The 72,089-nt window shown below is 47.4% G+C and overlaps 1 protein-coding gene across 1 annotated transcript; it reads right to left on the reverse strand.

Moving 5' to 3' along the window:
• Positions 1-18,000: 18,000 nt before the first annotated feature.
• Positions 18,001-22,329, reverse strand: LOC138666973 (uncharacterized). Its single transcript, XM_069755186.1, has 2 exons — positions 21,700-22,329; positions 18,001-20,635 (listed from the first exon to the last, which is right to left on the reverse strand). The coding sequence occupies exons 1-2, from the start codon at positions 21,872-21,874 to the stop codon at positions 19,623-19,625; spliced, it is 1,188 nt and encodes a 395-aa protein (XP_069611287.1). The 5' UTR covers positions 21,875-22,329; the 3' UTR covers positions 18,001-19,622.
• Between the last annotated feature and the right edge of the window lie 49,760 nt (positions 22,330-72,089).

A 72,089-nucleotide genomic window follows, 5' to 3' on the forward strand; every position in this document is an offset into this window, starting at 1 on the left:
TGTTTTTTCCGCAGTACGTGCACTGTGGATTTTGTTTTCCATAGGTTTACATGGTACTGTAAACTCATGGAAAACACCTGCAGATCCGCAGTGTCAAAACCGCTGCGGATCCGCACCAAAATCCGCAACGTGTGCACATACCTTTAGGGTTGGGGCTAAAGTTAGGGTTAGGGTTAAAGTTAGGGTTAGTGCTAAAGTTAGGGTTGGGGCTAAAGTTAGGGTTTGGATTACATTTACGGTTGGGATTAGGGGTGTGTCAGGGTTAGGGGTGTGGTTAGGGTTATGGTTGGGATTAGGGTTAGGGGTGTGTTGGAGTTAGGGGTGTGGTTAGGATTAGGGGTGTGTTGGGGTTAGGGGTGTGGTTGGGATTAGGGTTAGGGGCATGTTCGGGTTAGGGGTGTGGTTAGGGTTATGGTTAGAGTTGAGATTAGGGTTAGGGTTGTGTTTGGGTTAGGGTTTCAGTTAGAATTAGGGGGGTTTCCACTGTTTAGGGACATCAGGGGCTCTCCAAACGCGACATGGCGTCCGATCTCAATTCCAGCAAATTCTGCGTTGAAAAAGTAAAACAGTGCTTCTTCCCTTCCAAGCTCTTCTGTGCGCCCAAACAGGGGTTTACCGCAACATATGGGGCATCAGCGTACTCAGGACAAATTGGACAACAACTTTAGGGGTCCAATTTCTAATGCTACCCTTGGGAAAATACAAAACCGGGGGCTAAAAAATAATTTTTGCGGAAATAATTTTTTTTTATTTTCACGGCTCTGCGTTATAAACTGTAGTGAAACACTTGGGGGATCAAAGTTCTCACAACACATCTAGATAAGTTCCTTGGGGGGGGTCTAATTTCCAATATGGGGTCACTTGTGGGAGGTTTCTACTGTTTAGGTACATCAGGGTCTCTGAAAATGCACCGTGACACCTGCAGACCAATCCATCTAAGTGCTCTCCTTCCCTTCCGAGCTCTGCCATGCGCCCAAACGTTGGTTCCCCCCACATATGGGGTATCATCATACTCAGGACAAATTGTACAACAACAACGGCTCTGCTTTATAAACTGTAGTGAAACACTTGGGGTTCAAAGTTCTCACAACACATCTAGATAAGTTCCTTAGGGGTCTTCTTTCCAAAATGGTGTCATTTGTGGGGGGTTTCAATGTTTAGGTACATCAGGGGCTCTCCAAACGCGACATGTCCCATCTCAATTCCAGTCAATTTTGCATTGAAAAGTCAAACGGCGCTCCTTCCCTTCCGAGCTCTGCCATGTGCCCAAACAGTGGTTTACCCCCAGATATGGGGTATCAGCGTACACAGGACAAATTGCACAACAACTTTTTGGAGTCCAATTTCTTCTGTTACCCTTGGGAAAATAAAACAAATTGGAGCTGAAATAATTTTTTTGTGAAAAAAGTTAAATGCTCATTTTTTTTTTAAACATTCCAAAATTTCCTGTGAAACACCTGAAGGGTTAATAAACTTCTTGAATGTGGTTTTGAGCATCTTGAGGAGTGCAGTTTTTAGAATGGTGTCACACTTGGGTATTTTCTATCATATAGACCCCTCAAACTTCATGACTTCAAATGTGATGTGGTCCCTAAAAAATGATGTTGTAAAAATGAGATATCGCTGGTCAACTTTTAACCCCTCAAGGTGCTCAAAACCACATTCAAGAAGTTTATTAATCCTTCAGGTGCTTCACAGGAATTTTTGGAATGTTTAAAGAGAACCTGTCACCCCCAAAATCGAAGGTGAGCTAAGCCCACCAGCATCAGGAGCATTCTGGAATGCTGTAGATAAGCCCCCGATGTATCCTGAAAGATGAGAAAAAGTGGTTAGATTATACTCACCCAGGGAGGGTCCCGCTGCGGTCCGGTCTGATAGGCGTCGAGGTCTGGGCCGGGGCCTCCCATCTTCTTACGATGATGTCCTCTTCTTGTAGTCACGCTGCGTCTCCGGCACAGGTGTACTTTGTCTGCCCTGTTGAGGGCAGAGCAAAGTACAGCAGTGCACAGGCGCTGGGAATGGTCAGAGAGGTCCGGCGCATGCGCATTGCAGTACTTTGCTCTGCCCTCAATAGGGCAGACAAAGTACGCCTGCCCCGGAGCAGCAGCATGACTACAAGAAGAATACGTCATCGTAAGAAGATGGGAGGCCCCAGACCTGACTGCGACGCCCATCGTACCGGGATCGCCCCTGGGTGAGTATAATCTAACCTCTTCTTCTCATCTTTCGGGATACATCGGAGGCTTATCTACAGCATTCCAGAATGCTGTAGATAAGCCCCTGATGCTGGTGGGCTTAGCTCACCTTCGATTTTGGGGGTGACAGGTTCCCTTTAAAAAAACAATGCAAATAGGAAGAGGACTAGAACTCTAGTGCCACCTATTGGAAATAGCAATCCTAACAATCAATGTCGACCCTTTAACCCCTTTACCCCCAAGGGTAGTTTGCACGTTATGGATCGGGCCAATTTTTACAATTCTGACCACTGTCCCTTTATGAGGTTATAACTCTGGAACGCTTCAACAGATCCCAGTGATTCTGACACTGTTTTCTCATGACATATTGTACTTCATTTATAGTCGTAAAATTTATTTGATATTACCTGCGTTTATTTGTGAAAAAAATGGAAATTTGGCAAAATTTTGAAAATTTCGCACTTTTCCAACTTTGAATTTTTATGCAATTAAATCACAGAGATATGTCACACAAAATACTTAATAAGTAACATTTCCCACATGTCTACTTTACATCAGCACAATTTTGGAACCCAAATTTTTTTTTTGTTAGGGAGTTATAAGGGTTAAAAGTTGACAAGCAATTTCTCTTTTTTCCAACATCATTTTATTTTAGGGACCACATCTCATTTGAAGTCATTTTGAGGGGTCTATATGATAGAAAATACCCAAGTGTGACACCATTCTAAAAACTGCACCCCTCAAGGTGCTCAAAACCACATTCAAGAAGTTTATTAACCCTTCAGGTGTTTCACAGGAATTTTTGGAATGTTTAAATAAAAACTAACATTTAACTTTTTTCACAAAAAATTTATTTCAGCTCCAATTTGTTTTATTTTACCAAGGGTAACAGGAGAAAATGGACCCCAAATGTTGTTGTTCAATTTGTCCTGAGTACGCCGATACCCCATATGTGGAGGTAAACCACTGTTTGGGCGCATGACAGAGCTCGGAAGCAAAGGAGCGCCATTTGACTTTTCAATGCAAAATTGACTGGAATTGAGATGGGACGTCATGTTGCGTTTGGAGAGCCACTGATGTGCCTAAACATTGAAACCCCCCACAAGTGACACCATTTTGGAAAGTAGATCCCCTAAGGAACTTATCTAGAGGTGTGGTGAGCACTTTGACCCACCAAGTGCTTTACAGAAGTTTATAATGCAGAACCATAAAAAATCATTTTTTTTTCACAAAAATTATATTTTCGCCCCTAATTTTTTTTCCCCAAGGGTGAGAGAAGAAATTGGACCCCAAAAGTTGTTCAATTTGTCATGAGTACGCTGATACCCCATATGTGGGGGTGAACCACCTTTTGGGCGCATGGGAGGGCTCGGAAGGGAAGGAGCGCCATTTGGAATGCAGACTTATATGGAATGGTCTGCAGGCGTCACATTGCGTTTGCAGAGCCCCTAATGTACCTAAACAGTAGAAACCCCCCACAAGTGACACCATTTTGGAAAGTAGACACCCTAAGGAACTCATCTAGATGTGTTGTGAGAGCTTTGAACCCCCAGGTATTTCACTACAGTTTATAACGCAGAGCCGTGCAAATAAAAAATATTTTTTATCCACAAAAATTATATTTTAGCCCCCAGTTTTGTATTTTTCCAAGGGTAACAGGAGAAATTGGACCCTAAATGTTGTTGTCCAATTTGTCCTGAGTACGCTGATACCCCATATGTGGGGGGGAACCACCGTTTGGGCGCATGGGAGGGCTCGGAAGGGAAGGAGCATCATTTGGAATGCAGACTTACATGGATTGGTCTGCAGGCGTCACATTGCGTTTGCAGAGCCCCTAATTATTATTATTATTATACATTTTTATAGCGCCATTTATTCCGTGAATACGAGGCAAATATAGCCCCTAATGTACCTAAACAGTAGAAACCCCCCACAAGTGACCCCATATTGGAAACTAGACCCCTCAAGGAACTTATCTAGATGTGTTGTGAGAACTTTTAACCCCCAAGTGTTTCACTACAGTTTATAACGCAGAGCCGTGAAAATAAAAAATCCTTTTTTTTTCCCACAAAATTATTTTTTAGCCCCCAGTTTTGTATTTTCCCAAGGGTAACAGGAGAAATTGGACCCCAATATTTGTTGTCCAATTTGTCCTTAGTACGCTGATACCCGATATGTTGGGGTAAACCCCTTTTTGGGCACACGGGAGAGCTCGGAAGGGAAGGAGCACTGTTTTACTTTTTCAACACAGAATTGGCTGGAATTGAGATCAGACGCCATGTCGCGTTTGGAGAGCCCCTGATGTGCCTAAACAGTGGAAACCCCCCAATTATAACTGAAACCCTAATCCAAACACACCCCTAACCCTAATCCCAACTGTAAATGTAATCCAAACCCTAACCCTAACTTTAGCCCCAACCCTAACCCTAACTGTAGCCTTAACCCTAACCCTAGCCTTAACCCTAACCGTAGCCCTAACCCTAGACCTAACCCTAGCCCTAACCCTAACGGGAAAATGGAAATACTGTAAATACATTTTTTAATTTTTCTCTAACTAAGGGGGTGATGAAGGGGGGTTTGATTTACTTTTATAGCAGTTTTTTAGTGGATTTTTATGATTGGCAGCAGTCACATAGTGAAAGACGCTTTTTATTGCAAAAAATATTTTTTGTGTTACCACATTTTGAGAGCTATAATTTTTCCATATTTGAGTCCACAGAGTCATGTGAGGTCTTGTTTTTTGCGGGACGAGTTGACGTTTTTATTGATAACATTTTCGGGCACGTGACATTTTTTGATCGCTTTTTATTCCGATTTTTGTGAGGCAGAATGACCGAAAACCAGCTATTCATGAATTTCTTTTGGGGGAGGCGTTTATACCGTTCCGCGTTTGGTAAAATTGATAAAGCGGTTTTATTCTTCGGGTCAGTACGATTACAGCGACACCTCATTTATATCATTTTTTTATGTTTTGGCGCTTTTATATGATAAAAACTATTTTATAGAAAAAATAATTATTTTGGCATCGCTTTATTCTGAGGACTATAACTTTTTTATTTTTTTGCTGATCATGCTGCACGGTGGCTCTGTTTTTGCGGGACAAGATGACGTTTTCAGCGGTACCATGGTTATTTATATCTGTCTTTTTGATCGCGTGTTATTCCACTTTTTGTTCGGCGGTATGATAATAAAGCGTTGTTTTTTGCCTCGTTTTTTTTTTTTTCTTACAGTGTTTACTGAAGGGGTTAACTAGTGGTACAGTTTTATAGGTCGGGTCGTTAAGGACGCGCCGATACTAAATATGTGTACTTTTATTGTTTTTTTTTTTTATTTAGATAAAGAAATGTATTTATGGGAATAATATATATATGGAATTTTTTTTTTTTTTTTTACTCTTTTACTTTGCCACAGGGGGGGACATCACAGATCGGTGATCTGACAGTTTGCACTGCACTCTGTCAGATCACCGATCTGACTTACAGTGCTGCAGGCTTCACAGTGCCTGCTCTAAGCAGGCTCTGTGAAGCCACCTCCCTCCCTGCAGGACTCAGATGCCGCGGCCATCTTGGATCCGGGCCTGGAGAAGGGAGGGAGGTAGGGAGACCCTCGCAGCAACGCGATCACATCGCGTTGCTGCGGGGGTCTCAGGGAAGCCCGCAGGGAGCCCCCTCCTTGCGCGATGCTTCCCTGCACCGCCGGCACACCACGATCATGTTTGATCGCGGTGTGCCGGGGGTTAATGTGCCGGGGCGGTCCGTGACCGCTCCTGGCACATTGTGCCGGATGTCAGCTGCGATAGGCAGCTGACACCCGGCCGCGCTCCCCCCGTGAGCGCGGCCGATCGCTATGACGTACTATCCCGTCGAGGGTCAGATAGGCCCAGGGCACCTCGACGGGATAGTACGTCTAAGGTCAGAGAGGGGTTAAACACAAAATGATTTTTTAGCCCCCAAATTTTTATTTTCCCAAGGGTAACAGGAGAAATTGGACTCCAAAAGTTGTCCAATTTGTCCTGAGTACGCTGATACCCCATATGTGGAGGTAAACCAGTTTGGGCTGCACGGCAGAGCTCGGAAGGAAAGGAGCAGTGTTTTACTTTTTCAACGCTGAACTGGCTGGAATTGAGATCGGACGCCATATCGCGTTTCGAGAGCCCCTGATGTGCCTAAACAATGGAAATCCCCCCGGTATAATTCCAACCTTAGCCCAAACACACACCTAACCCTAATCCCAACCCTAACCACACCCCTAATCCGAACACGCCCCTGACCCTAACCCCAACCACACCCCTAACCCCAACACACCTCTAACCCTAATCCCAACCCTAACCATAACCCTAACCACACCTCTAACCCCAACACACCGATAACCCTGACACACCCCTAACCCTAATCCCAACCCTAATCCCAACTGTAAAATGTAATCCAAACCCTAACCCCATCTCTAGGGGGTGATGAAGGGGGGTTTGATTTACTATTTATAGTGTTTTTTTTTATAGCGGGTCTTTGTTTGGCAGCTGTCACATGCTAAGAGACGCTTTTTATTGCAAAAAATAGTCATGTGAGGTCTTGTTTTTTGCTGGACGAGTTGACATTTTTATTGGTACCATTTTCAGGCACAAGACTTTTTTTTAATCACTTTTTGTTATGATTTTTGGGAGGCAGAATAAATAAAAACCAGCAATTTATGAATTTCTTTTGGGTGGGGCGTTTATACCGTTCCGCATGTGGTAAAATTGATAAAGCAGTTTTATTCTTCGGATCAGTATGATTACAGCGATACCTCATTTATATCTTTTTTTATGTTTTGGCGCTTTTATACAATAAAAATGATTTTATATAAAATATTTTTGCATCGCTTTATTCTGAGGGCTATAACTTATTTTTTTGCTGATGACGCTGTGTGGCGGCTCGTTTTTTTTGTGAGAAAAGATGACATTTTCAGCGGTACCATGTTTATTTATATAAGTCTTTTTGATTGCGTGTTATTCCACTTTTTGTTCTGCAGTATGTTGATAAAGCATTGTGCTTTTTTTTTTTTACGGTGTTCACTGAAGGGGTTAACTAGTGGGACAGTTTTATAGGTCAGGTCGTTACAGACGCGGCTATACTAAATATGTGTTCAGGAGGAATTTAAAAAATATATATTTTACACGTTATTTTTGTTTTACTTTTTTACATTGTGTACTTTTTTACATTGCGTTGTTATGAGGGTCTCAGGGAAGCACGCACCGGAGCTGTCCGGTGGCTTCACTATGCCACCGGAATGCTGCAATCTTGTTTAATCGCAACGTTCCGGATGTTAAAGTGTCGGGAGTGGTCCATGACAGCTCCTGGCACGTAGTGTAAGGCGTCAGCTGTGATAATCAGCTGATACCCAGCCGAGATCGGCCGCGCTCCCCCCGTGAGCGCAGCTGCTCGCGTGTGACGTACTATCCCGTCCATGGGAAATAAAACCCAGATCACATGGACGGGATAGTACGACCGATGGCAGAAAGGTTAAAAAAAACTAACAAACACATTTTTCAAAAATAAATCTTTTTTTAGCTCCATATTTTGCATTTTTATAAGGGTAACAGGAAAAATGGCTCCATAGAATTTGTTGTGCAATTTCTCCTGAATACACAGACACCCCATATGTGGGGGAATACTACTGTTTGGGCGCACGGCAAAGCTTGGAAGGGAAGGAGTGTCATTTGACTTTTTGAATGAAAACTTTACTGGAATAATTAGCAGACGCCATGTAGCATTTTGAGAGCCCTTGATGTGCCTAAACAGTGGAAACCCCTCTCAAGTTACCACATTTTGGAAATTATAACCCTTTGGGAATCTACAGATGTAGTGACTATTTTGACTCCATGGGTGTTTTCCAGAAACAAGCAGCAGTGGATATTGCTGAGTGAAATTTTCAAATTGCTGTTGTAGTGACCAGTACATTATGCCTAGCTCATGCTTCTGGAGACATGCACCTGTAAATTAGTCAGGCTCTCATCACTACAGAAATGCCAAATATGTGGGCTCTAAATGTGGTTTAGGCACACTGGGGCTCAGTAGGGAGGGAGCATTTGGATTTGGGAGCGCAGAATTTGATGAATTTCTTTAGGGGAGCGTGAAGCAATTTTGCTTTTCCAGAGCATTTGTGCTACCACTAAGGTGGAAGCCCCCTATATTTCCATTAACAGATGACGGACCTGAGTTGGGACTTGCTTTTTTTGTGGATTGAGTTGAAGCTTTTATTGGGAACATTTTACATAATGTTTGGGGTCACAGTTATCCGGTGCTCTACGCTGAGCACTTACTTTGTGGTTTCCATCTCAATCTCTGACGTGACAGATGAAACCCCCCGAGGGATCCATTCACTATAATGAGGAAGCAGATTTACTCTGGACTCCGTCTGGCCTCTGTTCAGCGGTGTCCTTTTAAGAAGTGTACAAAACTGTCGCCTTTTATGCAATCCTAAAAGGACGGACACCGCCTCATCACAGGTCCTATGGCGTCCACAGTGCCTCCATCTGCCTAATTATAGGGAATCTTCCACCGGAGGTTCTGTCTCAATCACATATTTCAGAGATTTACACAGAAACCCCGGTGTAAGCGCTCAGCGTAGAGCGCAGGAAAATATGCGCCGAGCCCAACTGCGATTTTTGGAGGCAGAATGAAGAAAAGGAATTTTTTTTTTTATAATGCCGTTCCGTGTGCGGTAAAATTGGTAAGGTAGCCTTATTCTTCAGGTCAGTACGATTACGGCGATACCTCATTTATGTTTTTTTAATGTTTTGCGGCTTTTACACGATAAAAACTTTTACAGAAAATATAGTTACTTTTGCATCGCTTTATTCTGAGAGCTATAGTTTATTTTTCTGCTGATGGAGTTTTATGGTGGCTTGTTTTTTGTGGGACAAGATGACGCTTTCAGGGGTATCATTTTTATTTGCATCCGTCTTTTTTATCACGTTTTATTGCACTTTTTGTTTGGCGGTAAGATTACAAAGCATTGGTTTTGTGCCTTGTTTTTCTTTTCTTTTTTTTACGGTGTTCACTGAAGGGGTTAACTAATGGGATAGTTTTATAGAGCAGGTTGTTACGGACACGGCGATACCAAATATCTGTAGTTTTATATAATTTTTTATTTAGGTAAATAAATATATTTATTGGAAAATGTGTATGTATGTATTTAGGAACTAAAAAAAATATATATTTTTACACATTATATTTTTTTACATTGTCCCATACTGGTACATCACTATATAATGTCAGATCGCTGATCTGACACTTTGCTCTGCTTAGTATCTGATCAGCGATCTGATAGGCAGTGAAGGAGGCATGCTCACAGGCCACCTCACTGCAGGACCCAGAAGGATCCCGCGCCTATCTTTGTGCCGGGGGTCTCCATGGAGACCTTCATGACAATGCGATCGCATCGCGCTGTTCTGAGGGAAGCACGCAGGGAACTCCCCCGCGCGATGCTTCTCTGTGCCGCTGTCACTACTGACACCCGCACCCGATCGCCCAGCACTCAGCGTCAGGCTGCGAGATCGGTGCGTCGTACTAGTACTGCTGTTTACGGGAATGCACATCCCGCAGAGCAGTGCTAGTATGGCGCATGTCGGGAAAGGGTTAAACCCCAGGACTGCCATGAAACAACCAGCAAAAGGCAACTTTACTGTTGCTCAACTTAACTCGATTTAATGGATTCTACCTTCAGGGACTTGTTTTGAGACTTCAAATTAACTATGGTTCTGAAGGAGTTGTCTGGCTTGGTTATTAGAAGGAGAGGAGAACCCCCTCCAAATTTCATGTATTTCAGATTCCGGAACTTCCAAGAGGAGAGCTTCCTGAACCAAGTCCAAGACCTATGTCACTAGAGCCAATTGTTCACTCAGGGAAGAATGATGTGTGAACACAAATCTTTCTTCTAGAACCATCAGGAACTCTAATTTAAAGCCCCCGTCACACATAGCGAGATCGCTAGCGAGATCGCTGCTGAGTCACAAGTTTTGTGACGCAACAGCGACCTCAGTAGCGATCTCGCTATGTGTGACACGTAGCAGCGACCAGGCCCCTGCTGTAAGATCGCTGGTCGTGTCGGAATGGCCTGGACCTTTTTTTGATCGTTGAGGTCCCGCTGGGTAGTACACATCGCTGTGTTTGACACCTTACCAACGACCTCGTTGACAGTACGTCACATTGAATCGTCATGAAATAGCATCGTTGTACAGGTCGCTACAGGTCGCCGCATCGCTGCTGCGTCGTTGGGGAGATCTCACTGTTTGACATCTCACCAGCGACCACATAGCGACGCAGCAACGATCCCTGACAGGTCGTATCGTTGTCGGGATCGCTTTAGCGTCGCTATGTGTGACGGGGCCTTAAATCCTGACCTAATCAGTTTGAGCATCCAGACACTGGCCAAAATGCCCTCCCTGACGAAGGCAGACGCCGAAACGCGCGTCGGGGCAAGGCGCATCCAGGGGACTTCTCTTACCCCAGCAACAGGTAATTATGATGTGGCCCTTAGTCAGGATCTAATTCTTTTGCACACAATTAGTGTTTATTTCTTACATAGCAGTAGATTTGGCCACTTGTGGTACTTGCACCTGCACTTTATAATTTATCTATTTTGGCATATATACTTACCTGCTATATTATCCTGCTGGTGTGTGGTATGTGTATAATATATATGAATAAGTATCTGGCTATATAAATTTGCCAGTTTACTAATTATATTAATTATATTATAATTATTACCACATCAACTCTGTATTTAATAATGTTTTTGTCCCCTGGTATAGCGCTTCTTCTTTGGTATTCCCCCCTACCCTACGTTTTTTGTTTATTCCCAATAAATATTTTCATTTTGTGAATTGTTGGACTTGTGTTCGGTCATTTTCGTCGTTTTTCTTTCTGTAATTACCGAGTGGTCCGTTTGATAGTCCATCTGGTATACATTGTGGCGATAGTGCTATTACTTTGTTCTAATTTTGTTTAATTGATTTTTTCTGATTAATTTATACGTATACCTTGCTTTGAGATTTGTTTCTCCTATGTCACTAGAGCTAATTGCTCACTCAGGGAAGAATGAAGTGTGAACACGAATCTTTCTTCTGCAACCGTCAGGAACCCTAATTTAAATCCTGACCTAATCAGGTTGAGGATCCAGACACTGGCCAAAATGCCCTCCCAGCCAGGGAAAAAGGAAGAAAGCCTCCCCCCTACCTTGGCTGGGAGTCATTGACCTGATTTTCTGGCCTTCTGGGAAGAGGTTCCAAACATGAGGCCTCAACCTTTACTTCCACGATCTTCCCATTTGTCCTGCTCCCTGAAAGGCCTCCTCGAGACAAACCTCCTTCTTCGTAAAAATCGTTTGTAGTTAGACACAGAAAGACTGAGCAACCCTCTCTAGAATTTCCCGCCTTCTCCAGGATCTCGTCCAGGGCAGGGCCAAAGAGATACTCTCCCTCACAAGATTTGGAACACAACCTTGACCTTGCCTGGATGACCCCAGGCCAGCATTTCAGTCATAAAGCCCTACGGGCTGCATTGTAAAGGGTGGCCTACCTTGCCACCAACCTTACAAAGTCTGCTGCAGCATCCTATAGGAAGACTGCTGCTCCCTGCATAAGCAGAATGGTGGCCAAGATGTCATCCCTTGCCACCCTGTCCTTTAACTGGGATTCCAGTTTATTCAGCCAGATCATGAAGGACCTGGCCATGCATGTGCTGCTATTGCCAGTTTCAGGGCACCAGCAGGTGTCTCCCAAGTCCCCCTAAAGAAAGGTGTCCACTTTTCAATCCAGGGGATCCCACAATGGCCCCATATCAAGGCAAAGGACATAGAAGATCTTTTGGAAACCTTGTTTACTGCAACGTTCAGTTTAGGGGCTTTTTCCCATAACGGCAAAGATGGCTCCTCAAAGGGGTATTTTCTCTTGCAAGAAGGGGATAGGGAGCCCTTCCTTTCTGGCCTGTTCCATTCTTTTTGCACAAAGCCCTGATATTTTCATTCAATGGGAAGGATAGTCATTTCCTCTGGTCTAGGCCTCTGAACATTATATCCTGCACTGACTTCTCAGGCCTAGTGTCCATAATGCCCATAGTGGAGCTGACTGATTTCACTAGCCTATCTACTTACTCAACTTGAAAACAATGGTGTCCTGATGTCTAATGATGAGGTCTGTGAGGAGGAAGCACCCAAGTCATCCCCGTTGTCTGAATTAGAGGAAATGTCAGGGAGGCCTCTCTAACACTTCTATGCTTCATCGCTTTCTGTACCTCTTTCTGGGAGAGGGATCTAAAAGACTTTTTAATCTCTGCTTTTATGATGGCCCTTAAGCCGGTGGTAAAGCTAGGGTCTCTTTCATCACTGTCTGCTCCATACAGGATTGTGTGCATATACCCTAATGAAAATAAATAAGTAAAAAAGTGCCTTAAATAATTAACATAGGATACTTCGTAAACACTGTTTTTGATTAAATAAAACAAAAAAACATACAACTGTCCACTGCGACAAGTTGTAAAAGCATGTTCACACTGGCCATGGGTACACCTTTTTTTACTTATTTATTTTCATTAGGGTATATGCACACATTGTCTTTTCTTTGGTTTTGTTTGTTTCCATGGCAAGTGTGAACATGCTTTTACATTATGCATGTTATTCAAGTCATACTCTGGCTCAGTTTTATGTTTTTCTATGACAGAGCCTCTTTCGACAAGAGTCGGGTAATAAGGTCTAACACAGAGCACATTCCTCGTGCTTGGCTTTAGCTAGTGGATGCTTTCCTGAAACGGAAAGTACTTGCAAGCAGCATAATACAAAGAATAGCAGGTTTACCCAGAATCCTTTGCAGTAGGCGGAGCTATGCAAATCATCTCTTTCCACCCCTGTCTAATCCACAGCGCTTGGAATCGCCAAGCGTGCAATGCTGCGGATTAGTTTCTAAATTTACACAGCCAACCAATTCCTACCTGTGGACACGTGTTTCGGGCTTTAGGCCCTCATCAGCACAGGGCTGGAATTGGTTGGCTGTATGGAGTGGGGCTCGGCTTGCTCTATCATACCTCATACTGTGATTTTTTTTACAACAGAGTATTTTTGACCTCACTGTGCTCTTTTGTGTCTTCAAGTTTCTTGGTGGTGTGAACATGTTCCTACAGACTTGTTCAATGTCCAAGTAGCCCATGTGTTTCTGGTTCTATAATTGTTCTCTTGTTTCTACAAGACTGGGGAGTCCACCACTCCCGTGTGGGTCATTTGCACTAAAGCTGTTCCATCCAGCATGTCCACATGGATATTCCCTCTCTGAACCCTGCTTATATAGGTACTATACAGATGATCAGGTTTTTAAAGGGAACCTGTCACCTGAATTTGGCGGGACAGTCATATGGGTGGAGTTTTCAGGTGTTTGATTCACCCTTTCCTTACCCGCTGGCTGCATGCTGGCCGCAATATTGGATTGAAGTTCATTCTCTGTCCTCCGTAGTACACGCCTGCACAAGGCAATCTTGCCTTGCCAAGGCGTGTACTACGGAGGACAGAGAATGAACTTCAATCCAATATTGCGGCCAGCATGCAGCCAGCGGGTAAGGAAAGGGTGAATCAAACACCCGAAAACTCCGCCCATATGACCGAAAACCGGTCCCGCCAAATTCAGGTGACAGGTTCCCTTTAAATACATCAGATAGGGATTATATACATTAGTTAGGACTGCTCTATATGGGTATAACTTGACAATTGGTGGAGCAGCTTAGTATACATTTTTTTGCAAAAAAGTATCAACTAAATACCCTGTTTTTTTTCCATCTTTTGACTAGCACTTGCTTACTACTGAGATTTTTTTACAACAGAGTATTTTTTACCTCACTGTGCTCTTTTGTGTCTTTAAGTTTCTTGGTGGTGTGAACATGTTCCTACAGACTTGTTTAATGTGCAAGTAGCCCATGTGTTTCTGGTTCAATCATACCTCAGCAGTGTCGCCTCGTCCCTGTATTTATAATTTGACTAATATATTGACTGTCTGCCTGAGATGCTGAGTCGTGATAATAGGCTCTGTCATACCTCGGCAGTGTCACCTCAACGCGTTTCACCCTACACTCTTGTATTCGGGTACATCAGGAGATTTAACCATTTAGCTTTGTGCTTATGAATTTACATCGAAGCATAAAACTCCTGGCCACAATGAGAACAGCGCACGGCAGCACGGACGCTGGGCATACAGTATATATAGACAATGTCCCGCCTCCCACCTCTGACGCGCACACGCACTGACCAACCAGATGCTCTCTAACAAGGAGCCAATGGGAGGTGGCCACGTGTAGTGACGGTGCCACTATGTCAGCCAGAAGACGGCCGTCGTTAGGTAACAGTTACACAGATAGCATCGCAAAAGAAGCTACCAAAAGGTAACGCTAAGATTCACTTTACTTCTGATATCTTTGAGCCAACAGTGGTAAAACAAGGGGGAAGAAAGTGAATAATCATCACCCCACTTCCTTTTATTAATACAAGCCCCATGTCAATTTAAAGAGCTCTCAAATGACTAAATAAAGGGGGTGTAGGAAATTCATTCTTTGAGACCCAATGGATTAACCATCTTCAACTGAAATATCCATTGGAACACTTTTCTCAAAATGCTATTATCCAAATCACCCCTCTAAGGGATGCCTTAATCTTCTCAACACTCTGAAACTTAATCTCCTTGGCATTTCCATCTTAAAATTCCCACATGGGTCTCGATATATGGGTATCCTTCCTCCTATTATCACCTATATGTTCCAAGATTTGTTTTCTACATTCCCATATGGTTTTTCCTACATAAGTCTCGGGGCAAGTACACTTAGCATGGTACACAATACCATCAGAGCGACAGATAATAAATTCCCTGTAATAATACACTTTTCCTGTCGTATCACTGCTGAAGCTGGTTCCTTTAGCAACATATTCACAGGCCTTGCATGATCCACGTCTAAAAGTGCCCTTAAAGTTTGTTTTATTTAACCACGTAGGGTCCGGACGATCCACTTGTAGATTACTATGGACCAAATGGTCCCTCACGTTGCAGCCTCTTCGATATGTTATCGACGGTTTAGACGTGATTATTTGTGCACTGTCCGGATCAAGTTTTAAAGCATCCCAATATGTCCTCAAAACATCCATTACATTACTGGTCCTTTCATCAAAGGTCCCTATCAGACATATCACACCATCATTTAGTTCTTTATCCTTAGGTACCAACAAAGATGTTCTGTTGGCTGCCCTAGCATGATGGTATGCTGTTTTTAATATGTTCACAGGATATCCTCACTTGATGAATCTCTCCCCAAATTCTCCTGCCCTCTTCTCAAAAGTGTCAAGGGAGGAGCAGTTGCATCTTAGCCTGAGAAATTGGCCTTTGTGAATACCTCTTTTCAGTGGCAGAGGATGATGACTCTGCCACTGAAGGAGGCTATTGGTGGCTGTCTACTTACTAAACAAGTCAGTAACTAGAGAGCCCATACCGACAATATGAATGGTAATGTCCAAGAAGGAGATTTGATGTTCATCAATTGTGGGGGACAGTCTCAGCCCTGAAAACAAAAGTGCTGAGTGCTGAAACAAAACAATGAAATTGCTCCACTGTCCCAGTCCATACAATGAGGATGTCACCTATATAGCGTACCCAAAAGGATACCTTAGACTTCCATTCCTCATTCGCGTCAGTAAAGACTAGGATTTTCTCCCATCAGCCAGGGCTGTGGAGTCAGTAAGCCACAGTTGCGACTCCAACTCCTGGATTTTATCAGGTTCCGACTCAGACTCCGGCTCCAACTCCGGCTCCGACTCCTTCATAAATGGCCAATTCGTAACAATAAATTTACTGTTGTAAAATATTAACATCGTGCTTATTCAGTTTCTCACCATCATATAAGTAATCAGACCACTTGGTAATACTGTTATTCCTCATGTACCCACAGTTAACTGATGCAAAGTTTGTTGAAAGGATAATCCTTCTTACAGTCTTCCTCTTCTGAGTAGCAGCTGTGAGATGCTTGGAAGAGGCACACCAAACATCTAGTCTAGAGGAGGAACTTTACTACTAAGAATTTGCAACACATTTTCACTTTCAGTTTCATACATTGTAAGTAGGGGGGTTAGGGCAGCAGGAGGTTAACCAAGTATAAGATTAGATAAGGGCAGTGGAGAACAGTGAACACAAGAAGTAAAGATACCGTCACATTTAGCGACGCTGCAGCCATCTAGACAACTATACCGATCGCTGCAGCGTCGCTGTGTGGTCACTGGAGAGCTGTCACACAGACAGCTCTCCAGCGACCAACTATGCGAAGTCCCCTGATAACCAGGGTAAACATCGGGTTACTAAGCGCAGGGCCGCGCTTAGTAACCCGATGTTTACCCTGGTTACCAGTGTAAATGTAAAAAAACCAAACACTACATACTTACATTCCGGTGTCTGTCCCCCGGCGCTCTGCTTCCTGCACTGACTGTGAGCACCGGCTTGCCGTTAAGCAGAGTGGTGACGTCACCGCTGTGCTTTACGGCCGGCTGGCGCTGACAGTGCAGGGAAGCAGAACGCCGGGGGACAGACACCGGAATGTAAGTATGTAGTGTTTTTTTTACATTTACACTGGTAACCAGGGTAAACATCGGGTTACTAAGCGCGGCCCTGCGCTTAGTAACCCGATGTTTACCCTGGTTACCAGTGAAGACATCGTTGAATCGGCGTCACACATGCCGATTCAGCGATGTCTGCGGGAGATCCAGCGACTAAATAAAGTTCTGGCCTTTCTGCTCCGACCAACGATGTCACAGCAGGATCCAGATTGCTGCTGCGTGTCAAACACAACAATATCGCTATCCAGGACGCTGCAACGTCACGGATCACTAGCGATATCGTTGTTAAATTGTTCAGTGTGAAGGTACCTTAAGAAATGTCTATCTCCAGCAGAACTGCTTATCACTGTTGTTCATAGTTTGATAGAACATATATATTTGAGTAACATTTATAAAATTCATATGAAAGTTCAATTATGAAATATTAATACATTTTTTTTAAAGCTGGAGTCGGAGTCGGTACATTTCTACCGACTCCGACGAAAACTAACTCTGACTCCACGACTCCAACTCCACAGGCCTGCCATCAGCCCAGGAATACATTTGTATATGTAGGAGCACAGTGGCTCCCCATCTCGGTACCTCTAAGCTAGTGGAAGTACCGCCCATCAAACAAAAAATAGTTATGCTCAAGAATTAATCTAAGCAGATTCATTACAAACTCATTATGTTTCAAGAGGTGCATCCCTCTAGTCTGCAGGTAATGTCTCACTGCTTCTCAGCCAGCCTCATGTGGTATTGACCTGTAGAGCGCCTCCACATCGAGACTGGCAAAAAAAAACACTTCTTCAACCTGCAGATCTTCCAGTCTCCTCAGGACATCTATTGTGTCCCGGACATAGGAAGGAAGGGTAGTCACAAATGATCTTAATGTGGTATCAACATATGTATGTAATGATGCCCTGCCTTATAACTCGTATAAGTGCTCCACTTGGAGAGACAATTATTTATAGGTAAAGTAGCAATCACATGATGGAGTTTATGGAATTAATTGGGGAATAGCATGCACTAAATTTATGGGAGCACAATGAAAAAAGTTGAGCGGGCACCACCAAGAGATTTGACATAATATCTGCCCGATGCTACCTGTGCGCCTAAAATAACATGCTGAAAAGGGGAAGAAAAAAGAAGCGCAAAGAACGGTGCACACTGAGCCACAATACTATTAAATTACCAAATTTTATTGAGACCACAGAAAAAGTGCCATACATAAAAACATTTAAAAATCAGCATAAAACATATGCCTATACACACTCGACAAATGTCCTCTAAATATTGGGACATGCTAAACAAACAGACCCTAAAGGACAGATAAGCCTGGAAAATGTGCCTCCGTGAGATACATGCAAGATAAAATTTATCTATTACTGGCAAATGTCCGCAGTAAACGCTCTAGTATAATATGCTAAATTATGAGATATAACATCCTAGAGGAACATAAGACAATATATGAATAATACAGTTCCTATCAAAAATGTCCAGCAATGTGAAAGCATAAACCTGCTTTACTAATTAGAGCAATGCATGTAACTGATAATATATACTACCAGAGCGATCACTGCAGGCACCGCCAAGTATATAATGCAATCATAGTATGATAAATACTCACTAGGAGGTAGGGTCCGTGTACTCCCCACGCGTATCGCCGCTCTCGGCGGCTTCGTCAGGGGAAGTGATAGTCTTCTAAATGTGTCTGGCATTTATAGCATAAGTGCACTTACTCATTGGCCAGTAAACGCCGGCACCTGTGTCCGGTGAATACTGGTCAGTGTAACAGACAAAAAGTCCTTATGGGGATATGCAAAGTGTGCCCTGATTCGTTACCAGAACTGACGTACAACCTATCATCTGATTGTTCCCTCCCTATTTGGCGTGCTTCCTATCCCTTCATAGTAGGTGCGGCTATTCAAAAGAACTGACCAGCCAATGAGCTTGCCGTAAATGAGGCACTAACCCAATAGAAGTAGCGATGGCCTCATATTTGCGCTGTATAATCCAAAGCGACGCCACTTCTCTAAGGGTCCACGCATGCGCTAGGAGGCAATAGCTGGATCATGCCCTATTGTATCTGCGCTTGCACGACTAAGCTAAACTATCTGCGCCGTCTAGCAGCCGGTCACGTGTCTGGTGGCGTCCCGCTGCTAGGCAACCCACTACTGCCCTGCGGGTAACATATAGATGGAGGAAATAACTCAGCGGGCAGCCCTTGCATGCATATACATGGGAGACTGCCAGCACTAGAGACGGACATGCATCTCCCAAAGACAGAGCGCTAGCCCCATATCCGGCCAATAGATGCCCGCGCTTGTGCTGTATCTAGCATAGCAAAGGATCCACTTAGGGATTCACGCAAGCGCCGTAAGGCCCCAGCCAAGCCAAACCTCTCTTGATCCGCGCATGCGCTATAAGGGCTGAACGGTCATGGTCATACTGCACAAAATCACGTGTCCCTAGTAACCCAGCAACCTAACGCTGCTCAACAGCCTCCACTCTGATGGTATATAGTGGCTGAATGGACACGCACGCAAGATCGAATAACGCCGCACACAGGTACTGAGATATTTACATCTAAAGGTTCACTTGGGCACCAATACTTACCTGTTAGTATATATCTCAAACATAGAATCACAACTATATAAACATCCCATTATCCGCATTCGTGCAGACACATGCCCTGATGCATGTCATAATAATAACTTATTGAAGTTCCGCTGGTTATGGGATATCCATATCTGGATGTAAATCCTAGCATAAAATTCTCCTGTATGGCATTCCCTAATGTCCAACTGACCTATGAAGCATCCATTACTTATTATTGGCCTATGGTAAAAGAAAACCTGTATATAAAAGGTCCTCATTGAGGCCCCCTGGTGACACTGATCCTAGCTGAAAAATCCATCGGGCCTCCAATCTAAGCAGTTCTCCCTGTCGGTCCGTTTTACGAAGATTGGGTGGGACCCTCTGTAGACCCATAACCCGCAAATCACGTGTACTGCTGGAATGAATCTGCAGGAAATGTGTAGCCACCGTAGATATCATTTTGCCCTTAGATATGTCTTGTTTAGCACAATTGATATTAGAGACATGCTGTTGTACTCTCTTGCGCAATTCCTGTGAGGTCTGACCCACGTAAATTTTGGGACAAGAACACACCAAGGCATATATCAGGTTAAATGTTTTGCAGTTCATATAGTCCCTGAGAAAATGTTCAACCCCATCTCGCGGGTTGGTAAAACAGGAGCCCCTGTTTACCAGTGGACAAACATTACATTCCCCACATGGATACATGCCTCTCAGGATGCCCCCTCTACCCAATCTGGAAGTTGGCCTAGTGAAATGGCTCCTCGAAAGAGAGTCCCGTAAGTTCGGTGCCCTCCTGGCTGTGATCAGGGGGCGCTCAGGTACAAGATCTGTGATCTTGGGATCCGTTTTAAGGATACCCCAATACCGTGAAAAAAGTTCCGAAACTTCTTTCCAATGATTATGAAATGTTGTTATATATCTGAGATTATTATCTGGTTGCTTTTTCCTGGGCTGTAGAAGTTGTGCCCTTGGAATGGTCTTAGTTCGCCACACGGCCTTTGAGATAATTGACCTAGGATAGCCTCTTGCCTGTAGGCGTGTTGAAAGGGCCTTCGCCTGGGAACAGAAGTCACTATGCAGGGTGCAGTTTCTCCGGATTCTGAAAAATTGTCCTGTTGGTAAATTTCTCTTTAAGTGATGGGGATGGAAGCTCTTATAATCCAGTAGTCCATTCGCTGCCGTGCTCTTCCGGAACAAATCTGTATAGATGATATCATTCTGACGGATGAGTCTCAGGTCCAAAAATTCCACTGTGGATAATGATAATTGGAAGGTTAGTTGGATATTATGTGTGTTATCATTCAGTGTCTGGAGAAATTCCTCACAACCCTCCCTCGAGCCCGCTCAGATAAACAAAATATCATCAATAAAACGAAACCAATATAAAACGTTTTCCCTATAGGCCCGCGATGGGTACACACTGGTCTCCTCCCACCAACCCATAAATAGGTTGGCGAAGGACGGAGCACAGCGGGCACCCATCGCGGTACCTGATATCTGTTTGAAAAATGAAAAATCAAATATGAAATAATTATGTATTAACACAAATCTGAGTAGGCTCAAGAGGAAGGAATTGTGAGGAAGATCTCCAGGATACTCCCTCCTCAAAAATGGTCTACCACCCCTAGACCATCATCATGTGAGATGCTGGTATAGAGCGCTGACACATCAGCTGTTACCAGCCAGGCCCGCTCCGGTAGTTTGACATCTCTTAATTTTTCTATGAGGTGAGTAGAGTCCCTTAGGTAGGAGGGCAGATTCTGTACCAGTGGTTGTAGGTAGAAGTCTATATACTCACAGGCTTTTTCTCCTAGGCCCCCAATACCCGAAACAATAGGTCTTCCAGGGGGGCAAGTGAGATCTTTGTGGACTTTGGGTACTAAATAAAATGTGGGAACCACTGGTTTTTTAACGAATATGTAATCCCTCTCTTGTTTTTTGATTACTCCCTCCATCAATGCCACATTCAGTAATCTTTCTAGTTTACTATTGAATATTTGTGTGGGGTCTGAGGGTAGTTTCACATAGTTCGTGGTGTTCCCCAGTTGTTGAGATGCCTCTTGTAGGTACATCTCTATTGGCCACAACACCACACTGCCCCCCTTGTCTGCTTCCTTAATTAGGAATTCTTTGTTGGTTTTTAGACTGGCCAATGCCCTTTTGTCTCTCACAGTGAGATTCTGGTTTTTATTCTTGTCAAGAGGTAGCCTATGAATCTCAGCTTTAACCACCTCAAAAAAAGTTTTGACCGAGGGGATGAGGGATAGAGGAGGAGTAGTAGTAGAAGATAGTCTGTGAGGAAAACTTTTCCTACCTGTAGTGTCCTCATTTTCGTTTAGAAGTTCCAGAAGGTCTAAAAAGACCTGTCTATCTACTGCTGCCGTAGAGTCTGGTAGAAGTTCTGGTCTTTGGTGCAATGCTTTCAATATGATTTTTCTGCAAAATAGATATAGGTCTTTAATAATGGTAAATTTGTCAGTCACCAGCATAGGGGAAAACGTAAGACCCCGCTGGAGAACTGACCTTTCCGCCTCAGACAATGTGTACGTGGACAGGTTGATGATTTGGAGCTGATTACTAGTTATTTTTGGCGCCCGTTGCCCTTCCTCTGCCCCTGTATGGGCTGGTAGCGCGGCCGCCTGCTGTTTCTTACTTCTCTTCCCCCGCCTTGTCCTCCGTCCGTGTCGCTTGTGTCTGAGGCTAAAAAATCGCTCAGACTATTCTCAGTTGATGTTCCCACACCACTCGGGACTGATGCAGGAAAAGGTCTCCTATTTCCTAAATGCTTCCACCTGTAGGCCATGCCTTTTTCATAGTCCTGTTTGTCCCGCTGTAGTTTGGTCTTTTTACCGGCCATGATTTCTTGTTCAAACTTTGTAATAATATCTTTTAATTTTTTCTGAAAAGGCTGCACTTGTGTTATCGGGTCATAAGTAGTGTTGAGCATTCCGATACCGCAAGTATCGGGTATCGGCCGATATTTGCGGTATCGGAATTCCGATACCGAATTCCGATACTTCCCTCGTATTGGATACCGGAATCGGAAGTTCCCAGAATTCAAACTGAACGCAGCAGCCAATGAGGAATGATTGGAAGTGTGGGCATATCCTGTTTAGCATGGTGGGCATGTAAGTACTGGCAAGGCTGTGATTGGCTGCTGAAATGATGTCACTCTGCACTATAAAAAACGCTGCCGCCATTTTGCGCTCACTCTGCTGTGATTTCAGTTAGGGACAGGACGCTGTGTTCTAACTGAGGGCCAGTTGAGCTAGCTAATTGCTTTATTTTCCTTTCCAAAGGCTAATTTAGCAAAACGCTGTGTGTTCTTCACTGTTCACCTTGCTCTTGCCTTGCAGCGCTGTTTTAACAGCGTTCTGCAAGGTCTCTGTGTGTGTGTGTGTGTGCAGCTCACTCTGTAGTCTGTGTGCAGCCATATACCCGGTTGTATTCAGCTCAGGGGGGGTTCACACTGCCTCATACAGTTGTCCTTTTTTGCTCATAGTGCAGCCTGCTGCACATTTTTTCTCAAATTTCCTATTAGTGTTTTTCCACCAGTCTCCAGCTAAATTGTGGAAAAACACTACATAGGATAACCTAGAGGGGGGTTTTTGGGCCTTGCAGCGCCGTTTACGGCTGTCTGCACGGTCTCCGTGTGAGCCCAGCTCGCCCTGTAGTCTGTGTGCAGCCATAGCCGGTTGGATTCAGCTCAGGGTTCGTTACTGGCTCATACCTTGAGAAAAATTTTCCTTTTTTTCAAATAGTGCAGCCTGTTTAAAAATTTTAAAAAAAATTCCCTATTAGTGTTTTTCCACCCGTCTCCAGCTAAATTGTGGAAAAACACTACATAGGATAACCTAGAGGGTTTTTTTTGGGCCTTGCAGCGCCGTTTACGGCTGTCTGCACGGTCTCCGTGTGAGCCCAGCTCGCCCTGTAGTCTGTGTGCAGCCATAGCCGGTTGGATTCAGCTCAGGGTTCGTTACTGGCTCATACCTTGAGAAAAATTTTCCTTTTTTTCAAATAGTGCAGCCTGTTTAAAAATTAAAAAAAAAATTCCCTATTAGTGTTTTTCCACCCGTCTCCAGCTAGATTGTGGAAAAACACTACATAGGATAACCTAGAGGTGGTTTATTGGGCCTTGCAGCGCCGTTTACGGCTGTCTGCACGGTCTCTGTGTGAGCGCAGCTCGCCCTGTAGTCTGTGTGCAGCTATAGCCGGTTGGATTCAGCTCAGGGTGCGTTACTGCCTCATACCTTGAAAAACAATTTCCTTTTTTTCAAATAGTGCAGCCTGTTTAAAATTAAAAAAAAAAAAATTCCTATTAGTGTCTTTCCACCCGTCTCCAGCTAAATAGTGGAAAAACACTACATAGGATAACCTAGAGGAGGGTTTTTTGGCCTTGCAGCGCCGTTTACGGCTGTCTGCACGGTCTCCGTGTGATTTAAACTAGCTCTGTAGCCCGATCTGCACAAAAAAAAAAAGTAAAGTTCACCAAACACAACTTAACACTTGTGTAGGCCACATTTGAAAAATAATAAAGTTTAGTCCACACTTTACAACATTAGTGTTTCTTACACCTGTTAGGAGGAGCATTTCAGGAATAAGCACACTAAGGCCTTAGTACTTTTCTGTTTATCTTTATCTGTCAACCAAGATGAAGAGGGCAGGGAGTAAGGCACGTGGGCGTGGGCGCGGAGCAGGGAGAGGAGCAGGGAGAGGACGTGGTGATTCTGTGCCTGCTGCGGGCGCCGGTGACTCGTCGTCACTCAGTTTCAGCAGGGAACAGTCCTTCATGCGCAGCTTTGTCGGAGAGCGCCGTGCACCGCTGCTGCGTGAAGACCAAATTGAAGCCGTTGTCGGGTGGATGGCAGCTAACACCTCGGCATCGACTTCAGTTAGTGCCACATCCTCTCAGGCACAGAGCACTGGAGAGCAGCCATCTGTCTCTTCACCACCTGCCAAATTGGCCAGGCAGTCAGAGAGCCCAGGACAGGAGCCGTCTCTACTTCTGTTCTCTGAATCTCTTGGCTTGGAAACAGGGGGCCAGCCAAGCAGCATTGGAGAAATGGAAGAAGAGGCAGTGTGCAGTGATGCCCAACACCTTTTTCTCTCTGACTCTGAAGAGGCAGGTGGGCCAGTGCCTCCGGTGACCACAGCGCAGTACGCATCTGATGATGAAACTCAGGTGCCGCTTTCTGGTGCGTACTGTGCTGCCGAGACTACCCAGGAGGAGCAGTTGGTGGCAGAGGGTAGTGGAGATGATGAGGTCCTTGACCCATCGTGGCGTGAGGAACAGGAAGGTGGTGGGAGCAGCTCTGAGGAAGAGCTTCCCCTTACGGGCCAAAGAGGGAGAGGGAGGGGGAAGACTGCGGAGCCTGTAGCCTCCACTTTGGCACCCGTTAGGAGCCTGTCTCTTTCCAAAGCCAAAAAGGGCGCTCCCAAGACTTGCAGTGCCTAGTCCTTTTTTGACACAGTTGCAGATGACATTTGTTTTGTCAAATGCAAGCTGTGTCATCAGAAAGTAAAAAGAGGGAAAAATGTCAGCAACCTCAATACCACAAATATGTGGAAACATGTGCGGACCAGGCACGCGGTGGAGTTACAGAAACAGACTGAAGATGTAGGCCAACCAACAGCGGCAGCTACCACCTCTTCAGCTCGTGTTGCCTCTTCCTCCAGCTCACGCACAGCTGGTTTGGCTTCCTCCCAGGATCGCCATGGAAGAACCTCTGGCACTGTTGTCCAGAGACCTTGTGTAATTCCACCCACAGCACCACCTTCCCAGTCATCCTCACACTCCCAGTCTACTCTACAGCCATCGGTAGTACAGGCATGGGAGAAAAGGCGGGCATTCTCGGCCAACCACCCCCGAGCACAGGCTCTGAATGCAGGCATTGCCAAACTGTTGTCCCTGGAAATGCTCTCGTTCAGGCTGGTGGAGACTGACAGCTTCCGTGACTTGATGGCATTGGCAGTCCCACAGTACAAGGTGCCCAGCCGCTTTTACTTCAGCAGGCAGGCTGTCCCTGCCCTGCACAGGCATGTTGAGGCAAACATAAAACATGCGCTACTGAACGCCGTCAGTAGCAAGGTCCACCTCACCACCGATGCGTGGACCAGTCAGCATGGACAGGGGCGATACGTTTCCCTCACTGCCCATTGGGTTAATGTTGTTGAGCCAGGTACAGATCGTGCGAGTGGCGCAGGACGTGTCCTGCCCACTCCAAGGATTGTAGGAATCCAGTCTGTACGCATTGACTCCTCCTCTTACACCAGTTCCTCAGATTCCTCTCTGCAGGATCCGTCACAGTCCACCTCCACATGGACCCGTGAACGTTTACCTATGACCGACATGAGCACAGCCGTGGCCAAACGTCAGCAGGCCGTCTTGAAACTAGTTTCATTGGGGCATCGAAGCCACACAGCGCAGGAGCTCTGGAATGCCATCAAGCAGGAGAGCGATGTGTGGTTACTGCCAGCGAATCTCCAGCCAGGCATGGTAGTGTGTGACAATGGCCGAAATCTGGTGGCAGCTTTGGCCCTTGGCAACCTCACTCACATCCCATGTCTGGCACATGTGCTCAATTTGGTTGTGCAGAGTTTTCTGAGGGACTATCCGGATCTTGATGCCCTGCTGCACAAGGTCCGCCTAGAGTGTGCTCACTTGCGGCGTTCCAGCTTGGCCAGATCCCGCATTGCTGCTCTGCAGCGCCGATTCCTCCTTCCGGAACACCGCATCATATGTGACCTACCTACCCGGTGGAATTCCACGTTACATATGTTGGAGCGGTTGTGTGAGCAGCAGCAAGCAGTTATGGAGTACCAGCTGCATCAGGCGCAAAGAAGTCGCAGTCAGCGCCGATCAGACTTCACAACCACAGAGTGGGCCACTATGAAGGACGTCTGCCAGGTTTTGCGTCGTTTTGATTATTCCACGCGGATGGCAAGTGCAGATGATGCACTAGTCAGCATGACTGTCCCCCTTATCTGCCTGCTTCAGCAAACTTTGCAAGGGTTAAGGGATGATGTTGTGGAAGAGGTGGAGGATGAGGAGTCACCTTTTCCATCAGCTTCTGGAGAGTCAGCGCCACGTGGTTCCTCACAAAGGGGTACGCAGGGGCCAATTTGTGAGGAGGATGAGGAGGAGTCAATGGAGGAGGAAGAGCTCCGTCCAGAGGAGGGAGCGACACAATTGTCCAGTGGTCAGTGTGTACAGCGAGGGTGGGGTGATGACGAGCGGGCAGAGATCATGTCTCAAGCAGGGGACAGCGTTTCTGGGCCAGTTGGCACTCTGCAGCACATGGTGGATTTCATGCTGCAGTGCCTGAGAAACGACCGCCGCATCGACCACATTCTCAACATGCCTGATTATTGGGTGTTCACCCTCCTCGATCCTCGCTACCGGGACAACGTCCAAAACCTCATCCCAGCGTTGACCCAGGAGCGTAAATTGCGGGAGTACCACGACACACTGGTGAATTCCATCATCTTCTCCTGTCCAACTGAGAGGAGTGCTGCTAGTGCTTTACAAAGCAGCTCAGTGCGTCGAGGCAGTGGGGGAGGCTCTACCCAAAGAGGGAGCAGAAGCAGTGCCTCTGCCCAAGGCAAGCCCAGTATGGCACAACTCTGGCACACTTTTGTGTGCCCGCCCCAAATGTCTACACCATCACCGGCGGCTCCAGTCAGCAGGAGGCAACGGTTCCGTCAGATGGTGACAGACTACATGGCTTGCCCTCTTACTGTACTCCCAGACGGCTCTTCCCCGTTCAAGTTTTGGGTCTCTAAGCTGGATACATGGCCAGAGCTAAGCCAGTATGCATTGGAGGTGCTGGCTTGCCCTGCGGCTAGTGTCTTATCGGAACGTGTCTTTAGTGCCGCAGGTGGTGTACTAACAGACCGTCGCATGCGACTGTCCTCCGATAATGTTGACCGGCTTACTTTCCTGAAAATGAACCAGGCCTGGATCTCGCAGGAATTTGCCACTCCTCTGCCTGATTAAGTAATTGGGTGTCATCCAGGTCTCCTGCTGTGTTCATCTTTCTACCACCTGAACTGCTATTCCTGGGCTCCAACACCGCCAGTTGCGGCTCAGAAGTGCAGGCTGCACAGTAAAAACATACGACCCAGTGTTATTGGGTTTCAGTAACGTCAGCTGATCCACAGCTGTGTAGCCGGCAATGTGTCCTGCGACCGCCACGCTGGCACAACAACCTAAATGTAAGGGAACCTGTCCCCCCCCCCCCCCCCGTCGTTTGTTACTGAAAGAACCATCTTGTGCAGCAGTAATGCTGCACAAGGAAAAGGTAGCTCTTTTGGTTTAGCTCCTTGCACACGCAGAACTTAACACTTATAAAATGTGTTCACTGATACCGTTATACCGTCCCGGAGCTGGGACTTTCCTTCGTAATGTGACGCAGCACAGCCGTCATTCCTACCCCCTTGGTGCCATGCGCTGCCTCCTCAGCGTTGTTTTAAGCTGTCACGGAGCCTGCGCTGTTCTGTTATCCCTTGGGCATGCCCTATTTGCGCTGCCTGTCTTCTGACTTAATTTGGTGTCAGGCTGGCTGCGCCTGTGCGGCCGCGCTGCCCGAGATCCCGCCTCGCAGTGTCTTCTGATTGAGTCACACTGCGGGCCTGGGATCCATGGGCATGCGCAGTGCATATACTAGCCTCTCACTCCCCTTCTTCACGCTTCTTCAGACTAGGCGGCGTCAGCTGATCCCTAATAGCATGCCACGGCCGTGACGCCGCACAGTCTGAAGAAGCAGGAAGGAGGTGAGTGAGAGGCGATGATATGCACTGCGCATGCCCATGGATCCAAGGCCCGCAGTGGGATTACGTTAGACGAGACTGCGAGGTGGGATCTGGAGCAGCGTGGACGCACAGGCACTGACAGCCTGACACCAAATTATGTCAGAAGACAGGCAGCGCTAATTGGGCATGGCCAAGGGCTAACAGAACAGCGCAGGCTCCGTGACAGCTTAAAACAACGCTGAGGAGGCAGCGCACGGCACCAAGGGGATAGGAATGACAGCTGTGCTGTGTCCCATTACGAAGGAAATTTGCACCTCCGGGACGGTTGAACAGTATAAGGGGACACATTTTTAGTGTTTACTTCAGTGTTTGCAAGGAGCATAATTAAAAGAGCAACCTTTTTCTTTTGCATCCTTAGTGCTGCACAAGATGGCTCTTTCAGCTACAAACGTCTTGGGGGGGGGGTTAAAGGTTCCCTTTCAACTTGCTCCAATCAGGCTTCGGCCTACACTCTGCTCCTCTGCTCCTCCTGCTGACCCTGGGCTCTAACACCGCCAGTTGGTGCCTGGAAGTGCTGTGTGCACAGTTAACAGTCGCTCCTCTGTTATTGGGGTTCAGTAACGTCAGCTGATCCCCAGCTGTGTGTGCGGCAATACCTCCAATCTGCTCCTCCTGCTGTCCCTGGGCTCCAACACCGCCAGTTGGTGCCTGGAAGTGCTGTGTGCACTGTTAACAGTCGCTCCTCTGTTATTGGGGTTCAGTAACGTCAGCTGATCCCCAGCTGTGTGTGCGGCAATACCTCCAATCTGCTCCTCCTGCTGTCCCTGGGCTCTAACACCGCCAGTTGGTGCCTGGAAGTGCTGTCTGCACAGTCAACAGTCGCTCCTCTGTTATTGGGGTTCAGTAACGTCAGCTGATCCCCAGCTGTGTATCCGGCAACGTGTCATGCGACCGCCACGCTGGCACACCTAAAATGTAAGGGGACCTGTCCCCCCCCCTAGGCGTTTGTTACTGAAAGAGCCACCATGTGCAGCACTAATACTGCACAAGGGAAAGGTCGCTCTTGAAATTATGCTCCTTGCAAACGCTGAACTACACACTCATGTAATGTGTCCCCTCACACCGTCCAACCGTCCCGGAGGTTGGACTTTCCTTTGTAATGTGACGCAGCACAGCCGTCATTGCTACCCCCTTGCCACCGTGCGCTGGCTCCTTAGCGTTGTTTGATTCCGTCATGGACCCTGCGCTGTTATGTTATCCCTTGGCCATGCACAGTTTGCGCTGCCCGTCCTCTGACATCATTTGTTGTCGTCCTGGCTGCGCCTGTGCGTCCACACTGCCCGAAATCCCACCTCGCAGTGTCGTCTAATGTGATCCCACAGTGGGCCTGGTATCCATGGCCATGCGCAGTGCATATACTATCCTCTCACTCCCCTTCTTCACGCTTCTTCAGACTAGGCGGCGTCAGCTGATCCCTAATAGCATGCCACGGCCGTGACGCCGCACAGTCTGAAGAAGCAGGAAGGAGGTGAGTGAGAGGCGATGATATGCACTGCGCATGCCCATGGATCCCTGGCCCGCAGTGGGACTACATTAGATGACACTGCTAGGTTGGATCTCGGGCAGCTTGGACGCACAGGCACTGCCAGCCTGACACCTACATGATGTCAGAAGACGGGCACCGCTAACTGTGCATGGCCAAGGGATAACATTACAGCGCGGGCTCCGTGACAGAACCAAACAACGTTGAGGAGGTGGCGCACGGCACCAAGGGGGTTGGAATGACGGCTTTGCTGTGTCACATTACAAAGGAAAGTCCCACTTCCGGGACGGTTTAACAGTGTGAGGGGACACATTATATGAGTGTGTACTTCAGCGTTTGCAAGGAGCATAATTTTCGGAGCCACCATTTTCCATGTGCAGTATTACTGCTGTACAAGATGGCTCTTTCAGCAACAAATGCCTGGGGGGGGGGGGGGGTTAAAGGTTCCCTTTCAACTTGCTCCACTGCAGGCTTCGGCCTACACTCTGCTCCTCTTTGATTCCCTGGGTTTCAACACTGTCAGTTGCCACCTGGAAGTGTTGTCTACACAGAAAAAACACTAGGTGATGTGTCAGTGGGGTTCAGCACCGCCAGCTGTTCCCCTGCTGTGTAGTCGGCAACGTGTCCAGCACAAGCCACGCTGGCACAACAGAACAAAAGCTGCCACCATTGCAGGCTTCGGCCTACACTCTTCTCCTCTCCTCCTCCTGCTGACCCTGGGCTTAAACACCGCTAGTTTTTGCCCGGAAGTGCTAGCTGCACAGAGAAAAACACCAGCCAATGTGTTAGTGGGGTTCAGCAACGCCAGCTGTTCCCCTGCTGTGTAGCCGGCAACGTGACCTGCAAACGCCACGCAGGCACATGAACTGAAATTAAAGGGAACCTGGCCCCACCCCCCCAGGTGTTTCTATGTATAACAGCCACCTAGTACAGCAGTACTGCTGCATTTGTACAAGGTGGCTGTTTTTTTATCCTTGCCCACGTAGAATTAAACACGTAAAATATGTGTCTCATTACAGACCATTACAATGTCCCTGAGGTGTGACTTTCCTTTTTAATGACACGCACCACCCCCCTTGGTAGCGCTGCCCGTCTTCTGACATCATTGGTTGGCTGCCTGTGCCTGTGCGTCCGCCCTGCCCGACACAACCCCCCTCGTTTCATATATTTTGGCTGCGAGGGTGTGATTGATGGGCATGTGCAGTGCATATGTTCGCCTGTCTTAACTCATCTCCTTCCGCCTTCTTCAGACTGTGCGGCCTCCTGGCCGTGGTAGGCGATAAGGGATCAGCTGAGGCCGCCCAGTCTGAAGCAGGTGTAAGGACATGTGTGAGCGGCAAACATATTTACTGCACAAGGCCACGAATCCCAGCCACGCAGTGTGATTTTTTGAAAACACACTGTGGGCCTGGGATTCATATCCATTGCTAACCGCAACGGCCAACATGAAATGAGGTGAGAAGACAGGCAGCGCTCACAGCGCATGGCCAAGGGATCACAATAGCGCAGACTCCTGTACAGCTAATACAACGCTCAAGAATCTGCGCCCACCACCTAGGTGTAAATTTTGACACCTGTGCTGCGTCTCCTTAAAAAGACAAGTCACGCCTCCACTACTGTTTGACAGTATAATGGGCTAAATAGTGTACGTGTTTTATTCAGCGTGTGCAAGGAGCAAACTAAATAGAGCAACCTTTTACTTGTGCAGCATTAATGCTGCACAAGGTGTGGCTCTTGTACCTTGCAACACCTGAGGGGGGGTTAAAGGTTACCTTTGAAATTGGTTCAACTAGGCTTCGGCCTACACTCTGCTCCTCTCCTCCTCCTGCTGACCCTGGGCTCTAACACCGCTAGTTTTTGCCCGGAAATGCGAGCTTCACAGAGAAAAACAACAGCCAATGTGTTAGTGGGGTTCAACAACGCCAGCTGTTCCCCTGCTGTGTAGCCGGCATCGTGTCCAGCACAAGCCACGCTGGCACAACCGACCAAAAGCTGCCACCAGTGCAGGCTTCGGCCTACACTTTGCTCCTCTCCTCCTCCTGCTGACCCTGGGCTCTAACACCGCCAGTTTTTGCCCGGACATGCGAGCTGCACAGAGAAAAACACCAGTCAATGTGTCAGTGGGGTTCAGCAACGCCAGCTGTTCCCCTGCTGTGTAGCTGGCAACGTGTCCTGCAAACGCCACGCAGGCACATGAACTGAAATTGAAGGAAGCCTGCCCGCCACCCCCAGGTGTTTCTATGTATAACAGCCACCTTGTACAGCAGTACTGCTGCATTTGTACAAGGTGGCAGACTTTTTCTCCTTGCCCACGTTTAAATAAACACGTACTAAATGTGTCTCATTGAGACCATTCCACTGTCCCTGAGGTGTGACTTTCCTTTCTAATGATACGCAGCACCACCCTTGTTAGCGCTGCCCGTCTTTTGACATCATTGGTTAGCTGGCTGCGCCTGTGCGTCTGCCCTGCTCGAAACAACGCCCCTCGGTGTCTTATTTTTTTGGACAACGAGGATGTGATTGATGGGCATGTGCAGTGCATATGTTTGCCTGTGTTCACTCATCTCCTTCCGCCTTCTTCAGACTGGGTGGCCTCATGACCGCTGCATGCGATAAGGGATCAGATGAGGCCGCCCAGTCTGAAGCAGGTGTAAGGACATGTGTGAGCGGCAAACATATTTACTGCACAAGGCCACGAATCCCAGCCACGCAGTGTGATTTTTAGAAAACACACTGTGGGTCTGGGATTCATGTCCATCGCTAACCGCAACGGCCGACATGAAATGAGGTCAGAAGACAGGAAGCGCTCACAGCGCATGGCCAAGGGATAACAAGAGCGCAGACTCCTGTACAGCAAATAACAATGCTCAGGAAGCTGCGCCCATGCACCAAGGTGTTATTTTCGACACCTGTGCTGATTTTCTTTAAAAAGACAAGTCACGCCTCCACTACTGTTCTACAGTAGAATGGGCTAAATAGTATACGTGTTTTATTCAGCGTGTGCAAGGAGCAAAATTAAGAGAGCAACCTTTTACTTGTGCAGCATTAATGATGCACAAGGTGTGGCTCTTGTACCTTGCAACACCTGAGGGGGGGTTAAAGGTTACCTTTGAAATTGGTTCAACTAGGCTTCGGCCTACACTCTGCTCCTCTCCTCCTCCTGCTGACCCTGGGCTATAACACCGCCAGTTGTAGCCTGGAAGTGCTAGCTGCACAGAGAAAAACACCCGCCAATGTGATAGTGGGGTTCAGCACCGCCAACTGTTCCCCTGCTGTGTAGCCGGCATCGTGTCCAGCACAAGCCACGCTGGCACAACTGACCAAAAGCTGCCACCAGTGCAGGCTTCGGCCTACACTCTGCTCCTCTCCTCCTCCTGCTGCCCCTGGGCTCAAACACCGCTAGTTTTTGCCTGGAAATGCGAGCTGCACAGAGAAAAAAAATAGCCAATGTGTTAGTGGGGTTCAGCACCGCCAGCTGTTCCCATGCTGTGTAGCCTGCATCGTGTCCAGCACAAGCCACACTGGCACAACTGACCAAAAGCTGCCACCAGTTTTTGCTTCGGCCTACACTCTGCTCCTCTCCTCCTCCTGCTGACCCTGGGCTCTAACAACGCTAGTTTTTGCCCGGAATTGCTAGCTGCACAGAGAAAAACACCAGCCAATGTGTTAGTGGGGTTCAGCACCGCCAGCTGTTCCCCTGCTGTGTAGCCGGCAACGTGACCTGCAAACGCCACGCAGGCACATGAACTGAAATTGAAGTGAGCCTGCCCCCCACCCCCAGGTGTTTTTTATGTATAACAGCCAACTTGTACAGCAGTACTGCTGCATTTGTACAAGGTGGCTGACTTTTTCTCCTTGCCCACGTGGAACTCAACACGTACAAAATGTGTCTCATTAGAGACCATTACAATGTCCCTGAGGTGTGACTTTCCTTTTTAATGACACGCAGCACCCCCATTGTTAGCGCTGCCTGTCTTCAGACATCATTGGTTGGCTGGCTGTGCCTGTGCGTCCGCCCTGCCCGACACAACGCCCCTCGTTGTCTCATATATTTTGACTGCGAGGGTGCGATTGATGGGCACGAGCAGTGCATATGTTCGCCTGTCTTCACTCCCCTCCTTCCGCCTTCTTCAGACTGTGCGGCCTCATGGCCGTGGCAGGCAATAAGGGATCAGCTGAGGCCGCCCAGTCTGAAGCAGGTGTAAGGGCATGTGTGAGCGGCGAACATATTTACTGCACAAGGCCACGAATCCCAGCACCGCAGTGTGACTTTATGGAAAGGCACTGTGGGTCTGGGATTTATGGCCATCGTTAACCGCACCGGCCAACATGAAATGAGGTCATAAGACGGCCTGCACTAACAGGGTATTGCCAAGGGATAACACAAGAGCGCACTCTCCTGTACTGCAAATAACAACGGTAAGGAGTCTGCGCCCAGCACCTAGGTGTGAATTTTGACACCTGTGCTGCGTCTTCTTCAAAAGAAAAGTCACGCCTCCACTACTGTTTGACAGTATAATGGGCTAAATAGTGTACGTGTTTTATTCAGCGTGTGCAAGGAGCAAAATGAAGAGAGCAACCTTAGACTTGTGCAGCCTTAATGCTGTTCAAGGTGTTGCTCTTGTACCTTGCAACACCTGAGGGGGGGTTAAAGGTTTCCTTTGAAATTGGTTCAACTAGGCTTCGGCCTACACTCTGCTCCTCTCCTCCTCCGGCTGACCCTGGGCTCTAACACCGCCAGTTTTTGCCCGCACGTGCTAGCTGCATAGAGAAAAACACCAGCCAATGTGTTAGTGGGGTTCAGCACCGCCAGCTGTTCCCCAGCTGTGTAGCCGGCAACGTGACCTGCAAACGCCACGCAGGCACAACAGAACAAAAGCTGCCACCAGTGCAGGCTTCGGCCTACACTCTGCTCCTCTCCTCCTCCTGCTGACCCTGGGCTCAAACACCGCTAGTTTTTGCCCGGAAATGCGAGCTTCACAGAGAAAAACCCCAGCCAATGTGTTAGTGGGGTTCAGCACCGCCAGCTGTTCCCCTGCTGTGTAGCCGGCATCGTGTCCAGCACAAGCCACGCTGGCACAACCGACCAAAAGCTGCCACCAGTGCAGGCTTCGGCCTACACTTTGCTCCTCTCCTCCTCCTGCTGACCCTGGGCTCTAACACCGCTAGTTTTTGCCCGGAAATGCGAGCTTCACAGAGAAAAACAGCCAATGTGTTAGTGGGGTTCAGCACCGCCAGCTGTTCCCCTGCTGTGTAGCTGGCAACGTGTCCTGCAAACGCCACGCAGGCACATGAACTGAAATTGAAGGAAGCCTGCCCCCCACCCCCAGGTGTTTCTATGTATAACAGCCACCTTGTACAGCACTACTGCTGCATTTGTACAAGGTGGCTGACTTTTTCTCCTTGCCCACGTGGAACTCAACACGTACAAAATGTGTCTCATTGAGACCATTCAACTGTCCCTGAGGTGTGACTTTCCTTTCTAATGATACGCAGCACCACCCTTGGTAGCGCTGCCCGTCTTCTGACATCATTGGTTGGCTGCCTGTGCGTCCGCCCTGCCCAACACAACGCCCCTCGTTGTCTCATATATTTTGGCTGCGAGGGTGTTATTGATGGGCATGTGCAGTGCATATGTTCGCCTGTCTTAACTCATCTCCTTCCGCCTTCTTCAGACTGTGCGGCCTCATGGCCGCGGCATGCGATAAGGGATCAGATGAGGCCGCCCAGTCTGAAGTAGGTGTAAGGACATGTGTGAGCGGCAAACATATTAACTGCACAAGGGCATGAATCCCAGCCACGCAGTGTGATTTTTTCCAAACACACTGTGGGTCTGGGATTCATGTCCACCGCTAACCGCATCGGCCAACATGAAATGAGGTCAGAAGACAGGAAGCGCTCACAGCGCATGGCCAAGGGATAACAAGAGCGCAGACTCCTGTACAGCAAATAACAACGCTCAGGAAGCTGCGCCCATGCACCAAGGTGTTATTTTCGACACCTGTGCTGCTTTTCTTTAAAAAGACAAGTCACGCCTCCACTACTGTTTTACAGTAGAATGGGCTAAATAGTGTACGTGTTTTATTCAGCGTGTGCAAGGAGCAAAATTAATAGAGCAACCTTTTAATGCTGCACGAGGTGTGGCTCTTGTACCTTGCAACACCTGAGGGGGGTTAAAGGTTACCTTTGAAATTGGTTCAACTAGGCTTCGGCCTACACTCTGCTCCTCTCCTCCTCCTGCTGACCCTGGGCTCTAACACCGCCAGTTTTTGCCCGGACGTGCTAGCTGGTCAGAGAAAAACACCAGCCAATGTGTTAGTGGGGTTCAGCACCGCCAGCTGTTCCCCAGCTGTGTCGCCGGCAACGTGACCTGCAAACGCCACGCAGGCACAACAGAACAAAAGCTGCCACCAGTGCAGGCTTCGGCCTACACTCTGCTCCTCTCCTCCTCCTGCTGACCCTGGGCTCATAACACCGCCAGTTTTAGCCTGGAAGTGCTAGCTGCACAGAGAAAAACACCAGCCAATGTGTTTGTGGGGTTCAGCACCGCCAGCTGTTCCCCAGCTGTGTAGCCGGCAACGTGACCTGCAAACGCCACGCAGGCACAACAGAACAAAAGCTGCCACCAGTGCAGGCTTCGGTCTACACTCTGCTCCTCTCCTCCTCCTGCTGACCCTGGGCTCTAACACCGCTAGTTTTTGCCCTGAAGTGCTAGCTGCACAGAGAAAAACACCAGCCAATGTGTTAGTGGGGTTCAGCACCGCCAGCTGTTCCCCTGCTGTGTAGCCGGCAACGTGACCTGCAAATGCCACGCAGGCACATGAACTGAAATTAAAGGGACCCTGCCACCCACCCCAAGGTGTTTCTATGTATAACAGCCACCTTGTACAGCAGTACTGCTGCATTTGTACAAGGTGGCTGACTTTGTCTACTTGCCCACGTTTAATTAAACACGGAAAAAATGTGTCTCATTACAGACCATTACAATGTCCCTGAGGTGTGACTTTCCTTTTTAATGACACGCAGCACCCCCCTTGTTAGCGCTGCCCGTCTTCTGACATCTTTGGTTGGCTGGCTGCGGCTGTGCGTCCGCCCTGCCTGAAACCACGCTCCTCGTTGTCTTGCTTATTTTGACTGCGAGGGTGTGATTGATGGGCACGAGCAGTGGATATCTTCGCCTGTCTTTACTCATCTCCTTCCGCCTTCTTCAGAATGTGCGGCCTCATGGCCGCGGCATGCGAGAAGGGATCAGATGAGGCCGCCCAGTCTGATGCAGGTGTAAGGACATGAGGGACAGGCGGCAAAATTTACTGCGCAAGGTCACGAATCCCAGCTCTGCAGTGTGACTTTATTAAAAGACACTGCGGTTCTGGGTTTCATGGCCATCGCTAACCGCACCGGCCAACATGAAATGAGGTGAGAAGACAGGCATCGCTCACAGCGCATGGCCAAGGGATAACAAGAGCGCAGACTCCTGTACAGCAAATAACTACGCTCAGGAATCTTCGCCCAGCACCTAGGTGTAAATTTTGACACCTGTGCTGCATCTCCTTAACAAGACAAGTCACGCCTCCACTACTGTTTGACAGTATAATGGGCTAAATAGTGTACGTGTTTTATTCAGCGTGTGCAAGGAGCAAACTAAATAGAGCAACCTTTTACTTGTGCAGCATTAATGCTGCACAAGGTGTGGCTCTTGTACCTTGCAACACCTGAGGGGGGGTTAAAGGTTACCTTTGAAATTGGTTCAACTAGGCTTCGGCCTACACTCTGCTCCTCTCCTCCTCCTGCTGACCCTGGGCTCTAAAACCGCCAGTTTGTGCCCGGACGTGCTAGCTGCACAGAGAAAAACACCAGCCAATGTGTTAGTGGGGTTCAGCACCGCCAGCTGTTCCCCAGCTGTGTAGCCGGCAACGTGACCTGCAAACGCCACGCAGGCACAACAGAACAAAAGCTGCCACCAGTGCAGGCTTCGGCCTACACTCTGCTCCTCTCCTCCTCCTGCTGACCCTGGGCTCATAACACCGCCAGTTTTAGCCTGGAAGTGCTAGCTGCACAGAGAAAAACACCAGCCAATGTGTTTGTGGGGTTCAGCACCGCCAGCTGTTCCCCAGCTGTGTAGCCGGCAACGTGACCTGCAAACGCCACGCAGGCACAACAGAACAAAAGCTGCCACCAGTGCAGGCTTCGGCCTACACTCTGCTCCTCTCCTCCTCCTGCTGACCCTGGGCTCAAAACACCGCCAGTTTTAGCCTGGAAGTGCTAGCTGCACAGAGAAAAACACCAGCCAACTAGCTGGACACCACAAACAGGCACATGAACTGAAATTGAAGGGAGCCTGCCCCCCACCCCCAGGTGTTTCTATGTATAACAGCCACCTTGTTCAGCAGTACTGCTGCATTTGTACAAGGTGGCTGACTTTTTCTCCTTGCCCACGTGGAACTCAACACGTACAAAATGTGTCTCATTGAGACCATTCCACTGTCCCTGAGGTGTGACTTTCCTTTGTAATGATACGCAGCACCCCCCTTGGTAGCGCTTCCCGTCTTTTGACATCATGGTTAGCTGGCTGCGCCTGTGCATCCGCCCTGCGTGAAACAACGCCCCTCGTTGTCTTATTTATTTTGTCAGCGAGGGTGTGGTTTATGGGCACGAGCAGTGCATATGTTCGCCTGTCGTCACTCATCTACTTCCGCCTTCTTCAGACTGTGCGGCCTCCTGGCCGCGGCATGCGAAAAGGGATCAGCAGAGGCCGCCCAGTCTGAAGCAGGTGTAAGGACGTGTGTGAGCGTCGAAAATATTTACTGCTCAAGGCCACGAATCCCAGCACCGCAGTGTGACTTTATGAAAAGGCAGTGTGGGTCTGGGATTTATGGCCATCGTTAACAGCAGCTGCCAACATGAAATGAGGTCATAAGACGGGCAGCGCTAACAGGGCATTGCCAAGGGATAACACAAGAGCGCAGACTCCTGTACAGCAAAAAACAACGCTCAGGAAGCTGCGCCAAGCACAAAGGCGTTATTTGGGACACCTATGCTGCGTCTCCTTAAATATACAAGTCACGCCTCAACTACAGTTTGACTGTAGAATGGGCTAAATTGTGTACGTGTTACATTCAGCGTGTGCAAGTAGACAAATTAATAGAGCAACCTTTTCTTGTGCAGCATTAATGCTGCACAAGGTGTGGCTCTTGTACTTTGTAACACCTGAGGGGGGGTTAAAGGTTACCTTTGAAATTGGTTCAACTAGGCTTCGGCCTACACTCTGCTCCTCTCCTCCTCCTGCTGACCCTGGGCTGTAACAACGCTAGTTTTTGCCCAGAAGTGCTAGCTGCACAGAGAAAAACACCAGCCAATGTGTTAGTGGGGTTCAGCACCGCCTGCTGTTCCCCCACTGTGTAGCCGGCAAAGTGTCCTGCAAACGCAACGCAGACACAAAGCTGACTCCAGTGCAGGCTTCGGCCTACACTCTGCTCCCCCTGCTTACCCTTTGCTCCAACACCGCTAGTTGGGGCTGTAGGAAGACAATGTTTGATAGGCAAAGCATCCGGGTTCCAGCACCGCAAGCTGGTTCTCGGCAGTGTTTTTGTCACAGGTACTCCCTCGTGCCAAACCTGGTTTCAGCACCGTCAGCTGTTTCCGGGTTGTGTCAAACTCGCTGAGACGCCTATGCTTGCCCCGTCGTGGTGCGGTCGGGTTAGCCAACTCCAGGGTGCCTCCAGTTTAGGAGCTTCCTATGTGGGCTGCGTGAACTGGTAGTCAAGGCTGGTTCTGTAGTGCCAGTAGGCCCAGCTCCCCCTGTAGGACTGTTGGGGTTCGGTAACTGCGGCTGCCTTGCGGCCTATCTGTTCTCTCCTCTCCTGTGGGCCTTGGGGTCCACCACCTGGTTCCAGCACCGTCAGCTGGTTCCGGGCCGAGCCTTTGGCTTAGGTGCCTCCTCCTGGGTATCCGAGTTCCGCCAACGTCAGGCGGTCCTTGGTAGTGCTTTTAAGCGCGGGCACCTACAGCTTAGTAACCGGGTTCCAGCACCGTCAGCTGGTCCTCGGTGCCATTGGCTCTTGCACACTGGGGCAACGCATCCGGGTTCCAGCACCGCCAGCTGGTTCTCGGCAGTGTTCTTGTCACAGGTACTCCCTCGTGCCAAACCTGGTTTCAGCACCGTCAGCTGTTTCCGGGTTGTGTCAAGCTCACTGAGACGCCTATGCTTGCCCCGTCGTGGTGCGGTCGGGTTAGCCAACTCCAGGGTGCCTCCAGTTTAGGAGCTTCCTATGTGGGCTGCGTGAACTGGTAGTCAAGGCTGGTTCTGTAGTGCCAGTAGGCCCAGCTCCCCCTGTAGGACTGTTGGGGTTCGGTAACTGCGGCTGCCTCGCGGCCTAGCTGTTCTCTCCTCTCCTGTGGGCCTTGGGGTCCACCACCTGGTTCCAGCACCGTCAGCTGGTTCCGGGCCGAGCCTTTGGCTTAGGTGCCTCCTCCTGGGTATCCGAGTTCCGCCAACGTCAGGCGGTCCTTGGTAGTGCTTTTAAGCGCGGGCACCTACAGCTTAGTAACCGGGTTCCAGCACCGTCAGCTGGTCCTCGGTGCCATTGGCTCTTGCACACTGGGGCAACGCATCCGGGTTCCAGCACCGCCAGCTGGTTCTCGGCAGTGTTCTTGTCACAGGTACTCCCTCGTGCCAAGCCTGGTTTCAGCACCGTCAGCTGTTTCCGGGTTGTGTCAAGCTCACTGAGACGCCTATGCTTGCCCCGTCGTGGTTCGGTCGGGTTAGCCAACTCCAGGGTGCCTCCAGTTTAGGAGCTTCCTATGTGGGCTGCGTGAACTGGTAGTCAAGGCTGGTTCTGTAGTGCCAGTAGGCCCAGCTCCCCTTGTAGGACTGTTGGGGTTCGGTAACTGCGGCTGCCTCGCGGCCTAGCTGTTCTCTCCTCTCCTGTGGGCCTTCGGGTCCACCACCTGGTTCCAGCACCGTCAGCTGGTTCCGGGCCGAGCCTTTGGCTTAGGTGCCTCCTCCTGGGTATCCGAGTTCCGTCAACGTCAGGCGGTCCTTGGTAGTGCTTTTAAGCGCGGGCACCTACAGCTTAGTAACCGGGTTCCAGCACCGTCAGCTGGTCCTCGGTGCCATTGGCTCTTGCACACTGGGGCAACGCATCCGGGTTCCAGCACCGCCAGCTGGTTCTCGGCAGTGTTCTTGTCACAGGTACTCCCTCGTGCCAAGCCTGGTTTCAGCACCGTCAGCTGTTTCCGGGTTGTGTCAAGCTCACTGAGACGCCTATGCTTGCCCCGTCGTGGTGCGGTCGGGTTAGCCAACTCCAGGGTGCCTCCAGTTTAGGAGCTTCCTATGTGGGCTGCGTGAACTGGTAGTCAAGGCTGGTTCTGTAGTGCCAGTTGGCCCAGCTCCCCCTGTAGGACTGTTGGGGTTCGGTAACTGCGGCTGCCTCGCGGCCTAGCTGTTCTCTCCTCTCCTGTGGGCCTTGGGGTCCACCACCTGGTTCCAGCACCGTCAGCTGGTTCCAGGCCGAGCCTTTGGCTTAGGTGCCTCCTCCTGGGTATCCGAGTTCCGCCAACGTCAGGCGGTCCTTGGTAGTGCTTTTAAGCGCGGGCACCTACAGCTTAGTAACCGGGTTCCAGCACCGTCAGCTGGTCCTCGGTGCCATCGGCAGTGTTCTTGTCACAGGTACTCCCTCGTGCCAAGCCTGGTTTCAGCACCGTCAGCTGTTTCCGGGTTGTGTCAAGCTCACTGAGACGCCTATGCTTGCCCCGTCGTGGTGCGGTCGGGTTAGCCAACTCCAGGGTGCCTCCAGTTTAGGAGCTTCCTATGTGGGCTGCGTGAACTGGTAGTCAAGGCTGGTTCTGTAGTGCCAGTAGGCCCAGCTCCCCCTGTAGGACTGTTGGGGTTCGGTAACTGCGGCTGCCTCGCGGCCTAGCTGTTCTCTCCTCTCCTGTGGGCCTTGGGGTCCACCACCTGGTTCCAGCACCGTCAGCTGGTTCCGGGCCGAGCCTTTGGCTTAGGTGCCTCCTCCTGGGTATCCGAGTTCCGTCAACGTCAGGCGGTCCTTGGTAGTGCTTTTAAGCGCGGGCACCTACAGCTTAGTAACCGGGTTCCAGCACCGTCAGCTGGTCCTCGGTGCCATTGGCTCTTGCACACTGGGGCAACGCATCCGGGTTCCAGCACAGCCAGCTGGTTCTCGGCAGTGTTCTTGTCACAGGTACTCCCTCGTGCCAAGCCTGGTTTCAGCACCGTCAGCTGTTTCCGGGTTGTGTCAAGCTCACTGAGACGCCTATGCTTGCCCCGTCGTGGTGCGGTCGGGTTAGCCAACTCCAGGGTGCCTCCAGTTTAGGAGCTTCCTATGTGGGCTGCGTGAACTGGTAGTCAAGGCTGGTTCTGTAGTGCCAGTTGGCCCAGCTCCCCCTGTAGGACTGTTGGGGTTTGGTAACTGCGGCTGCCTCGCGGCCTAGCTGTTCTCTCCTCTCCTGTGGGCCTTGGGGTCCACCACCTGGTTCCAGCACCGTCAGCTGGTTCCGGGCCGAGCCTTTGGCTTAGGTGCCTCCTCCTGGGTATCCGAGTTCCGCCAACGTCAGGCGGTCCTTGGTAGTGCTTTTAAGCGCGGGCACCTACAGCTTAGTAACCGGGTTCCAGCACCGTCAGCTGGTCCTCGGTGCCATCGGCAGTGTTCTTGTCACAGGTACTCCCTCGTGCCAAGCCTGGTTTCAGCACCGTCAGCTGTTTCCGGGTTGTGTCAAGCTCACTGAGACGCCTATGCTTGCCCCGTCGTGGTGCGGTCGGGTTAGCCAACTCCAGGGTGCCTCCAGTTTAGGAGCTTCCTATGTGGGCTGCGTGAACTGGTAGTCAAGGCTGGTTCTGTAGTGCCAGTAGGCCCAGCTCCCCCTGTAGGACTGTTGGGGTTCGGTAACTGCGGCTGCCTCGCGGCCTAGCTGTTCTCTCCTCTCCTGTGGGCCTTGGGGTCCACCACCTGGTTCCAGCACCGTCAGCTGGTTCCGGGCCGAGCCCTTGGCTTAGGTGCCTCCTCCTGGGTATCCAAGTTCCGCCAACGTCAGGCGGTCCTTGGTAGTGCTTTTAAGCGCGGGCACCTACAGCTTAGTAACCGGGTTCCAGCACCGTCAGCTGGTCCTCGGTCGTGCCATTGGCTCTTGCACACTGGGGCAACGCATCCAGGTTCCCGCACCGCCAGCTGGTTCTCGGCAGTGTTCTTGTCACAGGTACTCCCTCGTGCCAAGCCTGGTTTCAGCACCGTCAGCTGTTTCTGGGTTGTGTCAAGTTCACTGAGACGCCTATGCTTGCCCCGTCGTGGTGCGGTCGGGTTAGCCAACTCCAGGGTGCCTCCAGTTTAGGAGCTTCCTATGTGGGCTGCGTGAACTGGTAGTCAAGGCTGGTTCTGTAGTGCCAGTAGGCCCAGTTCCCCCTGTAGGACTGTTGGGGTTCGGTAACTGCGGCTGCCTCGCGGCCTAGCTGTTCTCTCCTCTCCTGTGGGCCTTCGGGTCCACCACCTGGTTCCAGCACCGTCAGCTGGTTCCGGGCCGAGCCTTTGGCTTAGGTGCCTCCTCCTGGGTATCCGAGTTCCGCCAACGTCAGGCGGTCCTTGGTAGTGCTTTTAAGCGCGGGCAACTACAGCTTAGTAACCGGGTTCCAGCACCGTCAGCTGGTCCTCGGTGCCATTGGCTCTTGCACACTGGGGCAACGCATCCGGGTTCCAGCACCACCAGCTGGTTCTCGGCAGTGTTCTTGTCACAGGTACTCCCTCGTGCCAAGCCTGGTTTCAGCACCGTCAGCTGTTTCCGGGTTGTGTCAAGCTCACTGAGACGCCTATGCTTGCCCCGTCGTGGTGCGGTCGGGTTAGCCAACTCCAGGGTGCCTCCAGTTTAGGAGCTTCCTATGTGGGCTGCGTGAACTGGTAGTCAAGGCTGGTTCTGTAGTGCCAGTAGGCCCAGCTCCCCCTGTAGGACTGTTGGGGTTCGGTAACTGCGGCTGCCTCGCGGCCTAGCTGTTCTCTCCTCTCCTGTGGGCCTTGGGGTCCACCACCTGGTTCCAGCACCGTCAGCTGGTTCCGGGCCGAGCCTTTGGCTTAGGTGCCTCCTCCTGGGTATCCGAGTTCCGCCAACGTCAGGCGGTCCTTGGTAGTGCTTTTAAGCGCGGGCACCTACAGCTTAGTAACCGGGTTCCAGCACCGTCAGCTGGTCCTCGGTGCCATTGGCTCTTGCACACTGGGGCAACGCATCCGGGTTCCAGCACCGCCAGCTGGTTCTCGGCAGTGTTCTTGTCACAGGTACTCCCTCATGCCAAGCCTGGTTTCAGCACCGTCAGCTGTTTCCGGGTTGTGTCAAGTTCACTGAGACGCCTATGCTTGCCCCGTCGTGGTGCGGTCGGGTTAGCCAACTCCAGGGTGCCTCCAGTTTAGGAGCTTCCTATGTGGGCTGCGTGAACTGGTAGTCAAGGCTGGTTCTGTAGTGCCAGTTGGCCCAGCTCCCCCTGTAGGACTGTTGGGGTTCGGTAACTGCGGCTGCCTCGCGGCCTAGCTGTTCTCTCCTCTCCTGTGGGCCTTGGGGTCCACCACCTGGTTCCAGCACCGTCAGCTGGTTCTCGGCAGTGTCTTTTGCTCTTGTACCTTCTGCTCCCCATCCTGGTTCCAGTACCGTCAGCTGGTTCCGGGCAGAGCCTTTGGCTTAGGTGCCTCCTTCTGGGTATCCAAGTTCCACCAACGTCAGGTGGTCCTTGGTAGTGCTTTCAGGCACGGGTACCTCCTGCTTAGTAACCGGGTTCCAGTAACGTCAGCTGGTCCTCGGTAGTTCCATTGGCTCTTGGACCTTCGGCTACCCATCCGGGTTCCAGTACCGTCAGCTTGTTCTCGGCAGTGTCTTTTGCTCTTGTACCTTCTGCTCCCCATCCTGGTTCCAGTAACGTCAGCTGGTTCCGGGCAGAGCCTTTGGCTTAGGTGCCTCCTTCTGGGTATCCGAGTTCCGCCAACGCCAGGCGGTCCTTGGTAGTGCTTTTTAGCACGGGTACCTCCTGCTTAGTAACCAGGTTCCAGTAACGTCAGCTGGTCCTCGGTAGTTCCATAGGCTCTTGAACCTTCGGGTAGCCATCCGAGTTCCAGTTCCATCAGCTGGTTCTTGGCATTTTCTCAGCCTTCTTGTACCTTCTGCTACATTTCCAAGTTGAAGACCCTAAAGTCGACGACCCGGAAGACCACCCCGATGACGACGACGACGACCCGGAAGACCACCCCGATGACGACGACGGCGGAGACGACGACGGCGGAGACGACGATGGCGGAGACGACGACGGCTGAGACGACGACGGCGGAGATGACGACACTGGAGACGACGACCCTGGAGACGACGACATGGAAGACCGAGAAGCAGAAGAACAAGAGGCTGCAGAACAAAGAGCAGAAGAACATTAAGCATAAGACTTAATATCAGAGCAAAAGATATTATCTAAATTATATGCAGAAGAAGACTAAGCAGTGTATGGGGGTGAGTCCGTTCCTCCTCGTGGTGCCCCTGGATAAAGCCTGATGCTGCAGGCCAAACTGAACGCGGACAAATGTAACTTTTGTGACTGGCAGAACGGAAGGTGTAATCTTCAAACTTTTATAGATAACAACTACGGGAATGCCTGTCACAAATGAGAATATGATGAAGAAGTAGAATAGGAAGAATAATAACAGTGGAATAAAAAGAATATGTAGAATAGGAAGAATAATAATAGTTGAATAAAATGAATATGAAGAATGTAATCAAAAAAAAAAAAAAGGTAAAGGATGAAGAAGAAGATGAATAAGGTGAAGAAGAAGTTGATGTCAAAGATGCTGATGATGATGATGAAGATGAAAGTGTGGGAAAAGTAAAAAAAAAAAAGAAAAAAAAGTAGGGGAAGGGCGTGGAATAGTGAAACATCAATATCTGACAAAATAAAATAAAAAAATTACATAGTCAATATCTTTGTCACTCCGAACGTCTTAAAAAAAAAAAAAAACATGCTATTCTATTTGATTGGGATAAACCTTTATGACTTTAATGTCTCTGCCACCTCCCCAAATACATCCGGCATTATTCTTAGTTGTTTTCCTTCATGTAGAATGAACCTACAAGGCAAGAAAGGGTTTATTTTAATTCCGATATTTTGGTCCCATTGACTTGCATTGGGATCGGGTATCGGTATCGGCGATATCCGATATTTTTTGAATATCGGCCGATCCTATCCGATACCGATACTTTCCGATATCGGAAGGTATCGCTCAACACTAGTCATAAGTCGATAATTGAGCTTCCAGATTTTTGATTTTCTGTTTTAATACCGACAATGACTCATTGTCATGTTGTAATAACAGATTGAGAATAATTCTCGAACACTGTGCCAAACCCGCTTCCCAGATATTTTTAAAAACCGGAGTGACCTCCCAGGCCGGAAAAATTTGCACCCTCAATCCCCGAGGAAATATGGACAACTTGAGATACTGCTCCAAAGTCCGAACATTCCACCATATCTTGGTTATAGCTTTGTGTGTGTCTGTCAGTTCCCGGGTAAGTTTATCAAAATCTGAGCCATCATTTTCTGATACATCAAAAAAGGTATCCCCACTTTGGCTGTTCCATAAGGCCTCTCGAGTATTCAAATCAAAAGCCATATTAAACTGCTAATAGAAAAAATAGTTAAATATATTGCTCAATTCTCTATAATGACTTAAATATATAACAGGTGTGCCACCACTCAGAACCCAGATAGCTGGGAAAGACACCACAAGCACAATGAAAAAAGTTGAGCGGGCACCACCAAGAGATTTGACATAATATCTGCCCGGTGCTACCTGTGCGCCTAAAATAACATGCTGAAAAGGGGAAGAAAAAAGAAGCGCAAAGAACGGTGCACACTGAGCCACAATACTATTAAATTACCAAATTTTATTGAGACCACAGAAAAAGTGCCATACATAAAAACATTTAAAAATCAGCATAAAACATATGCCTATACACACTCGACAAATGTCCTCTAAATATTGGGACATGCTAAACAAACAGACCCTAAAGGACAGATAAGCCTGGAAAATGTGCCTCCGTGAGATACATGCAAGATAAAATTTATCTATTACTGGCAAATGTCCGCAGTAAACGCTCTAGTATAATATGCTAAATTATGAGATATAACATCCTAGAGGAACATAAGACAATATATGAATAATACAGTTCCTATCAAAAATGTCCAGCAATGTGAAAGCATAAACCTGCTTTACTAATTAGAGCAATGCATGTAACTGATAATATATACTACCAGAGCGATCACTGCAGGCACCGCCAAGTATATAATGCAATCATAGTATGATAAATACTCACTAGGAGGTAGGGTCCGTGTACTCCCCACGCGTATCGCCGCTCTCGGCGGCTTCGTCAGGGGAAGTGATAGTCTTCTAAATGTGTCTGGCATTTATAGCATAAGTGCACTTACTCATTGGCCAGTAAACGCCGGCACCTGTGTCCGGTGAATACTGGTCAGTGTAACAGACAAAAAGTCCTTATGGGGATATGCAAAGTGTGCCCTGATTCGTTACCAGAACTGACGTACAACCTATCATCTGATTGTTCCCTCCCTATTTGGCGTGTTTCCTATCCCTTCATAGTAGGTGCGGCTATTCAAAAGAACTGACCAGCCAATGAGCTTGCCGTAAATGAGGCACTAACCCAATAGAAGTAGTGATGGCCTCATATTTGCGCTGTATAATCCAAAGCGACGCCACTTCTCTAAGGGTCCACGCATGCGCTAGGAGGCAATAGCTGGATCATGCCCTATTGTATCTGCGCTTGCGCGACTAAGCTAAACTATCTGCGCCGTCTAGCAGCCGGTCACGTGTCTGGTGGCGTCCCGCTGCTAGGCAACCCACTACTGCCCTGCGGGTAACATATAGATGGAGGAAATAACTCAGCGGGCAGCCCTTGCATGCATATACATGGGAGACTGCCAGCACTAGAGACGGACATGCATCTCCCAAAGACAGAGCGCTAGCCCCATATCCGGCCAATAGATGCCCGCGCTTGTGCTGTATCTAGCATAGCAAAGGATCCACTTAGGGATTCACGCAAGCGCCGTAAGGCCCCAGCCAAGCCAAACCCCTCTGAATGCCATACAGGAGAATTTTATGCTAGGATTTACATCCAGATATGGATATCCCATAACCGACGGAACTTCAATAAGTTATTATTATGACATGCATCAGGGCATGTGTCTGCACGAATGCGGATAATGGGATGTTTATATAGTTGTGATTCTATGTTTGAGATATATACTAACAGGTAAGTATTGGTGCCCAAGTGAACCTTTAGATGTAAATATCTCAGTACCTGTGTGCGGCGTTATTCGATCTTGCGTGCGCGTCCATTCAGCCACTATATACCATCAGAGTGGAGGCTGTTAAGCAGCGTTAGGTTGCTGGGTTACTAGGGACACGTGATTTTGTGCAGTATGACCATGACCGTTCAGCCCTTATAGCGCATGCGCGGATCAAGAGAGGTTTGGCTTGGCTGGGGCCTTACGGCGCTTGCGTGAATCCCTAAGTGGATCCTTTGCTATGCTAGATACAGCACAAGCGCGGGCATCTATTGGCCGGATATGGGGCTAGCGCTCTGTCTTTGGGATATGCATGTCCGTCTCTAGTGCTAGCAGTCTCCCATGTATATGCATGCAAGGGCTGCCCGCTGAGTTATTTCCTCCATCTATATGTTACCCGCAGGGCAGTAGTGGGTTTCCTAGCAGCGGGACGCCACCAGACACGTGACCGGCTGCTAGACGGCGCAGATAGTTTAGCTTAGTCGCGCAAGCGCAGATACAATAGGGCATGATCCAGCTATTGCCTCCTAGCGCATGCGTGGACCCTTAGAGAAGTGGCGTCGCTTTGGATTATACAGCGCAAATATGAGGCCATCACTACTTCTATTGGGTTAGTGCCTCATTTACGGCAAGCTCATTGGCTGGTCAGTTCTTTTGAATAGCCGCACCTACTATGAAGGGATAGGAAACACGCCAAATAGGGAGGGAACAATCAGATGATAGGTTGTACGTCAGTTCTGGTAACGAATCAGGGCACACTTTGCATATCCCCATAAGGACTTTTTGTCTGTTACACTGACCAGTATTCACCGGACACAGGTGCCGGCGTTTACTGGCCAATGAGTAAGTGCACTTATGCTATAAATGCCAGACACATTTAGAAGACTATCACTTCCCCTGACGAAGCCGCCGAGAGCGGCGATACGCGTGGGGAGTACACGGACCCTACCTCCTAGTGAGTATTTATCATACTATGATTGCATTATATACTTGGCGGTGCCTGCAGTGATCGCTCTGGTAGTATATATTATCAGTTACATGCATTGCTCTAATTAGTAAAGCAGGTTTATGCTTTCACATTGCTGGACATTTTTGATAGGAACTGTATTGTTCATATATTGTCTTATGTTCCTCTAGGATGTTATATCTCATAATTTAGCATATTATACTAGAGCGTTTACTGCGGACATTTGCCAGTAATAGATAAATTTTTTGTTGCATGTATCTCACGGAGGCACATTTTCCAGGCTTATCTGTCCTTTAGAGTCTGTTTGTTTAGCATGTCCCAATATTTAGAGGACATTTGTCGAGTGTGTATAGGCATATGTTTTATGCTGATTTTTAAATGTTTTTATGTATGGCACTTTTTCTGTGGTCTCAATAAAATTTGGTAATTTAATAGTATTGTGGCTCAGTGTGCACCGTTCTTTGCGCTTCTTTTTTCTTCCCCTTTTCAAATTTATGGGAGGATTTACATATTTTCCTCCAATTTTCACTCCTTGCGCTGCTGTATATTACTGTCTCCATTGATGTTTAATATAAGAAAAAAGGGTGATTGTTATTCACTGTCTCCCCCTTGTTTTACCATTTGCATGCTAAACTGTTGGCTCAAAGATATTGGATGTGGCGCTATGTAAAGTGAATCTTAGGCTACTTTCACACATCAGGTTTTCAGTGTCAGGCTAAATCTGGCTAATTTTCAAAAAACCGGATCAGGCGAATGTTGCTGCCGGATCCATTTTTTTCCCCATAGACTTGTATTAGGGCCAGGTTACACCGGATGACATTGCGTTTCGTCCGTTTTTCGCCGGAGGCGACACTTCCGAGGTGTGATGGAGCCTATTATCATTATTATTACACCCATTTTAATAACGGGACAGCACGTGCCTATGAGGGGTGGTGTCTAGGGACTGAGTGAATGAGTGTGAGGTGATCCATTCAGTGACTGGATGTCATTCTCTTGCCTCATCTGGGCAAAGGAGCCTTTAATTGTAGTCGAGATTGACGCTGTATTAGGGAGACTTGTTATTCCGATGGGGACAATGTGCAATAACAGAAGCACTTTAGTTTACTGACACTCTACTTTTAAATTGGCTGTCAGTAATTAGGAATAATGTATTATTATTATGAAACGCTTCCCTTAAGAAAGGATACCTAGTGATACTCTCCCATCAGAAAAATAGTAATGTGGAGGACGATTATTGGGAGAGATTTATATTGGAGGGTGTCCATGAATCTGTGATTTATATCAGTGTCCTCTCTGATCCCCCTCTAATAGGGGTCTGTGCACGGTGGATGATTTAATTAATTATTTATTCACAACATTATAAAAAGTGAAGTTTTATTATTTTTCCACCACAGTCAGTGATTTTTATATAATTTGGTGGGATACTTATTTGGCTTAAGAGTGCCAATTCAGTGATAAAGTCTCTACCTGACCCCCATCTCTCCCTGGCCCCTTATACCGACGATGACGCTCCACTCGCTCCTGCGGCTTCCCATGCTGCCGCTGTTGTGGCTGCTTCTGCTCCAAATCTATTTCCATATTAACGAGGACAGGTGAGCTAGGAAACCCTGAGCAGAGATGCCAGCTTACATTTATACTGGCACCTGTGGTCACCAGTACCCCTGGCATTTCCGGGTCATGTGGCTCCTGTCTGACATGCTTCCTGGCGTCGTCATCATCACATCCCCCCCAGCAGGAAGCGTCTTCTGAATCATTCACACACCTTGTGGTGTGATTCTTCGGTGAGGTTGCCCCCTGGGCATGTCCTAAAAATGTTTTCAACAGCATCCCTTCAATCAGGGGACACCGCTATCCTTGTGACCGCTCACGTGTGAAGACCCCTTGTACTCATAGTGGCACTTCCAGGCATCCTACACCTGCTGAGGCAGAGAAGGGATCCCTGCCTAAGCCAGTCAGCCAGGTCTGGGAAGGAAACTTCCATCTTTTATTTCTTCACAGGTAATCATGCACAGGTTTACTCATAAAGGACAAAAAAACAACTGATGTGAGGGAGAGGTGCCGCCTTTTTAGCCTGTAGGTTTCAGGTCCTTGGTGGGCGGATCCCCTCGGTCGTGGTGCATGGGTGATCGATAAAACAGAGGTCTCCACATTATTAGTTTCTCAAAGGTTCTTGAAAGCAACATGGCTTCCATAAACCAATCCAGCAATATCCGCTCTCCCAAAGTCAAATATCCCCCGCGCTTCTAAGCCTCACAGTGTGCCCAAACCACATTTAGCATCCATTTATTTGGTATTACCATAGTGAGAAGAACCCAGTTAGTTTACGGTGTGTCTCCTGGAGCACAATATAGGCACTATGTGTTGGGTAATAAAATGGTAAATGTGCAATTTTCACTCACCAACATCCACTGCGTGCTAATTTCCAGAAAGTGGCTGTGGAATCAAAATAGTCACTGCTCTTATACATTAATTCACTGCGGGGTTATAATTTCCAAATGGAGTAACTTTGTGGGGTTTTCTACAGCTCTGGTTTTCTGCCATTTTGTCAAATTAGGGTTTCTGCAAATGGTGTGTCCCATCTACTCTGGGATCTGCTCATGCAACGTCTGCTTCTGTCACCAAACATCACCTTATTAATTCTGCAGGCGGCACTGGTGATCGAGGAGACGTCGGAACCTCTGGGTGGCACCAGCTCTGTCCCGCCACTAAGATTATAGTGTCTGGGACCAGTAGTCCCATCAAGTTTGGCAGAATGGGTGTGTGTGCATGCCAGCTGAAGTAATATATACAGTGGGGCAAAAAAGTATTTAGTCAGTCAGCAATAGTGCAAGTTCCACCACTTAAAAAGATGAGAGGCGTCTGTAATTTACATCATAGGTAGACCTCAACTATGGGAGACAAACTGAGAAAAAAAAATCCAGAAAATCACATTGTCTGTTTTTTTAACATTTTATTTGCATATTATGGTGGAAAATAAGTATTTGGTCAGAAACAAAATTTCATCTCAATACTTTGTAATATATCCTTTGTTGGCAATGACAGAGGTCAAACGTTTTCTGTAAGTCTTCACAAGGTTGCCACACACTGTTGTTGGTATGTTGGCCCATTCCTCCATGCAGATCTCCTCTAGAGCAGTGATGTTTTTGGCTTTTCGCTTGGCAACACGGACTTTCAACTCCCTCCAAAGGTTTTCTATAGGGTTGAGATCTGGAGACTGGCTAGGCCACTCCAGGACCTTGAAATGCTTCTTACGAAGCCACTCCTTCGTTGCCCTGGCGGTGTGCTTTGGATCATTGTCATGTTGAAAGACCCAGCCACGTTTCATCTTCAATGCCCTTGCTGATGGAAGGAGGTTTGCACTCAAAATCTCACGATACATGGCCCCATTCATTTTTTCATGTACCCGGATCAGTCGTCCTGGCCCCTTTGCAGAGAAACAGCCCCAAAGCATGATGTTTCCACCACCATGCTTTACAGAAGGTATGGTGTTTGATGGATGCAACTCAGTATTCTTTTTCCTCCAAACACGACAAGTTGTGTTTCTACCAAACAGTTCCAGTTTGGTTTCATCAGACCATAGGACATTCTCCCAAAACTCCTCTGGATCATTCAAATGCTGTCTAGCAAACTTCAGACGGGCCCGGACATGTACTGGCTTAAGCAGTGGGACACGTCTGGCACAGCAGGATCTGAGTCCATGGTGGCGTAGTGTGTTACTTATGGTAGGCCTTGTTACATTGGTCCCAGCTCTCTGCAGTTCATTCACTAGGTCCCCCCGCGTGGTTCTGGGATTTTTGCTCACCGTTCTTGTGATCATTCTGACCCCACGGGGTGGGATTTTGCGTGGAGCCCCAGATCGAGGGAGATTATCAGTGGTCTTGTATGTCTTCCATTTTCTAATTATTGCTCCCACTGTTGATTTCTTCACTCCAAGCTGGTTGGCTATTGCAGATTCAGTCTTCCCAGCCTGGTGCAGGGCTACAATTTTGTTTCTGGTGTCCTTTGACAGCTCTTTGGTCTTCACCATAGTGGAGTTTGGAGTCAGACTGTTTGAGAGTGTGCACAGGTGTCTTTTTATACTGATAACAAGTTTAAACAGGTGCCATTACTACAGGTAATGAGTGGAGGAAAGAGGAGACTCTTAAAGAAGAAGTTACAGGTCTGTGAGAGCCAGAAATCTTGATTGTTTGTTTCTGACCAAATACTTATTTTCCACCATAATATGCAAATAAAATGTTAAAAAAACAGACAATGTGATTTTCTGGATTTTTTTTTCTCAGTTTGTCTCCCATAGTTGAGGTCTACCTATGATGTAAATTACAGACGCCTCTCATCTTTTTAAGTGGTGGAACTTGCACTATTGCTGACTGACTAAATACTTTTTTGCCCCACTGTAATTCCTGATTCAGCCAAGGGGAAAGCACCACATCATGGAGATCTTTATTTAAAGAATAGAAGGGAGTTGCAGACTCACATAAGTGAGGCACGGAAATCCCATCATAAATCATACAAAGTAAAAAAAAGATACATCCCCAACAACAACGTAAAATTCAACCGGACTTGCACTCATTTATAGTGGACCATTGGAGCTACTATGAGTCCTGACCAGAAGAGTAGAGACAGTATTACTTTTCACCATTGCAAGAAAGATTGTGCAGTAACCTGAATTGCTAAGAATTGAAAACAATGTCATTTATGACGTGGAATGATTCCATGAAAGTAGGGCTCGAGCAAAGCCAACATACCGGTTTTTGCAGTTTATAAGACGCACCGGATTATAAGACGCACTCCAAATTTTGAGGAGAAAATTAGTAAAAAAATAAACTTGTTAATAAATTGGTGGTGCTTCTTACAATTCCTGAGTCTTATTGCTTACTGGGGGTGGTGGCTGCAGTGAAGTGGGGACCCAGGGTCGCTACTGGTGAAGGCAGGAGTGGAGCGATGCTGCGGACCCCAGACTGGGAGAAAGGGGTATTTGGATGTGCGACGCTGCCCGTGTTCGGTGGTGAGGGGTCTCCGCCGACACTTTGTAAAAGCCTGTAGCCCCCGTACTTCCATGGTTTACCTTGTGGTAGACTCTGGGAAAATGGCCACTGGGGGCGGCGCATGCGCAGATGGACATCTTGGCGCTGAGATCTCATCTCCCTAGATCTTGGTGCCGAGATCTCCATCTGTTAGGATTCTTTACTGTTAGGGCAGTGAGAATCTGGAATTGCTTGCTTGAGGAGGTGGTGATGGCGAACTCAGTCGAGGGGTTCAAGAGAGGCCTGGATGTCTTCCTGGAGCAGAACAATATTGTATCATACAATTATTAGGTTCTGTAGAAGGACGTAGATCTGGGGATTTATTATGATGGAATATAGGCTGAACTGGATGGACAAATGTCTTTTTTCGGCCTTACTATGTTACTATGTTACTATGTGCATGCGCTGTCCCCGGGAGCCATTTCCCCAGAGTCTACGGCAACATAAACTATGGAAGTACGGGGGGCTCCAGGCTTTCACAAAATGTCGGCGGAGCCCTCGCACCACCGAACACCCGCAGTGTCGCACCTCCAAATACCCCCTCATCCCAGCCTGCAGCTAAGCGCCACTCTTTGCATCCTCCACCAGCGACCCTGGGACCCTTCTCCACTGCGGCCGGTAAGGTACAGTATATTCAAGTAATAAGAGGCACCCTCATTTTCCCCCCAAATTTTGGGGGGGAAAAGTGCGTCTTATAATCTGAAAAATATGGTTTCTCCTGCAGGGCTGAATAAATTAATATTACAGCCATCAGCCACGCACAGCTCAGAGATATATCATGGCACAGGTGTAATGGTTTTATGTAGTTTATCACAATCCTTGAAGTTAGTTGGTTTTAATACAAATTGAAAAGTCAGGATAAAGGGAAACTCTGTTATTGTACAGAAATTCACACTTGGCCTCACTGCACATTTAATGTTGTGGATCAGAAAAGCGAAGTTTGTCCAGAAATACTGGACCTGGTCATGTAGGGACCATATGAGCACATTCAGCAGCACAGGAGGGGGAGAAGGTAGTTTCATCCAATAAGATATCAGGGATCTAGGAAGCCAACAGCATCATTACCCTCCGCTTTCTCTTACAGGCCCATCATAATACTTTTCTTCAAGTGATTTTCTAACTTGTCAGCACATTCTAGGTACGCTGTCATTTTACTTTATTGTTTACAGATCTGGGCAGGTAACGATCAGCGACCTGTGACTTCTCTGCATTTAGTGGTTACTACTCACCTGGGTAGTCATATGTAGGAATCTCCTCTTTACACCACTCATCACCCCTCACATATGTCTCTGTAGTATTAATATGGGTCAGATCTTCACCCTGAAACAAATATTGTACAAGTCACAGAGAGATGGAGAAGTCACATCTATGATCAGCTCTAATCCTGCCATCTCCACCGTTCTCATTACACAAGTAAAAAACATATAATACGGGTGGATAAAATAAAACTGAGGACAAGACCTTCACAGCCGTCTACACATCATAGGAGAGATCTCATGACACCTTCTCTCCATCTACCTGATGATCCTGAGGAACATTGGGATCTTCTTGTTTACAGTCCTGTGGAAGATGAGGATGGGGACATCTCTCTGGTGTTGTCCTCTTACTGGATAGATCTGGAGGAAACACATACAGGGACTGAATTTGTTCTTTACAAACAGATAATTATTGGCTGTGTATATTTGTCCGGTCTATTACCTGGAGATGCGAGGGGCTGGAGAACCTCCATCATGACGTCCTTGTACAGATCTTTGTGTCCCTCTAAATACTCCCACTCCTCCATGGAGAAATAGACTGTGACATCCTGACACCTTATAGGAACCTGACACATACAATGATACCGTCATCCCCCCGATCCCTTCATAGCGTTACTGTATAATGTCCCAGCATTCCCAGCAGTGTCACCTCTCCAGTCAGCAGCTCAATCATCTTGTAGGTGAGTTCTAGGATCTTCTGGTTACTCATGTCCTCATGTATCAGGGGGTAAGGTGGAGGCCCCGTGATTGGGCTCAGGGGTCTTCCCCATCCCTCAGACACAGGGTCCTGACAGCGCTCACTAGAGATCTTCTTCACTACTGTGTAATCCTGGTTATGGAGAGACATATTAATAAATCTCACTGCAGACATTTCCAGAGTCCTCACCTCTCCCGTTCTGTCCATCTGTTATTCCCATATATAAGAATGATGTAATGTGACGTCATCAGAATCTCTCACCTCTCCAGTAAGCCGGAAGAGGATCTCTAGAGTGAGGTGTAATATCCTCTCCGCCATGTTGTCTCTGTCCATATCCATCTTTGATGGGTAAATCAGGAAAATTCTCTTATACAGAAGATCTTCACTGAGACGATCTGATATTGTAGAGACCTGAATGAGAAGAAGGTGAGCTGATGTAAGATCATAAAAATCCTGTGTAATAATACAATTACTGGAGGTAATAAGGGAAACATATGAGGAGACAGAACGTGTAGATGTTGTATTCTCTAGTCTTTTATGGACTGGAACATAAGTTAATTGCGGACTAAGATATCTACTCCATGCCCCCAATCACTGCCTATGTTACTCACTGCTTCGGCAACTGATTGGCTGTAGGAAACACAAGTTCATTGGGAATAGCCAAGAAATACAGAGACTGGCAGGGGACCCAAGCAGCAATGGTATTTTTTATTATTTTACAACATTCTGTTTTTTCCCTGACTGATCTACTAATAAAACCTACCGTATATACTCGAGTATAAGCTGAGGCACCTACTTTTGCCACGGAGAACGGGGTAAACTTATTGACTCGAGTTTAAGCCGGGTATGCATTGGCCCCTCATCCCTGTCTTACTATGTGTGGCTCCCCCGTCCCTGTCCTGGTATGAATGCCTCCCCATCCCTGTATGCATGCCTCCCCTGTCCCTGTCATTGTATGCATGCCTCCCCCGTTCTGTCCCTGTCTGCATGCCTCCCCCGTTCCGTCCCTGTCTGCATGCCTCCCCCGTTCCGCCCCTGTATGCATGCTTCCCCCATTCCCTCCCTGTATGCATGCCTCCCCCGTTACCTCCCTGTATGCATGCCTCCCCCGTTCCATCCCTGTATGCATGCCTCCCCCATTCCTTCCCTGTATGCATGCCTCCTCCACCCCTGCACGCATGCCTCCCCTGTCCCTATATGCATGCCTCCCCGTCCCTGTATGCATGCCTCCCCGTCCCTGTATGCATGCCTCCCCCGTTCCTGCACCTGTATGCATGCCTCCGCCGTCCCTGCCTCTGTATGCATGCCTCCCCAGTCCCTGCCTCTGTATGCATGCCTCTTCCATACCTGCCCCTGTATGCATGCCTCCCCCGTTCCGTCCCTGTATGCATGCCTCCTTTTCCCCTATCCCTATGTGCATGATTCCTAATGAAAAAAAAAATAATCCTACTCGCCTACCTGCGAGCCCTCGGTGCTGGCACTGTATCTCGTTCCGGCCGCCAGCGCATGTCTGCAGCTCTTCCTGCCGAGTAATCACTTGGTACTGCTCATTAAGGCAATGATTATGCGCTCCACGCCTATGGGAGTAGAGACGCGTCCATATTCATTTAATGAGCGGTACCACGTGATTGCTCGGCCAGAAGAGCTGCAGGCAGGCGGCTGGAACGAGATGCAGTGCCAGCACCGAGGGCGCGCAGGTAGGCATTTTTTACATTTTAAAAAGTACAAAAATGAAAAGGCGGTGATGAAAAAGTTTGGGCAGGCTTGGAGATGTGTGCGCTCAGATAACTTTGACCCAGGTTTCACACCTTAATTAACCTGTTAGGGTTATCGCTTGTTCACTATCATTGTTAGGAAAGGTCAGGTGATGCAAATTTCCCAGTTTTGTAAAAACCCGGCCTCCTCTAACCTTGTGCCAAAAAACAACAGCCATGGGTTCTAAGCAGCTGCCGAGCGCTCTGACAATGGTGGAGGCCACAAAGCAGAAGGATATAAGAAGATAACAAAGCGTCTTCAAGTTGCCCTTTCCTCAGGTTGGAATGTAATTAACCCCTTTCTGACATCGGACGTACTATCCCGTCGAGGTGGGGTGGGCCCCCATGACCACGGACGGGATAGTACGTCCAGCGCGATCGGCGGCGCTCACGGGGGGAGCACGGCCGATCGCGGCCGGGTGTCAGCTGCCTATCGCTGCTGACATCCGGCACTATGTGCCAGGAGCGGGGGCTCCCTGCGGGCTTCCCTGAGCCCCCCGCAGCAACGCGATGTGATCGCGTTGCTGCAAGGGTCTTACCTCCCTCCCTGCCTACTCCAGACCCGGATCCAAGATGGCCGCGGATCCGGGTCCTGCAGGGAGGGAGGTGGCTTCACAGAGCCTGCTCAGAGCAGGCACTGTGAAGGCTGTACTGCACTAAGTGAGATCAGTGATCTGACAGAGTGCTATGCACACTGTCAGATCACCGATCTGTGATGTCCCCCCTGGGACAAAGTAAAAAAGTTTTTTTTTAAATTTCCAAATGTGTAAAAAAAAATAAAAAAAAATATTCCTAAATAATGAAAAAAAAATAAAAAATATTATTCCCATAAATACATTTATCTAAATAAATTAAAAAAAACAATAAAAGTACATATATTTAGTATCGCCGCGTCCGTAACGGCCCGACCTATAAAACTGTCCCACTAGTTAACCCCTTCAGTAAACACCGTAAGAAAAAAAAAAAAAAAAACGAGGCAAAAAACAACGCTTTATTATCATACCGCCGAACAAAAAGTGGAATAACACGCGATCAAAAAGACAGATATAAATAACCATGGTACTGCTGAAAACGTCATCTTGTCCCGCAAAAAACGAGCCGCCATAAAGCATCATCAGCAAAAAAATAAAAAAGTTATAGTCCTGAGAATAAAGCGATGCAAAAATAATTATTTTTTCTATAAAATAGTTTTTATCGTATAAAAGCGCCAAAACATAAAAAAATGATATAAATGAGATGTCGCTGTAATCGTACTGACCCGAAGAATAAAACTGCTTTATCAATTTTACCAAACGCGGAACGGTATAAACGCCTCCCCCAAAAGAAATTCATGAATAGCTGTTTTTTGGTAATTCTGCCTCACAAAAATCGGAATAAAAAGCGATCAAAAAATGTCACGTGCCCGAAAATGTTACCAATAAAAACGTCAACTCGTCCCGCAAAAAAACAAGACCTCACATGACTCTGTGGAGCAAAATATGGAAAAATGATACATCTCAAAATGTGCTAATGCAAAAAATATTTTTTGCAATAAAAAGCGTCTTTCAGTGTGTGACGGCTGCCAATCATAAAAATCCGCTAAAAAACCCGCTATAAAAGTGAATCAAACCCCCCTTCATCACCCCCTTAGTTAGGGAAAAATGAAAAAAATGTATTTATTTCCATTTTCCCATTAGGGCTAGGGTTAGGGCTAAGGCTAGGGTTAGGGCTAGGGTTAGGGCTAGGGCTACAGTTTGGGTTGGGGCTAAAGTTACAGTTAGGGTTTAGATTACATTTGCAGTTGGGAATAGGGTTGGGATTAGGGTTAGGGGTGTGTCAGGGTTAGAGGTGTGGTTAAAGTTACCGTTGGAATTAGGGTTAGGGGTGTGTTTGGATTAGGGTTTCAGTTATAATTGGGGGGTTTCCACTGTTTAGGCACACCAGGGGCTCTCCAAACGCGACATGGCGTCCGATCTCAATTCCAGCCAATTCTGCATTGAAAAAGTAAAACAGTGCTTCTTCCCTTCCGAGCTCTCCCGTGTGCCCAAACAGGGGTTTACCCCAACATATGGGGTATCAGAATACTCAGGACAAATAGGACAACAACTCTTGAGGTCCAATTTCTCCTGTTACCCTTGGGAAAATACAAAACTGGGGGCTAAAAAATAATTTTTGTGGGAAAAAAAAAGATTTTTTATTTTTACGGCTCTGCGTTATAAACTGTAGTGAAACACTTGGGGGTTCAAAGTTCTCACAACACATCTAGATAAGTTCCCTGGGGGGTATAGTTTCCAATATGGGGTCACTTGTGGGGGGTTTCTACTGTTTAGGTACATTAGGGGTTCTGCAAACGCAATGTGACGCCTGCAGACCATTCCATCTAAGTCTGCATTCCAAATGGCACTCCTTCCCTTCCGAACCCTCCCATGCGCCCAAACGGTGGTTCCCCCCAACATATGGGGTATCAGCGTACTCAGGACAAATTGGACAACAACTTTTGGGGTCGAATTTCTCCTCTTACCCTCGGGAAAATACAAAACTGGGGGCTAAAAAATAATTTGGGGGGGAAAGATTTTTTTTTTTATTTTCACGGCTCTGCGTTACAAACTGTAGTGAAACACTTGGGGGTTCAAAGCTCTCACAACACATCTAGATGAGTTCCTTAGGGGGTCTAGTTTCCAAAATGGTGTCACTTGTGGGGGGTTTCTACTGTTTAGGTACATTAGGGGATCTGCAAATGCAATGTGACACCTGCAGACCATTTCATCTAAGTCTGCATTCCAAATGGAGCTCCTTCCCTTCCGAGCCCTCCCATGCTCCCAAACAGTGGTTCCCCCCACATATGGGGTATCAGCGCACTCAGGACAAATTGGACAACAAATTTTGGGGTCCAATTTCTCCTGTTACCCTCGGGAAAATACAAAACTGGGGGCTAAAAAATAATTTTTGTGGGAAAAAATTTTTGTTTTATTTTTACGGCTCTCCATTATAAACTTCTGTGAAGCCCTTGGTGGGTCAAAGCGCTCACCACACATCTAGATAAGTTCCTTAGGGGGTATACTTTCCAAAATGGTGTCACTTGTCAGGGGTTTCTACTATTTAGGTACATTAGGGGCTCTGCAAACGCAATGTGACACCTGCAGACCATTCCATCTAAGTCTGCATTCAAATGGCACTCCTTCCCTTCCGAGCCCTCCCATACGCCCAAACAGTGGTTTCCCCCCACATTTGGGGTATCAGCGCACTCAGGACAAATTGGACAACAAATTTTGGGGTCCAATTTCTCCTGTTACCCTCGGGAAAATACAAAACTGGGGGCTAAAAAATAATTTTTGTGGGAAAAAATTTTTGTTTTATGTTTACGGCTCTCCATTATAAACTTCTGTGATGCACTTGGTGGGTCAAAGTGCTCACCACACCTCTAGATAAGTTCCTTAGGAGGTCTACTTTCCAAAATGGTGTCACTTGTGGGGGGTTTCAATGTTTAGGCACATCAGTGGCTCTCCAAACGCAACATGGCGTCCCATCTCAATTCCTGTCAATTTTGCATTGAAAAGTCAAACGGCGCTCCTTCCCTTCCGAGCTCTCCCATCCGCCCAAACAGTGGTTTACCCCCACATATGGGGTATCAGCGTACTCAGGACAAATTGTACAACAATGTTTGGGGTCCATTTTCTCCTGTTACCCTTGGTAAAATAAAACAAATTGGAGATGAATTAAATTTTTTGTGAAAAAAAGTTAAATGTTCATTTTTATTTAAACATTCAAAAAATTCCTGTGAAGCACCAGAAGGGTTAATAAACTTCTTGAATGTGGTTTTGAGCACCTTGAGGGGTGCAGTTTTTTAGAATGGTGTCACACTTGGGTATTTTCTATCATATAGACCCCTCAAAATGACTTCAAATGAGATGTGGTCCCTAAAAAAAAATGGTGTTGTAAAAATGAGAAATTGCTGGTCAACTTTTCACCCTTATAACTCCCTAACAAAAAAAAATTTTGGTTCCAAAATTGTGCTGATGTAAAGTAGACATGTGGGAAATGTTACTTATTAAGTATTTTGTGTGACATACCTCTGTGATTTAATTGCATAAAAATTCAAAGTTGGAAAATTGCAAAATTTTCATAATTTTCGCCAAATTTCCGTTTTTTTTCACAAATAATTGCAGGTACTATCAAAGAATTTTTACCACTATCATGAAGTACAATATGTCACGAGAAAACAATGTCAGATTCACTGGGATCCGTTGAAGCGTTCCAGAGTTATAACCTCATAAAGGGACAGTGGTCAGAATTGTAAAAATTGGCCCGGTCATTAACGTGAAAACCACCCTTGGGGGTAAAGGGGTTAAGAAATAGCAGTTACCAGGAACAGTGGAGGTCAAGATAAGGTCTGGAAGACCAAGCAATATATTTCTAATATTAATGCGCCAGTAATGGGGAATCTCCACATACCTTCACTTGCAGAGCCGCACACCACATATATGGCAGTTCTGTGCGCACAGGACCTGTGATGAGGTCACAGGAGGGGAGGAGTCAGGGGTCACATGATCAGGGGCCTCAGTGTATGCAGGACTGTGCTGTGCTGCTGGTCGTCATGGTGCTGGTTGAGCTGAATGTTATGTGTGGGGTCAGGAGGGGTTTACAGTGTGGATGTAGCTGAGGTGTATAGAGCGGAGCCGTGTGTATGAGGTGTACGGATCAAAGCCATATGTGTATGGGATATATGGAGAGAAGCAGCCTGTGTACAGGGTGTGTTGAGTGGAGCTGCGTGTGTACGGGATGTACGGTGCTGAGCCGTGCTTATGTACGGAGCAGAGTTGTTTGTGTATGGGCAGGAGCAATGTTTGTACGGAGCGTAGCCATGTGTCTATGACATGTACTTAGCAGAGCCGTGTGTGTACGACATTTACGGAGCAGAGCCGTGTGTGTACTGAGCGGAGCTTTGTTCCACCATGTTTTGATTCGTTTAATAAGTGAATTTTTTTTTTATAAAACAATGATTGGATCCATCTCAATATTACATGTATTGTTCTCCAATATTTCCTCGCTATTATTCCTATCTGTGTATTACCGTCTTGCGTCTTTTTCCTTTTTCCTAATATTATTCCGTTCCGAAGCTGCAGGAGAAAATGGGAAAGTAATGACTATCATGAAGGAGAATCTTCTCCAGGCACAGGAGGCAAAGACAAGGGTCTATGACCAATCAGCGAGGCTGAGGCAGTTCCAGCCCAGGAACCCCATGCTAGCGCTTATCCGTACGGTGGAGAGCAAGTTCCTAGCTATGTAGAAAGACCCATACGAGGTGGTGGAAAAACTGGGTGGTTAATTACAAGGTACAGAGCCGGGTCGATGGAAGCCGCACCAAGTCTATCAAGTGAACTTGCTAAAACCTTGGCGAGAATCGCTGGATGTCCCTTGCCTGGGAGCCAGTCCCAAAGCGACAGTGGACGATGTCACTGTTGTGGAGACTAACATCTGCCCAGAGGCAACAGTGTCGGGAGCTGTTGCAGCAAAACCATGACCTGTTCTCGGAACTGTCTGGTCATACTCAAATGGTAGAGCATGACATGTTGAAGGATCCGCATGTCAGGGTGAACCTCAAGCCCTATAGAAGCACGTCAGGAGGCGATTTCAAATGAGGATGCTAGACCTCGGGGTGATAGAGGAGTCTAAAAGTGGATTGTTGAATCCATTCATCCTCGTGCCAAAGCCTGATGTTGAGAGGTGGTTCTGCAACGACTACCGCAAGCTGAATGAAGTCTAAAGATTTGATTCGTACCCAGTGTCTTATGTGGACGAGTTCATTGGGAGACTTGGTCCCACAAGGTACATTACAACGCTAGACCTGACAATGGGCTATTGGCAAATCCCTATGTGTCAAGAAGAAGATGGCCTTCTCGATGCCTGATGGGTGTTTTCAATACACCAGAATGTCCTTCAGTCTGCAGGGGGCCCTGGTAACCTTCCAGAGGGCGATGGATCGGATCCTGACTCTGCATAAGAAGTATGCCGCAGCGTACCTCGATGACATTGTGGTCTTTAGCCCTGACTGGGCTAGTCATCTGCCAAAGGTACAGATGGTTCTAAATGCTTTCAGAACTGAGGGGTTCATTATAATTCTGAAAAAATATGCCAAGTACCTAGGCTATGTCATTGGTAGGGACGAAATTAAGCTACAAATAAACAAGGTGATTCAAGTTTGGCCGCCACCGCTTTCCAAGATGTAAGTGAGGGTGTTTCTTGGAATTGTGGGTACTTATATACTATACTATACACTATAGAGTTTGGCTATAATAGTCGCACCATTGATAGATCTTAAAGGCACCTGTTAGAAAAGTAGGAAAGTGTTATTTTTTCTAAGTAAGAGCACGGTGAGGATAGAAAGGAAAGCAATATTGAATTATGTGGATAAAACAATTCTTATTTAATTTTCATTCAAAAAATTAATTACAAAAATGAAGAAAAGTAAGTTCATAGCATACAATAATAAGTATTAGATTATAGAAGAGAAAAAAAGCATTCATTGGTTCTTACATATGGTCTTGAGGTTGTTGTGGTCTGGGTTGGAGATTCTTAAAGTATGAGAGATCTGTCTGAACAAGAGTTAGGTCGGCTTATGTACTATTTTGACCCATAGACTTACATTGGTTTCTATTTTTCCTGTCTCATAACCACATATGGCGATTTGTCACTCCTTATAGCTTCTACCATATTAGAAGAACACTAGTAACTTATGGAATATGCTCATTTTGAAATACTTAAGCCTATAGTCTATGACCTTTGGGAACCATTTACAGTTTTAAGCGTGCCCTAAAAACTCATTTGTTCAGATTGGCCAACCGCCTCAACGCATTAACCTAACTATCCCTGTGTGGCCCATCATTAAAAAAAAACAAAACCCATAATCAGGTTCCTCGTATCATGTTCTCATACACTTTATGCAGTTAATAGCCCTCTGTGTCTGTACTGCTACATACTTAGGCCGTTAACTGGTTCATGCAGCTTTACATGAACACCCGAGCCTTACACTATAGCTGGTCCGAATAACTAAATCAATTGTTACCATCCATCTCGTGTCTCCCCTTTTCCTCATAGTTTATAAGCTTGCGAGCAGGGCCCTCACTCCTCCTGGTATCTATTTTGAACTGTGATTTCTGTTATGCTGTAATGTCTATTGTCTGTACAAGTCCCATCTATAATTTGTAAAGCGCTGCGGAATATGTTGGCGCTATATAAATAAAATTATTATTATTATTACTGTCTCCAAATAGCCACATATTGACAGTTCTGGCAAAAGCCCTATTGTTCTGACAGAGAACAGATGTGTCGGCCAAAATCCTCAGAATAACTCAGTCACTCACTAGCCAGAGTCTCTGCTCATATGTTAAGTAATTTATATTTTTTATTATTGAAATATTAATATTTGAGAAATATTTGATTTGAGTAATATTATAATCAATCCTAAACTCATTCTCTCACCATTCATATCACATTCATTCCTTATTCTGAAAAACCTGTATCAACATCTGTTTGAATGTCATCTGAATTTTCAATTAAAAAAAGCAGGATGAGTCCAGCTGATAATAAAGCTTGTCTTTATTCCAAATTTGTATAAAATAGTGACATGGCACCCATATGTGCAGCTACGCGTTTCAAACACGAGCTGTGACAAAGAACACTCATTCAACACTTAAGTGGTCCGCTTGGAGTTCGTACTGTTACACACTGAGGTGGTAAGGCTGGGTTCACACTGCGTTGTGTGAACCCGTTTAACGGACTACATTACACCGCGGCATAACGCGGTGTAACGTAGTCCGTTAACGCCGCCATTGCTTGCAATGGCGAACGCATCGCTAGCGCACGCCTACAAAGGGCGTGCGCTAGCGATGTGCCGTCATTTGAGTGACGGACCTCGAACGCTGCTTGTCCCTTTTGGGACATTGCATTAGCGCAGTCCGTTAGCGTATGCGCTAAACGGATTGCCCTAACGCAATGTGAACCTAGCCTAAGCTGGCTATTTCTTTTTTGTTTTTTTATCTGAATTTTCAAAACTGTTGTAAAAATAAAAATTAAATCAGAGTTATATTTTTCCGTTTTAACATCTCTCTTAAAATATCAACTTCTTTTCAATTTTGTCTTTATCTTTTTATAAATTCTCTTAATTTTACACATAATAACCGCCATTCAGCTGCCATTTTCGCTGAAGACTGTGACCATGCATGAGGCTGTATTATGCTGCAGTGGTTTAACTCCATTATTGCAATTATTCTATTTTTATCTTTTGGAACAAATACATTTTTAAATTTTATTCAATATGACAATTTCCCGCTGGATTTACTTTTTTTCTTCTATACATACTGGCTGCTCTGTCCTTTCCGTGCGGGATTAGATGTGGAAGAGTCCTCAAGCATGTGAGCTGACTTTCATACTTATTCTTGATTAGTACCAGTGTCCACATGGTGAGTTGCTAAGTGCATCCTCCCAGGCTTCCCTATGAAGACTTCTGTGAATTCGCTGAGAACCCCCATCAGCTCAGACCTCTGACTGTGGGATAGCTCAGGGTTAAACTCTGCTGACTTCAGGGACTCCATGTACTGAGTCCCAGCCCCCACATCTAGTAATAGATCAGCCTCCCCCTCTTCAGGCAGGCTACTGACACGTAAGACACAGGTCTCCCTTTCATGATGAGCTTTCATCATATTTACATGAAATACTTTCTGACACTTTGCATGTTCATCTAGGGTCACCACATAATTAACATCATTTAGCCGCATGTGTACAGTGTATGGTCCCTCCCATGCGGCCTGTAATTTATTCTGTAACATAGGGACCAACACCCAAACCTTCTGCCCCTCCTCATAGGCCCTCAGTCTGGCATTACGGTCATACCAGACCTTCTGGTTGAGTTGGGCCTGGGTCACATTCTCATGGGCCACGTTGCTCAGTTTTTGCATTCTTTCTCTGAGCCGCAGTACATATTCGACCACTGAGACGCCCGTAGTTTTGAGGTCGTCCTCCCAACAGTCCTTAATCAAATCAAGTGGCCCCCTGACCCTCCTCCCATAATCCATTTCAAAGGGGGAGAATGCTGTAGACGCCTGGGGTACCTCTCTGTATGCAAACAACGGATGAGGGAGGTACCGCTCCCAGTCTCTCCCTTCAGTTTCCTCCAGCATTTTGGGCATTTGTTTTAATGTTCTGTTAAAATGCTTGCAGAGTCCGTTGGTTTGGGGATGATAGGCGCTGGCCACATAATGCTGCACTTGAATTTTCTTACCCAATTTGACTTTTCTCGCAGAGGCTTTCCATCAGACTGGACATGAATTGGGTTCCCTGATCGGTTAACATTTCCCTGGGAAAACCCACATAGAGAAAACAGTCAGTAAAGCATCCGCCACTTTGTCTGCTCAGATGGATGACAGTAAAAATACCAGAATTACGTGTTTTTGGTCACCACGACATTGCATTAAAATGCAATAACGAGCGATCAAAATAACGTGTCTGCACAAGAGTGGTATCATTAACCCCTTCCCGACCTTTGACGCATACGCTGCGTCATGAAAGTCGGTGCCATTCCGACCCATGACGCAGCATATGCGTCATGGAAAGATCGCGTCCCTGCAGATCGGGTGAAAGGGTTAACTCCCATTTCACCCGATCTGCAGGGACAGGGGGAGTGGTAGTTTAGCCCAGGGGGGGTGGCTTCACCCCCTCGTGGCTACGATCGCTCTGATTGGCTGTTGAAAGTGAAACTGCCAATCAGAGCGATTTGTAATATTTCACCTAAAAAACTGGTGAAATATTACAATCCAGCCATGGCCGATGCTGCAATATCATCGGCCATGGCTGGAAATACTAATGTGCCCCCACCCCACTCCTCCGATCGCCCCCCCAGCCCCCCGATCTGTGGTCCGCTCCCCTCCGTCCTGTGCTCCGCTCCCCCGTCCTCCTGTCCGCTTCCCCCGTGCACCAATCACACCCCCCGCGCTCCAATCAAACCCCCCCGCACTCCGATCCCCCCCCGCACACAGCGACCCCCCCGTGCTCCGATCCACCCCCCCCCCCGCACAGCGATCCCCCACTCCGTGCTCCAATCCTTCCCCGTGCTCCAATCCTCCCTCCCGTGTTCCGATCCACCCCCCCCATGATCCGATCCACCCCCCGTGCTCCGACGCCCCCCCCCCCGTGCCCTGATCTCCCCCCCCTTATACTTACCTGGCCGCCCGAGGTCCGTCCGTCTTCTTTCCTGGGCGCCGCCATCTTCCAAAATGGCGGGCGCATGTTCAGTGCGCCCGCCGAATCTGCCGGCCGGCAGATTCGTTCCAGAGTGAATTTTGATCACTGAGATATAACCTATCTCAGTGATCAAAATAAAAAAAATAGTAAATGACCCCCCCCCCCCTTTGTCACCCCCATAGATAGGGACAATAAAAAAAATAAAGAATTTTTTTTTTTTCACTAAGGTTGGGGTAAGAACTAGGGTTAGGGTTAGGGGTAGGGTTAGGGGTAGGGTTAGGGTTAGGGGTAGGGTTAGGGGTAGGGTTAGGGCTAGGGTTAGGGTTAGGGGTAGGGTTAGGGGTAGGGTTAGGGGTAGGGTTAGGGCTAGGGTTAGGGTTAGGGGTAGGGTTAGGGTTAGGGGTAGGGTTAGGGGTAGGGTTAGGGTTAGGGTTTCGGTATGTGCACACGTATTCTGGTCCTATGCGGATTTTTCCGCAGCGGATTTGAAAAATCCACAGTGCTAAACCGCTGCCGATTTATCGTGGATTTACCGCGGTTTTTCTGCGCATTTCACTGCGGTTTTACAACTGCGATTTTCTATTGGAGCAGTTGTAAAACCGCTGCGGAATCCGCAGAAAGAAGTGACATGCTGCGGAATGTAAACCGCTGCGTTTCCGTGCAGTTTTTCCGCAGCATGTGTACAGCGATTTTTGGTTCCCATAGGTTCACATTGAACTGTAAACTCATGGGAAACTGCTGCGGATCCGCAGCGTTTTCCGCAGCGTGTGCACATACCTTTAGAATTAGGCTATGTGCACACGGTGCGGATTGGCCGCTGCGGATCCGCAGCAGTGTTCCATCAGGTTTACAGTACCATGTAAACATATGGAAAACCAAATCCACTGTGCCCATGGTGCAGAAAATACCGCGCGGGAACGCTGCGTTGTATTTTCCGCAGCATGCCAATTCTTTGTGCGGATTCCGCAGCGTTTTACACCTGTTCCTCAATAGGAATCCACAGGTGAAATCCGCACAAAAAACACTGGAAATCCGCGGAAAATCCGCAGGTAAAACGCAGTGCCTTTTACCCGCGGATTTTTCAAAAATGATGCTGAAAAATCTCATACGAATCCGCAACGTTTTCACATAGCCTTAGAGTTGGGTTGGAATTAGGGTTGTGGTTAGGGTTAGGGGTGTGTTGGGGTTAGGGTTGTGGTTAGGGGTGTGTTGGGGTTAGGGTTGTGATTAGGGTTACGGCTACAGTTGGGATAAGGGTTAGGGGTGTGTTGGAGGTAGAATTGAGGGGTTTCCACTGTTTAGGCACTTCAGGGGGTCTCCAAACGCAACATGGCGCCACCATTGATTCCAGCCAATCTTGTATTCAAAAAGTCAAATGGTGCTCCCTCACTTCCGAACCCCGACGTGTGCCCAAACAGTGGTTTACCCCCACATATGGGGTACCAGCATACTCAGGACAAACTGCGCAACAATTACTGGGGTCCAATTTCTCCTGTTACCCTTGAGAAAATAAAAAATTGCTTGCTAAAACATCATTTTTGAGGAAAGAAAAATGATTTTTTATTTTCACGGCTCTGCGTTGTAAACGTCTGTGAAGCACTTGGGGGTTCAAAGTGCTCACCACATATCTAGATAAGTTCCTTGGGGGGTCTAGTTTCCAAAATGGGGTCACTTGTGGGGGGTTTCTACTGTTTAAGCACACCAGGGGCTCTGCAAACGCAACGTGACGCCCGCAGACCATTCCATCAAAGTCTGCATTTCAAAAGTCACTACTTCCCTTCTGAGCCCCCACGTGTGCCCAAACAGTGGTTTACCCCCACACATGGGGCATCAGCGTACTCAGGAGAAACTGGACAACAACTCTTGTGGTCCAATTTCTCCTGTAACCCTTGGGAAAATAAAAAATTCTGGGCTAAAAAATTATTTTTGAGGAAAGAAAACGTATTTATTATTTTCACGGCTCTGCGTTATAAACTTCTGTAAAGCACTTGGGGGTTGAAAGTGCTCACCACACATCTAGATAAGTTCCTTTGGGGGTCTAGTTTCCAAAATGGGGTCACTTGTGGGGGGTTTCTACTGTTTAGGCACACCAGGGGCTCTGCAAATGCAATGTGACGCCCGCAGACCATTCCATCAAAGTCTGCATTTCAAAAGTCACTACTTCCCTTCTGAGCCCCCACGTGTGCCCAAACAATGGTTTACCCCCACACATGGGGTATCAGCGTACTCAGGAGAAACTGGACAACAACTTTTGTGGTCCAATTTCTCCTGTAACCCTTGGGAAAATAAAAAATTCTGGGCTAAAAAATTATTTTTGAGGAAAGAAAACGTATTTATTATTTTCACTGCTCTGTGTTATGAACTTCTGTGAAGCACTTGGGGGTTCAAAGTGCTCACCTCACATCTAGATAAGTTCCTTTCGGGGTCTAGTTTCCAAAATGGGGTCACTTGTGGGGGGTTTCTACTGTTTAGCCACATCAGGGGCTCTGCAAACGCAACGTGACGCCCACAGAGCATTCCATCAAAGTCTGCATTTCAAAACGTCACTACTTCACTTCCGAGCCCCAGCATGTGCCTAAACAGTGGTTTACCCCCACATATGGGGTATCAGCGTACTCAGGAGAAACTGGACAACAACTTTTGGGGTCAAATTTCTCCTGTTACCCTTGGGAAAATAAAAAATTGCGGGCTAAAATTCATTTTTGAGAAAATATTTTTTTTTTTTTATTTTCATGGCTCTGCGTTATAAACTTCTGTGAAGCACTTGAGGGTTCAAAGTGCTCACTACACATCTAGATTAGTTCCTTTTGGGGTCTAGTTTCCAAAATGGGGTAATTTGTGGGGGATCTCCAATGTTTAGGCACACAGGGGCTCTCCAAACGCGACATGGTGTCCGCTAATGATTGGAGATAATTTTCCATTTAAAAAGCCAAATGGCGTGCCTTCCCTTCTGAGCCCTGCCGTGCGCCCAAACAGTGGTTTACCCCCACATATGGGGTATCTGCATACTCAGGACAAACTGGACAACAACATTTGTGGTCCAATTTCTCCTATTACCATTGGCAAAATAGGAAATTCCAGGCTAAAAAATCATTTTTGAGAAAAGAAAAATTATTTTTTATTTTCATGGCTCTGCATTATAAACTTCTGTGAAGCACCTGGGGGTTTAAAGTGCTCAGTATGCATCTAGATAAGTTCCTTGGGGGGTCTAGTTTCCAAAATGGGGTCACTTGTGGGGGAGCTCCATTGCATAGGCACACAGGGGCTCTCCAAATGCGACATGGTGTCCGCTAACAATTGGAGCTAATTTTCCATTCAAAAAGTTAAAAGGCGCGCCTTCCCTTCCGAGCCCTGCCGTGTGCCCAAACAGTGGTTTACCCCCACATATGAGGTATCGGCGTACTCGGGAGAAATTGCTCAACAAATTTTAGGATCCATTTTATCCTATTGCCCATGTGAAAATGAAAAAATTGAGGCGAAAATAAATTTTTTGTGAAAAAAAAGTACTTTTTCATTTTTACGGATCAATTTGTGAAGCACCTGAGGGTTTAAAGTGCTCACTAGGCATCTAGATAAGTTCCTTGGGGGGTCCAGTTTCCAAAATGGGGTCACTTGTGGGGGAGCTCCAATGTTTAAGCACACAGGGTCTCTCCAAACGCGACATGGTGTCCGCTAACGATGGAGATAATTTTTCATTCAAAAAGTCAAATGGCGCTCCTTCCCTTCCGAGCCTTACCATGTGCCCAAACAGTGGTTTACCCCCACATGTGAAGTATCGGTGTACTCAGGAGAAATTGCCAAACAAATTTTAGGATCCATTTTATCCTGTTGTCCATGTGAAAATGAAAAAATTGAGGCTAAAAGATTTTTTTTGTGAAAAAAAAGTACTTTTTCATTTTTACGGATCAATTTGTGAAGCACCTGGGGGTTTAAAGGGCTCACTATGCATCTAGATAAGTTCCTTGGGGCGTCTAGTTTCCAAAATGGGGTCACTTGTGGGGGAGCTCCAATTTTTAGGCACACGGGGGCTCTCCAAATGTGACATGGTGTCCGCTAAAGAGTGCAGCCAATTTTTCATTCAAAAAGTCAAATGGCGCTCCTTCCCTTCCAAGCCCTGCCGTGCGCCCAAACAGTGGTTTACCCCCACATATGAGGTATCAGCGTAC

This window comes from Ranitomeya imitator, chromosome 2 (genome assembly GCF_032444005.1).
Source record: "Ranitomeya imitator isolate aRanImi1 chromosome 2, aRanImi1.pri, whole genome shotgun sequence".
NCBI classification, from domain to species: Eukaryota; Metazoa; Chordata; class Amphibia; order Anura; family Dendrobatidae; genus Ranitomeya; species Ranitomeya imitator.

What these genes read in the sequence shown, in the direction of transcription:
- LOC138666973 (XM_069755186.1), bottom strand. Translation starts at nt 21,874, where the DNA reads ATGCTGGTGACTGACAAATTTACCATTATTAAAGACCTATATCTATTT. An exon ending in CGAAAATGAGGACACTACAG is followed by an intron (nt 20,636 to 21,699) that starts GTAGGAAAAGTT and finishes CATTATCCACAG; the next exon opens with TGGAATTTTTGGACCTGAGA.